This window comes from Haemaphysalis longicornis, unplaced genomic scaffold (assembly GCF_048455015.1).
Source record: "Haemaphysalis longicornis isolate Haplotype H1 unplaced genomic scaffold, Haemaphysalis longicornis Haplotype H1 scaffold_5, whole genome shotgun sequence".
Classification (NCBI taxonomy): Eukaryota; Metazoa; Arthropoda; class Arachnida; order Ixodida; family Ixodidae; genus Haemaphysalis; species Haemaphysalis longicornis.
The window spans coordinates 14,630,308-14,702,396 of NW_027526385.1; positions in this window are offsets into that span (position 1 = coordinate 14,630,308).

Sequence of the window (72,089 nt, forward strand, 5' to 3'; positions counted from 1 at the left end):
AAACATGGCTTCATCTGCCACTACAGGGCTCCCCCCCTAGCGCAGGGCGCGTTAAGACAGAAAGAGAAGAACAAGCTATGTACAGATAATTAACTAAGCATGTCCATGGTAGGTCCTTAGACAGTCCTGGTCAAATCGTGCGTAACTTATTAAAGCAGTCCTGGTCAGTCCGTTGTGGGCCTCCTGAGCGTTGATTGGCCTCAGGTGGCCTTGGCTGGGAGTGCAAAGTGGGACGAACTGGTGTACGGTGTAGTAGCCCCGAAGTGAAAGAGGCACGAACCGCGGCCACAGTGCAAACTTGGCGGGGCCGGTAGAACGGGCGTTCCACGAACAGCCTCTTGCGACGCGTGTACACTGGCGTTCGTGTGCCGGTACGAGGCGGCTTGTACTCTCGGAGGTGACGGTTTGAGCACGGTGTCTGGTGCGACATCGTTGTGCATGCTCTAAGTGCAACCGCAGTACGACGCCTAGGGTGACAGCGGCTACAGCGAGTCACCCACTTCCCGGAACGCCGACGAATATGAGCCCGCAACGCTGGTCGTAGCCGGCATGCAAGACGTTGTTTGGCAAAACGGCACTGACGCCTCGTCGATGTGCGCCGAAGAAGTGCCAGTGGTGAAACTCGCTTTCTTGACTGGTACTCACGGCGTCGATGGTGACGTCGGCGTCGAGTTTCGGGAACGCGCTCCTCTGGTGGCGACATCAGCGGTTTATGAGGTTGGACGTCGGTCGTCACTGGGTCGGGCTTCTCCTGGTAATCGTGCACGTCGCGGTTGACGGGATGCTGGCGGTGCGTTTCATGTAGAGCAAGGGTCGCTGCGGAGGGTGCCGTGGCTGTCGCTTCACCCGAGTCATGTTGCGGTAGGAGTGGAGCGGGGCTCTGTGTTACTGTCGTGGTGGACTTGACGTGCAACGGTTGTGTAGCGGGCGACCAGGTTGGGAAGGATGGAACGCTTAGGAAGCACTCACCGGAGCCCTTGCATGGGGTGATAACACCGGAAAATAGCTCACCAGAGCCCTCGCATGAGGCGGTAGAAGGGGCCGTGGCAGGCTGTTACTGGTGGGTTTCCGTGACGTCGTCTGCTACAAGTGTCGTCGGTGGCGTCGGTGTAGGGGCGGCTGCCGCGCTGGAGGTGGCGTCTAGGTGGCCGATACTAGTGGCCGTGGACGAAGGCGATGGCCCAGAGGGTACAATGGGCGGCGGCGGTGCGTGCGGAGAGCGTGCGTGTATCTCCTCTGGTGCGGGCCGAAACAGGTCGTCCGTGAGGCCGTATTGCGCGAGCACGGCAGCGCGAAGGTCATCGTACGGGGTGGCGCTGGGCGGTGGGAGGGCGAGGACGCAGCGGAGCTCGAGGGGTAGCGTCTCCCAGGTGATGGAGTTCTTCAGAGGCTGTACAGTGACGTGGTTCAGCAAGAGGGTAGTCTCGAACTTGAAGAACCATCCTCTGAGGTGCCGTGGCTCGAACGCTGGTATCGGCGGGTCCCCCCACGTCACCATGTCGGTGTGCCGCTGGCCAGGTATCAGGCGCGGAACCTCCGGGTTACCACTTGTAGGAAGCGGAGCCGTGGATTCGGTGAGGCGATGTGGCTCGCCTACATTTATTGGGGTGCGCAAGGCCCGGCCGGAACTGGAGTGGGAGCGGCGATGGCAAGCGACCGCCCAGGCGCTCGGTCGAATTCGATCTCCTCACGTGGCGCGTCGCACTGCTGACGCAGCCCGGCAAGCACCGCCGCTGATGATGATTGTGGGATGCAGGGGTGAGGATGATAGTGGCGCTGTTAGCGGGTGAAGGTGCCGCCACTACAAGCCATAAAGTGACCAAAGCTTCAGTTCAGTGGTTTTCTCAGTCCACCGCGCATGTTCCAACACTGTTGACAGCCTTTGAACATTTCCCAGAGGTGATAGATCTCCCTGAAGTGATGTGTTTGTAAACGGCCGTGATGCAACTTTGAGAAGTAACAAGAACTCGTTGGTCAGTCGCTGTTCCTTTCACGCTCGGGATAACTGATGATTAGATTGGGCGAACCGTCCTCAGTAAAGATTCTGCTAAGTATCGCGGTTAGTTTTGATGAAAAAACAGCACGGTTTGAGGAAGACGCATTTAAAAAAACCAGACAGGATGAGCGGAGCGATCGCGTTTTTGTTTGCGTTCTCGTCACACAGCGCTGTTTCTTCGTAATGCCGCCATATTAACTCGCGCAACTTTCATTCCATATTCGATCAGAGACTTGAAATGATACAACTTTTTCGCCCCCTGTAGCATCAGGACAGAGGACACCCAGGAAAAGCATCCTGCAGCTTGACTCTTTACAAACCTCGCGCTCCGTCAAAATGTGCCTTAAGCCTTCTACGTGGTCCTAGTTTAAGCCCTCGTATTTATAACTTATGGCGATCCGCACCACGGAAGTGGGCACTGGCCACAGGAGCGACCAATGTAGCCTCTGTTCCGTCTTTAGCGGGTCGTGTAAGCGGTGTAATTTCTGCGGTCGCAGCTGCGGCAGGGTTGAGGATATGTTCCACCGCTCTGTTTCCAGGTCATTTTAATGCAAAGCGTTTCTTTGGAGACATTTTGGTGCACAAACATTTAGGTGCAATGTCATTTGGGTTCACGGACATTAGGATGCCTGGAAATTTATATTACACAAAAATTTAGGTAAACCCAATTGAGGTGCACGTTCAGTTAGGTGCACGGATATTTCGCGCACGGTCGTTTCTGGGAATGATCAACTGGCGATGAGATGTTTGGGTGGCGCACCCGGACTCTGACGTCAGCTTAGGGACTCGCGGCGCTGTCGTCTGCGACACTCCGCTTGTGAGGGGCTGCAGTGCCTGTGCTAGAAATCACCCGCTTTGATGCTTTGGTGCATTAAAGAGCGTATTTCCTGTAATTCACTTATTTTTGCAAGCTTCTGACAGATCCGAATAATTTCAAGCTGTATCCCCTACAAGTTTTCAACACACGGGGAGAGAGACAACAGCTTTCTTCAGAGCATCGGTCAGAAGATCGTGTGTAACTCGTCCTTTCTAGATTATTCACGAGGTTCAGCGGTCAGAGCTCCTCGATGGGTGTTTAAAATGCCTAGGCTCCCTCCATTATTTTTGAGGTACTCTTATGAAGACTCAACAGTCTTATGCTACGTACCAAGCAGTGGGCCTTGTATCAGAATAATGTCTTTTTTTCTGTGCCCAACGCATTAATTTTTCTGCGCCGTCATAAACGTGGTATTAGTACGTTTGGGGATGTATGGGAGGCTCACAATGATCGTGCAGATATTTTCTTCAGGCTGTATGGCATGCATTCCCTTCTTCACAAATTGGCTTTCGTTATGGCGGCGTGCCAGCAGGTGCATATCCGCAGCGTGCGTTGCTTATTCACATGTAAATACAATGAGAAGGTTTTTAGTATACGACACCGAGATCGCACCCCAGGCAATTAATGTTGTCCCGAGTACTCGAAGGCGGCTTTTATGCTCCGAATTTTCATCTTAATCAACGTTGTCATAACGAACTGGCTCTCAACCCGAACAATTTTGACAAGATTACGGTGTTGAAGCCTTGATATTCTCGCCAACGAACACAATAAATAGCTGTACGTGCATATATTACAGGAATCAAAACCGGTGAATATTTCCAAGCAGTTCTTTATTATTTTCCAACCCCTTCAGGCTTAAAGAAGAAATCCTAGCCTACTAGGGAGGGAGTTGTATAAATTGAAGAAAATTACTTTTACTCTCTTGTCTCGGACTAAGGACCCCACCAAATAATCAGCTCTCTTTTACTATTAACGTTTCTCCTCCTCATTCGCCTCCTCCACCTCTTGAGTGCAGTTTGCCTATAACGCATATCTGAATATTGGGAGGATATGGCCGTGGGAAATGTACCGAAATATCCCTCCAGGTTTGAACAAACATAGTGTCACTGTATCTCTACGGTAGATGTGACTCGTTTTGCTCAATAAACCTCTGTACTGGTTAGAAGCCTGGTGCAAAACCAGCATACAGTGGGTTAGTTGGAATTCAACCTGCAGTTTTCGAAGCCCATAGCGCATGTCGGCATACTTTCATGCCATGACAACATAAAGTGGTGATACAATACTTTCGAGCGCTCGGCAAGGCTGCAAAAACTGTTTTACCTCACATATAATTACCGTGAACCTTAATGCCTTTTGCCGAAGCCGAGAGCCCCGATGGTCTGAAATTTGTTTTGGCATTGTATTTCGGCTGTTTTCAATGACTAGCAGCTGGTTGTTTCCTTTGTTCGAAAAATGGCTTAATACAGAAGCTGACGCATAGCTCCGACTCTTCGCGCTCCGCACAGGACCGGCTTCGCAAGGAATGGGGCAATGCCGGCAATGTTTCTTCCGTAGCGGTATCGAAAACTATACTTTAACTCACCCCTTTAGCTAGTGCATTATATTTTAGGTCAATCGTTTTTATAAAAAGTACGCACATGCAAAATCTGGTGCGGTCAAGCATCAGAAGACAACCGAGCGCAAAGAAACAGCATGGAGGGGGAGCCCGAGTGAAGCAGACGACAAATGCGAAATCCCTAAGCCGACGTCACGAAGGCCGCGCTCCGCAGCGCCACCCGTGGTCGTAATCACCGCCAATAGTGTGCACAAACATTAGTGTGCCCGAAAATTCAAATACACAAAAGTTCGGGTTGACTGTCATAAAGTGCACTGAAATTTTGACGCACGTTATGTCGGTTGAGCAGAAATTTTTATGCACAGCTATTTATGTGAAAGGTCAATCGGGTGCGCGGAAGGTCCCGGGCGCGGACATGTGGGTGCCTGGCCATTTGGTCTCGCGAATATTTTAGATGCGACCGCATCTCATGCACCCGCCTTGTCCCTGCATCCGGCGTCGTCGGCGTCCTCCCCTCCCCCATTATCCTCGCCGCACCAGCTGCACTCTCCGCCGCTCACCCCCTCTCCTCTCCGATAGCGAATACTCTCTCGCGGGGGGCATTGGTTTGGATTCGATTGGATTGGCTTAGCGTGGCTTGGCTTGGATTGGATTTGGATTGGATTAAAGTGGATTATGTTGGATTGTGTTCCGTCGTAGCCGCGGCAGACGCACTGGCGCCGGCGCGTCCCCTCACCGTTATGCGCGCTATAAAACGCGGTGCCTGCGCCGCTCCGCTCCATCGTTCCAGCGCCGTTCCTCCGCTGCCCAACACTGCAACGTGAACCCCCTATGCGTCGCATCTATACAGGGGTTCCCGCGAGGGGAGGTGGTAGTTTTCTTTTTTAGCGCGCACACTTCATCGAACTAATCTAAGCGTGGTGTTGGTCTGAACTATTACTTTAACGTGTTTTATTTTCCCAGATCAGAAGGAGCAGCTAAAAGTACGCAGGACCGATTAGCTCTCGCCCTAAGGCCAATTTTCAAAACATTTAGTGTGCAATGTTTTATGGCTTTCCTGGATACCTCTTGTGGGCAATCACTATTATCGTTTAAAAAGGCATGGGAATCTCCCCTTGTTCGTGTTTTTATTAACCACTCTAAATATTTTACACGTCGTTGAATCTGTACTTCTTTTCAGTAGACTAGAGGCAAATTCAGAAAACACTAAGTAGACAAGCATCGTTTGAGGCATGTGTCCAGACTCGCCATTGCTAGAGAAACGTTGTGTGAGGACCAGAGGAGTGTACGTCCCTAAGTGGTGCTGTGCTACAAAGGCGGGCTTTTTTAGCATTCAGCAGAGGCCGAACTACGGAGCACAGACCATGCTAAGGACTGTAACGATTACCAAAGATTTTATAAACAAAAAAGTGACGCCGCATCTGCCTCTTTAACTGCAAATGTATAAAAACACAATCGTCTGCTACGCGTTCCATTTAACTGGTTAAACCTCGTAAAGCCCACTAGAAGCAATTCTCGTCATGCCTATTTGCTGAAGGCATTTTTTTCCCAGGTATCTTCAGGGACTGCGCAACCTATGAAAAGCTTCAGCGGCTGATGAAGGGTAGGAAAAAGGTGTGCCATTTATGGCGATCCAGCATAGCCTTAGCTGCCCCTGCTCATGAAGCCGTGCGGTGGGGTCACATTACTGCTCTGCAGCAAAGCGTCGACTTGAAGATGAGCCACGAGCGCCAAGCCGTTGAATGCGGCTTTTGAAAGCTCTCAGCAAACTCACGAAAACTCAGCAACTGCTTCAGCAGCAGGTGTCAAAGATGTACAGAGTGAGCACCTTGCTCAGGAACTGTTATACGTGCCTGTATGAAAGCCAGGTTTCCCAATACTTTGACCTGGAGCCACCATGCCGAAGACCTTATCTTCTAGTCAATGAGCTATAAAATGCGACAGATTTGAAGATTGCTGCTTCAATTTTCAAATACTTTTATTTCTTTAGATGAAAGATTACACCTACAATCTTCAGTAAATTCTCGTGATGATTCTCGAGCAACTGTTAATGTCGGTCCCTCTCTTCGGCATTAAGGTGCTAACGCTCAAGTGCTTGGCGGTCCTCTTTTAGTGTCAGACGCCTTTCCTCGAGGTTCGGTTCTCGTTCGGTTAACTCTTTTTCAATTCTACATCGGCTTCTTTAGGTAGTCAACATCTGCGTCTTTTTTACGTTTTCCTGCAATTGAAGGTAACACTGAAAGAAAATTATGCAGAACCACCTTTTTAATAAAATAAGGAGAACATTAAGCCTGCACTCCTTCTCTCATCCTCCCGCCCAAAAAAATGCACGAACAGGAACAACCCTCAGCCATGTTCGTACTTGTGTTTGCTTTTCTAGCGCCAAAATAAACGTCATTGTGCTGCACGAGCAGTGCGTGGGTGGCACCAGGATGTAATGCTGTGAGACCACTTTGCTTTTCCCGCTTGATGCCTAACCCACTGCTTCCAAGCACATATTTGGCCCACACTAATGATGTATCAGTACGTTATGTCTTTCTGATCATTTCTGGTGTTTTTTGTTGTTTGTGCACTTGGTGTGTAGTTGGTTCCATTTTAAGAGTGTACATTACGTGTAAATAAATCATATTGAACTGCCACCAAGGCCTTTTATTTTGTTTGACAAAAATTATATACTATTTTTACTGTGTGCATAACTTTACAATGAGTTATTTGAGTGTAGTACCCGCTCAAGATTCTCTTTAGTGCTTTCCGTCTGCCACCATTTTTTTGTAGCATGCACATTAAAACTTGGAGGTATATTGCTAGACAGCCTACTGGTAAACGTTTCTTGGAGACGGAATATTTCTTTAGAAACGGAAAGCATAACAGTCTCCGCCCGAACTGACAGCGCTATCGGAGCTTTCGAAGTTAATAAGCGTAAGGCAGCAGACAGGGAAGTGTAATATGGAGAGTATTGGGCTGCCAAACGTGAACCCAACCAATTCCTTTACTCCGGAACCAGGGAGGGCCAGCTGACGGCGCAGCTCACTGCTCCAGAAGGTTCATTGGCACCCTGTATCGAGGAGTAGCCGGACCAACAGCGGCCGACAACAGTCTAGGTATGCCCACACTGTGGCAGTTTGGAGAAGCACTGTCGAGGAGCAAGGGCTGCTGGCTTTGAGCTGTCGTCACTTTACGATCTCTTTCTGTAAGGTGCTTGCAATCGGAGTCTTGATCACGGCGGAAAGCAGTAGGGAACGTGGCCCGAGTCGCTCCCAAATCTCGCCACGTATGTGTAATGGACGTTTGGAGCAAGTCTCATCGTTGATTTTTATTTATGTCTTTATTTAGTACATACTGCAGGCCCAGTTTCAGCCCAAACACGAGGGGCGACACAGCACATACAACACACGCAAATAAACAGCACAAAAATGTAGCCGCACATTATGGCAAACAAAATATCAAACGTGGAAAGAACAATACATAAAAAAACAATTTACTACACAAATCAAGCAATCGCTAGGCAAAGAAAAACAACTATACATGAAAACAAGAATACGTAAAAACAGCTCACTACACAAATAAAGTAACCGCTAGTATAAAACAAAATCTTTAAATTAGATATATGCTACTAGTAAACTGTAGTGATGACAAAGGCAAGCTGTTCCAATCCGTTATCGTACGAGGAAAGGGGGAGTTTTTGAAGATTAGTTCTGGCATTATAAGGTGTTAACGGTTTTTCATGCCGATGTCTTGTTAGTCGTGTCACCAGACGTTGTAGGAATGGCTCAGGATCCAATGAAAGCTGCCTGTTATACAGCTTAAAAAGAAACTTAAGTCCGAGAATTTTTCTCCACTTTTCACGGGATTGAATGCCAAGTTCCGTGATTAAATTTGTGCGCGAGTGGCACTAGTGCGCCAGATGTCTACCATGTGCCTCCACCTCACGCATCTAAAAGAGCACGCTCAGTACGTTGAAAGGCGCCGTCTCTTTCCGTTCACTGAGACAGAGAGACAGAGGCGCTAAGACAGATAGCCCGTCCCTTGCTTTGTGGCTCTCACTATCACAGAGGTAACACATCAGTTTTCCTCACGACAGCGGATCCGTCGAACGGAATGCTATGCCGGCTGCTAAGGGCAAGGCAAACTCGGCTGCCAAGGCCAAGGCTGACAGCCATGAGAAGAGGAAGTTCCCGGTGAACTGGTGAGCTGTTCGACTCAGAATTTATTCGCAATGCACGACTATCCTCCGTTCTCTCTACCTGTACCTTTTAAAGCGCCACGGAAGCCTTGAACTGCTCCCCTCGGGGCGTTGATTCGTTGGTGGCGTCGCTGGCAGTCTACTTGATGCACTGACGGTATTGAACTACCAGGTCTTCTGGAGCTACCGCATGGGAACTTAATTCAGAATCCCTGCGTACTCGTAAGCTGGAACGCCTAGGCTTTCGCGACAAACATTGCTGAATTGAACCTGCTCGTACAGATATCAGAAACGTGCTACTTGCGTCGACGATTGAATGGGAACGCTGGCGAGTAGACTATCGACATGGTCGTTCACGAGAAGCTCAGCGCGGCGAAACCGATCGGTGGGGATCTTCACAGACTGATGGCAATTGACTTTGTTCAGGCGGATAATTCAACTGTGCGTTTTACGTTTCTCAGTAGGTAAGGCTTGGAATACTTAGATTTCTCTAGCTCGGATGGTCCGGGTGGTTATGAATTGTGGCCTCAAAATCGTACCAAAAGCACTGCCATTGACGTGGCTCACCAGAAAAGTGGCAGACTTGCAGTGTTCGCAGGGCTGCCCGCTACGTCAGGGGGCGAGAGCGGACGTGCGAGGTGGGCTCCGATAAAGTGCAGGGCGAATGCCTTCAAGCGCCAAGCTGTGTGCTTCAACGGGTTTAAAGTTCCCCGGGAGTGTCACCATCAGCAGGTTTCATGGCGGGTGTGTGCAGATCCTTCAAGGTAGAGCGCAGTTGACTGATTGGGCGGCTTGTTTTCCTGTTATTCTAGTGCGTCATCAAAATCGTGGTTGGACTCATCGCCATCTAGTGCTTCCCCGATCGTGTCATTAAATTTTTAAAAGTGCGCTTTTGTGCTTGCCAGCGGGTCCATGTGCTCTTGCCAGTAATGCGGAGACGGTGAGGGCCCTTCATAGAGCTCGGTGGCTGCATTGACCAGCCTCATGACGGCTACACGAACAGCCTCGCTGACTATGAAGCTTGTCCATCGGTCAGAACACGATGTCGGTCTTGTTCCGGGTTTCGCCAGCAAAAATAACTCGACAAGACCCGACGCCGCGCAACCGTTCGGAACATCTTTGACCTTTATTTGTTCTTACGATCCATCACAAACGTGAAACAAACACCGCGAACTTCTGTCTCGTTTTATTCCGTGTAACCACGCGCGTGCCATTCCCAGGGATCAAGAATCCACCCGTGTGAAGAATGGAAGGCGTTGGTATGCCAATTGTTTGGTGTAACACTGAGAACAGTAAGTACAGCGAGAAGCGTGTGGGGTGGGCAAGACTGTGCTAAGAGTTATTGGGGTGACGAGGTGGGGATAGGGATTCGCCTGGTGTCGCCTCCAATTTGTGGGATTTCTGTCGGGAGAGGCACCAGAAAGTCGGTTCGAGCCTGCAGCGAGTTTGGCGGAAGTAAGTCAGAGTCTCTGTGTATTCGCTTACCCGATTGGTTTGGTCGAGTTGGGGTGGAGATTGTTCACCCTAGACAATGACTCAGTGTGCAAAAATCCTAAACCTTCCCGTCTAGCGACGACAGTGTTTGGGCGTTGATTTCTTAATTCGCCAATCACCCACTGCGAGTAGGCGCTACTCTGGAGATATTCTCCACTTTTCATGAGTAACCGCAGAAACCTTAGGTATGCACCCCGAAGGCCTAGCTTTCGTACCGTGAGCTATAATGGCCGATGTTGAGCTGTTTAGTGTGGCTCCTGGAGAGCTGCGCCGCGCATGCGCGAGGAGTGGTGACGTCGGAATGCGCGCAGAACATTGCTCGCTGGCCGGCGTCTCTTACACACATCACGCGCCCAGCATCGTCGCCGACATCCGCTCTATGCGTGGCGGCCCGGGCCAATTGATGATCATGCGAGGGGTGGCTTGGTTTTGAACCGATGGCTTGTGCATCGCAGCAACACCACCGTGCGCCTGTGGAACCAGGTTAGCTCTGTGGCGATCGATGACGCTGCGTCGTAACCGCTTGATAAATATACATGTGTCACATAATTCGCATACCGTGTGTGTGTCATTGAAGCCGCAGTAGGCATGAAAATAAAACCTAATTTTACACACCCAGGAAAGCTAAGAATAACCAGCTGAGCCTTAGCTCACGCTACATATATCCTGGCATAGCCGAGCTATGCCACTGCTACTGGTGATACAAGGTATATGATATGATATACGATAGCGATAGTGATAGTGAATAGTGATACAAGGTATATCATATACGATATACAAGGTATATGATATACCAGGAATATGATATACGAGTGAAATACAGGTCTGGTCGGAAGCATTCGGACGCCGACGCTCTCTCCCGTTCACCTGTACCTGCTGATCTATCGGACTCTCCAAGTGATCTGTCTTCCCTTGCTGTGACTGATATGGCAGCTGAGCACCGGAAGGACCCATGGATTGTTGGGCTCCTCACCTCGCTCACCAATCCTTCCCAAGCCGTAACGCCACGTGCTCTCCGTAGGCAAGCATCTCACTTTGCAGTACGCGATCAGCTGCTTTATCGACGCAACTACTAACTTGGATGGCCGCAAAGGGTTGCTCGTGGTTCCTTGACATTTGCGGACCGAAGTTTGTGCCTTGTTCCACTCTGACCCCACGTGTGGTCATGTCGGCCTACTCAAAACCTATGAACGTTTGCGTCTTCGTTACTTCTGGCGCGGTATGTACAACTTCGTGCGAAAATACGTTCGGTCCTGCCAAGATTGCCAACGCCGAAACCCGGCGGTACCTCATCTGTGTGGTCCGTTACAGCCGCTGCCTTGCCCAGTGAAACCATTTGATCGTGTGGGCATTGATTTGTACGGACCGTTACCCTGCACAGCCGCCGGAAACCGCTGGGCTATTTCGACCACTTGACGCGCTATGCAGAGACCGCCGCTCTACCAGCTGCTACCGCACGGGACGTCGCCTCGTTTCTCCTGCGGCGTTTTATACTTCGTCACGGTGCGCCTATGGAGCTACTCAGCGACAGGGGACGCGTATTTCTGTTTGACGTCGTCGCGGAGCTTCTTAAGGAATGCAGCGTCATCCATCGAACGAGCACTGCCTACCATCCACAAACGAATGGCCTCACAGAGCGCTTCAACCGTACCCTCGGGGACATATTGTCCAAGTACGTTGCGTCTGACCATGGAAACTGGGACCTTCTACTCCCTTACGTGACGTACGCCTACAACACCGCCCCAAGCGACGACGGGTTTTTCTCCGTTTTTCCTTCTATATGGGCGTGAGCCATCGTGCATGCTGGACACCATCCTGATGTATCTGAGTGCACGCCGATTTCTGAGGCTGCCAAACACGCCGAAGAATGTCGCCAGCTTGCCCGTTCTTTCACCACTGAAGAGCAGGAGCGACAAAAGTCCATCACGGCTGGAGAGCCCGCACCCGACTTCGTTCCCGGTTCTCTCGTGTCGCTCTGGGTACCCACCAGGACGCCTGGCCTGTGCTCGAAATTCCTTTCGAACTACCCGGGACCGTACGGTGTTATCGAGCGCACTTCCCCGGTGAACTACGTCGTCGAGCCGCTACCGCCTTCCCAGGATCTCCGACGCCGTGGACGTGACACAGTGAATGCTGCTCGTCTGAATGACCCGCTCGTCTCCCCATCACCTTTAGTTGCCAGTATGGCTACCCTCTTTCCTGGGGGGGGGGGGGGTGATTGTAGTGAAGAATATTAGCTATGCTCCCCAAAAGCATCACAGTCGTCATTACCCAGAATTGGTCATGTTGACCAATGCGAGCAGCGTGATCATCAGCAAAAAGACTGTCGGTAATCTTCATCGCCATCGCCTAGAGCGACGGGGTTCACTCGGACTGCTTCGATCGGCCCGTGTCTGCTTCCCTGATCCGCGATTCCTAACCTCTCGCCTTCAGAAAGATCTTCGTCAATAAATCACCTTTCAATATATATATATATATATATATATATATATATATATATATATATATATATTTCTTTAAATATATATTTATAGATATATATATATGTATATATATATATATACAATTGCACTCAACCTTTTCTTTCTTCTTCACGCCGTTTAAATAGCTGGAGGGTTCTAATTATTGGGCAATTGGGGTTTTAATTATAAAGAACTTCCTTGTTACGGCCTTTGCCTTTCCAGAGATAAAGTAGTATATTGAGGGCCTCATGGATTACAGTAAGGTATTTGGCCCTGGCCGATCCACCCTTCCGGGTACGTACCCAAAACTTTTGAGGGCATCTTCATCCTCAACTCCTTTGCACGAAGGAGTGGTACGAAGCCAACAGGCCCCTGGATATTCAATTTTACGTAGTGTTCATGAATTCGGTTGAAAAACGACAACTTCATGACAAAAATGTTCAACAGGTCCACTTAAAGTCCATAAGAGGCGATTCTGGATTCGCACGCACAGGTTAGTTATAAAAGCTTACAAAAACTCTTGGTGAACATTTTCAAGCGATACCTGTCAAGTGAAGAATGCAGTTCAAGCACGGACAAATTTTATTTCCCGCAAATTCCCGTATTATCGGCAACATGGTTCGTTGGTATTGTGTACCTTTAACCCCAAGCAGCTGTCATCATCTCCATCTGGACTTCTGACAGAGGCTGTTCCCCATATAAGAATGTCGTATCCGCCGTAACTACGGCCATTGTGCAGAGCAGTGGGTCATATATTGGGCCACTCAATTATAGGCCACGTGTGCTTTTGCATTTTTTCTTCTTTAGTGCGTATAAATTATCTCCTCGATTCTTCTCGGTGATCGCTTGCAGAAAATAGATCAAAGTTATTTTCTAGCGGACGACTCCTTGGCCAATCGCTGGCGCGGGTATGTGACGTTTTTCGTAACAACCACACAGCCAATAGCAAAGAGTGGAACAAGCACCATCGTGACCACGAGCCAGGAGCTTCCAGTCTCCATTTTTCAAAGCCCACCCTGCCCTATTGACAGCCTTCAAACCTTTCGCCGAGATGACCACTACTACCCCTTCAGTTGTGGGTACGTAGATCGGCGTGTTCTTGATTTTTGAAGCAGCAATACTTCGCTGGTCACTCACTTTCCCTTCCGCCCGCGGGATTACTGCTGCTTAGATGTGGCGAACCGTCATCGTCATGAAATAAGCTAACGATTGGGGTTTCAAAGTTCCCAGTGAAGAAATAACGTCCCCTGCGATATCAGGCTAGGCGAGACTCGGAAAACGTCGCTGAAGGTTGCCCCTTTATAAATCTCCCATTCTGCCGAAGCGCGATTTAGGCCTCCTCCGTGCTCCTCATCAGGCCCTGCTGTTTATAACTTACCGCGAACCGCCCATAGCAGTGCGCACCGTCCACAGCACGGACAATTCACGCTCTGTAATGTCGATACCGTGTTGCGTAAGTATCGTAAATGTTGCGGTTGTGCCGGCGGTTAAAAGCTTTTCGGCAGCTCGGGGTATCGCTCATTTCGGTGCAGGATATTTTTTTCTGAACATTTCCGTGCATAATTTTATGTTCCCTGTCATTCGGATGTATAAGCGTTAGGGTGCACGGCCATTTGCGTTCAAGGTTAATTTTGAGCACTCACGTTTTCATGCGCGGACATTAGGTAGCGTCTTCTTTGGGGTTTGCAAATTATCTTGTGCGCACATTTTTCGTCTAACCGATTTGACCCCCTGCTGGTACTATTTACTATCAATTTCGGAGCATTTTATATTTGCGGATCGCACGCTACTCGTAAATGCTTCAAGCACTAATTTACGTTTCGGGAAAATACCATGTTTCGAAAGTTGGAATTGAAACTTGTTCTATGATGTTATCTTTCGTAGGCAATACGTGTTATTTTATATGAAGGCATGTAATTCTAATCTTTGGTGCTTGTTTATTTAGTACTTTCAACATTGTAACCATGATCCACGGTTTACATTTGCTTTGCGGGATGGCGGTGGGGCGAATATGCAGGGAAGACTAAAAGAGCAATTATTTTCTGCGTTGGGTTTATTTCCATGATTAACTGGCAAAGAAGCCGTTGTTTCCAGTCACGTGATAATGGTTTCATCGGCGCCATTTTTGCCGATGTGCGAAGGAGAGGGAGATCATGTGCCCTGGCATTGCTTGTGCGACAAAGCGCGCCTTTCTCGGCATTCAGCCGAGACCGCGCATGAACGGGACCACTAAATGTAGTGGCAAGACAGCAGTAAAGGCCGCGAGACTTACTTATAATTTTGTAAACAAAGTAAGGAAAAATGGCCCCGAATTTACTTGCTTCCGTGGAAATACCACAGAAAGCGAGTAGTCGTGTACTGCCTCTTCCACGCAATCCGTTCTCCGCTCTCCGCTGCCACTCCTCACGCTCCCCCTTATTTCGCTTTGTGCATCTCGTGAAGAATTGAACGGAGGTTCAATTTTTCTGCCCCCGCGACGCTCACGTGCCTTATCCTCCAGCAGCATGCATCTTTCTTTGTGTCTTTTGTTTCTTCTCTTGGCCGAAACTGTACGAGAGGAAGCTCTTTTCTTTGTCCGGGATTATTCTCGGACGTGCTGGAGCCTCACGGGTCCGTTTTTAGCGTTAACTATTTTAACCACTCTAACCCCTTTGACTTTCACTTTATAAATTTATGGCATTTTTGTATTCACTTGTCATCAACCTAACCCATCTACCTAACTAAACGAATGAGGGTCTACAGTTTAAGCAGTAATATCAATGCAGAGCATTTCAGTAACTCACGATGTCACCCACGTTGACGTCCGTAGTCCGCACCGCACTACTCCCTACTATATAAAAAAATACTATCCGGCGCCTGGTTTTGATCCCTCGACCCTGCGGGCGGAACGCAATGTACATGGTGCTCTACCCACTGCGCCACAAAGCCGACACAGAATGGGACGCTACGTACGCGCCTTATATCGTTGACTCATTCAAATTACTGCTGACGAGCGCTCTCTCGTCAGCAGTTGCCACAAGTGCAACAACATTAACGTAACGCAAACTACTTAACGTCGTGCGCCCCCGGAAATGCTCTGCATTTGATCGTGCCCCTCGCGAGGGGGATGTTTCACTAGCGTCTTCTCTCGGTCGTGGGACCCGTGGCGCCATCTGGCGGAGGCGCGGCACAACTCGTAGCCCTTTCTTTGAAAAATCTCGGCGGGACCGCTTCGCAACTGCTTGACCACTCGATCTTGCGTACGAGGAAAAATAAAATACCACAACTGCAGCCAAGCGCGTTTTTCTTTCTGAAACGGATTCACCTCGTAGTGTTCCTGCCGGTCTTGCTGGGCGTAGCGTGACGTCACTACAGGTGTGCGTGCAGTCCGCGCAACCAACGCCACCAGTCCGCCCCAAAAATAGCCGGCCGCACCCATCCGTGCCGAGATTGCGCGTCGTCTGCTACGGGTGTCGCCTGCTACGTACCCGTTTTTTTGGACTCGACGCACTCAGGTATAAGCGGACGCGGTGTGTCGAAAAGCCGTCGGGGCAAGTCCGTTCGACTCGCAGGCAGGGGGTGGGTTGACGCGCTCGTCGGGCTGAGTCGGCGGGCCGTGGGGAGCTGAATACCATTTTTTGTTTTGCCTGAAATGCTCCTGAGGATTTTTTTTGCTCCAAAGGCTGGAAATATGCATGACTTTGCAAGTGGTTTTCTATTTCCGAAGGGCTCTGCCTATATAAAGTTGTTTTTGGCTTATTGTTTGAACTTTTCACCGAAAGACTTATTCGAGGGACACAGATAAATAAGGCGACTTACCTGGAGTTGTGTTGAACTTGTAGAAATGGGAGTACCTGTACATCGGTTGATTCATACATTTGTATTTGTTTCTTTCCCCATACAAGCTACAGTCTGATATAACTATTCTTTGAATAGATTTCAATAGCAGTGTGGTTCAAAATGGCTTGTGGCAAGTGATTTGCTCAGAAAGCCGTGTTTGTTCATGATGCGCACAGTTTTGATTTGCCATTAGTGAAAATACGTTTTGTACTGGAGTCGGTATTTTTTGGGAAGCTATGGCATTCATGCCTGGTTGCTAACCACAGGTAAATCGTGCATAAACAGTAATTTTTTTGCAGTATTTTTTTTTATTAGGAAGTAAAACAGTCGTGGTCTTGCTCTCAGTCCTTGGGCAAACGCGAAATCGCGGGGGCCTCGCACCAGCACAGTATGGGTCCTCTGTTACGTTGTTTTGGTGCATGGTTTTCTGAACATTGTTGAAGGATTGGCTCGCCCCATACGTGTTTTTTTTTTCAAGGTACTTCCTTGGTACAAACCTCGCTACATACATACACAGCTGCCTGTGTGTATGCCCAGTTTCGCTCTAAACCGCATGTAATATTATAACTGCGTGCGGGCGTTCAATATCATATCCCCATAGCTTTTTATAGGCACTTGTATTGCTGTTCCCTAAAGGAAATATTTTGGAAGACCTCGTGGTTGAAATTATGGCCGCTCTTTTACTACCGCTGGTGCCCCCTTCTTTTAACAACAGAGAGAGTACTGCAATTTGGAGCACATTCAGCCTTCCCTTCTTACCCGATCCCTTGCGAGGTTGCACACGTCGCGTGGAGTGGGGTGTTTGCCCACGACGTGCCAGATACGAGAGCTATGGTGCAACGCGCCGCTCAATGTGCTTCAATTGCTACTTGCAAAAAACTACAGACATGAGGTCAAAAAATGCCTCGCGCTACGTATATGCTGGCGTGTTGTGCACAGCGAGGTTCGAGGCCTAGGAATTGTGCTTTTTATAAACGGAAGGGGCTGCCCAGAGTCCTTTTTGCATGCCTTGTCAGTGGGGTGGGTGCTTTTGCATTGTGCCAAAATTTCTGCAAAGCGGTCGCCAGTGGCCACCGTAGTCGGGGTCTGTGGCCTATTTTTATAAAGGCTCATTGGACAGGAAGTTTTCTTCCTATCGCAGTGGGTTTTCTTCCTTGGAGAGAGGAGCTCCTCTTTCACTGGTGATGTGTTTTTGTTTTTGCCAAGGAAAGGCGCGTAGCCTTAACTTTCAAACCAGTGTCGCATAGATGAGTCTTATTTGTATCTTGTTTGCCAGGTTTTTTGTATATAGCTATATATGAGGTTGCATGGTTATACACCAGCACTCCTCCTGCGGGACCTGTTTCCCCTGATCGTGCCGACAATTTTCAGTGTGTGTATATATCTATAGGCATTGTACATGAATGTTTAGTGTCCTGCGTTTAGAGGGTATGTTTTTGTGCGTAAAGTTAAGCATTTTTCAAAGGACACACAGAGAGACAGCAAACTTTTGACGTTAGGTAGCCCAAGAAAGAGGAACGTCTTAAAGTATACAAAGAGTGATGGCATCTAGCTAACTCGTTTGTCCTCGCTTCTTTGTGTATACGTAGGGAGAACTGAGCTATATTCAGAAGCAGACGCTTTTGGTGCTATTGAGTAAAGCCTAGTTATTTGCTGGGAAGGCAACCACGTGCTTTTCTGTTTCTTCATTTATTTTTTGGCGCCATCTGTCTCGCATGTTGCCGAAATATAAAGGGTTTACTCCCGCAAGAGAATATGCAATGCAAATGATTGGTTCTTTGGCGTCCAGCCTGGCCTGTGGGTAAATGGCGCCGCGAGTTCTCTATAGCCCCGTTTACATTGACCCGACGAGGGCGCGTTGAGTTGAAATAAATAGGTTTTTTGGACTCGACGCACTCATGTATAAGCGGACGCGCTGAGTCTAAAAGCCGTAGGGGCTAGTCCGCTCGACTCTCAGGCAGGGGGTGGGTTGATGCGCTCGTCTGGCTGAGTCGGTGAGCCATGGGGAGCTGAATACAGTATTTGCACGATTATAACGCGCCACTGATTGTACCGCGCGGGTAGGTTCGCGCAGGAAAATCCGAAAAAATATTTGGACGTCGGCTTTACCGCGCAGGTGTAAAATACATTACACTACTTATCTAGAAGAAGGAGATTTTTTTTTGCGCGTGCAACTTTGGCAGCCAAAAATAAATTGAGCTTCGTAAATTTCCTATCCAGCTCCTGCAGGGAATAACACTATAGTGGGAAACATTGAAGCAGTTTGCGATTTCAAGTGTATTGACCTTCATAATTCTACGTGTGACGGGGTAATTGCAATAGTAGAAAAATGTAACCGCTGACCAAGGTATGTCATTCAGGAATGAGTGCACCGAAATTATCTCACGTGATATTGACGGATTTTTTAATTGAATTGAGTTAGAGCTCGGGAGGGCCCCGTGGCCTTGGCAATGTTGCTCGCCGATTTAAAACCTGTTTCGGTTTTGAGCATGATTGTAACGCGCACACAGATTTTAAGGCTAGCTTTTAGCAAAAGAAGGTGCGCGCTAGAATCGTAAAAATACGGTAGCTCCTTCTCCGCCAATCCCCCGGCCCCCTCGCCTCGACTCTTTGAATGAAGCTCACATATATGCGTAAGAGTCGAGGTATCTGAATCCGCCAGTCGACTCGACCCTTCCTCGTCGGGTGCATGTATCCGGGGCTTATGATCACAACAAATACAAACTTTGCTAATAAAACTTGGCGATATTGAGTCTTCGCTACGGAGAAGTATCCATCCGTTTTCTTTATTAGGGGAGGAGGCCGGAATGAACTTGCAATCTTCGATGCTGTGTGCGAAGTCTTTTACGCCGAATAACTTTTCTAAAGCTTTTGCATAAGCCTTTTACCCGAGCTTTTTTGTTTTCTTGGCGTGGAGAATCGAGCCTGCGTAGAGGTCTAAATTTTAATCACCTAAACGAGAGCGCACCAGTCACCTTTAAGATGTGTTAAAATTTCAAGCACACTAAACCTTTTTAAGACATATACGTTGTACTGGGAGAATGTGCTACCAAAATTTCACGTCTCCCTCTGTAGAAGTGTCGGCTGGGCGTTGATAAGTGACAACCTCAGCCAATCAGGCGCGGCCGAATTCTATGTTGAACGCTCAAAACTTACTTGAGAAAAATAAGGTAATTTAGGCTCTTTAAAATTAGGCTCTTTATTGACAAACCACTCAGCCACTGCGTTGAGGTGGCAGCGTTGTGTTGTCTCAAAAGCGCCAATCATTTAAAAGTGAGTTCATCGTATTTCGCGTTCGTTCATCATTTGTCCTTATATTCAATTCGTATTCTATTTTTGCTTAGTGAAGATGGCCCAGGTGGCAGCTGAGGATGAGGAGGAACGAGTTAGAGACACTTCTGTGGTTTATAGAAAAGAGTGCTGCATGCGGGTATACTCCTGACTCGTTGGGCAATTCACCTCGTGGGGACCTGTCAATTCATTACATCTTTTCGCTTATTGATCGTTTGTCCCATATTTGAATATTTGCCATTTTGACACGGGTGGGTTGAGGCAAAAGGTTTTAGTCGAGAAATCCGATATAGTAGTTCCTGTCTTTGTAGTTGTTCGGACGCGGTTAAGGGAAGTTAGAAAATCCAACGACACTTTGTTGAGCCTCACATCTGCGCACTATTATTTGTAAGTTGCATGACCATTTAAGCTATGTCTTAATTTTCTATTTAAGGCGTGCTTTCCAACCAGAGTAATTTTCAAGACATATACCAGAGTTATTTTCAAGACACATGTTAGTATTGTTTTTATGCTTGGGTCACTCCGGGGAAAATGCCTTAGAATGTGCACCTAAAATGATTTTATGACTAAAGCGCACATATCAATGCCATTTACGTGAAGTAAAACGAGACATAATCGAAAAACGAAACCACGTGGGACTCTGTAGTGTTTCTGACGTATTCTTGGATTTCTCCTGATCAATAACCGTGTTGTGAGAGCAGTCCGATAAATGTACGCAGTTTTACCGTATAGTCGCAAACAGAATACCTGCAACTTCTTCACAGCGTAAACAGCATACTTGTATCTTCACAGCATATACAAATGACGCCAGTTGCTTGGATATAGCGTTCTTTGTATATGGTGTGATGTCTTTTTGTAGCACCAACTCTTTCATTGAAATGTAGTTCATTTATTCTTCCCAGAACGGTCCGAATCCAGTATTGTCGATCCTGGAGGTAAGTATGTCCATGTCTGGTGGACACTTAAGCACTTGAATGAACTAAAGAAGCGCCGTCGATACCTCATATTTCTCTGGCTAACCTATTACATCCCACCAAAAATAATTCTTCCAGAAAGAGGGAGACGGTGAAAGAGGGAATATAGCAAATGTGTTGATGCAATGGGCCTCGTCCCATTGCAGGGAAGCATAGTCCGGGATGCCTTGGCATCGGCCAGCTGGCATTCCTGGCGTCACCTGTTTGAGCTAAGATCCTTTGTGCGAGCTAACCACTGAAGCCCCCCGCCCCTAAAAGTAGGCATCGGAGAGCGGGGTGAAATGTGGAGTTCATTGAATAAGAATACTTTTGTTATAACGGTCGGGACAGTGAGGGAACCGCGTAAAGTGGGAAATATTAGACTAAGATTGATTTGAGGTCTGTATAGCCTCGATCCGACGCCAATTAGTAGCTTCCTTTTGGGAGATTCGCCAGAAATTTGGTTCGTAAGGATCTTTGTGTACCCGCTTAGCGGAAGAGTTTGTTCCAGTTGGGGTAGAGATTGCCCATCGTCGGCAAGGACTCAGTATTCAAAACTCATACACCACTGCGCCTAACAACGAGGCAAGTTGAACGCGAAGCTTTCTCGTGGTGAATTCCTTGGTTAGTCAATCCCACACGGCGAGTATTTGCTGCTGTGGAGGTACCAGCCCCCTTTGTGCAGTAACCCCAAAAATTCTCGTGTATGCACGCGGTAGGCCTAACGTGTGGGTTCGGGGTATACAGAGTTAGTCAGTACATGGTACAGTGTGCACAGTACAGTGAGTATTTTTGAAGTGGGTGCCTTTTGAAGGTATTTTGCCTCAAAAACGAGATATTAGGCCTAACGTCCTAAATCTCACTATGCAACGTTGAGCTTAACGCCTTGTGTGTTGAAATGCTATGGACAGTTGTAGTGATTTTCACCAGCTTTACTGAAAATTTTCTTTGTCGGGATAGTGCCTCATTTTTGTCATGTCATTGTTTGTCTAAACTGTCACAAAAATATTGCAGCCAGCATGACGAGGCACTAAGCTCCGCTATTTTAGAGTTGTGCATCGTCGAACCACGATCGCGAACATGTCAATGCGCCTTAATCCTTATTTGAAGGTTCGAATTGAGCTGGTTTAATTCTCTGATTGTTACAGCTGTATAGTGTTCTATTCATGCTACTTGTAATAAAGGTGAACATAGCTAATGTAAGCTGTCGTTTGTCCCTGTTTTCCCCGAGAGAGCGGACGAAAAGAAAGATGGCTACTTCACCATTGGTGGAGGCCCTGCGATGTCTTCTTGTAAAAGCTGTTGATCCTTGCTCGCCTAACTTGCTGTAGAAGAAGTGTGGCTTGCTGGGCCAGTTGGAGAATTTTGACGTTTTTTACCAAGTACCGAAAATACAACCAAAGCAATCGACAAATAAAGGGGAACACGCCCGCTGGCAAGTCCAGTGAGTGTGTTGACTTTTATTTGTCGGTTGTCTTCGTTTTATTTGAGCTGGTATTTTTTTTTTTTCAAAATGCCCCATCACAGCTCAGCCCTCACGCACTTCGATCCGTTTTTTTCCCAGACGACGCACAGGGTTACGTTCCCGTATTAAAATCACACGGCACCGCATCCGAGACGCGGCTACTTTTGCAGAAGAACGTCGTAGCGCCTTCCACCCATTAAAAAGTATATCAGAATCTTGCGGTTCCTGTGTTCGTTTTAAAAATGGAAATCTTAGCAATTTCACGGTTGCCGAAAATCGTAAAAATGGTGTCGGGTTTATTTGTAGGTAGCACTGATATCAAAAAAGAGGTTTTTATTTACTGATTAGCACGGATGAACCAGAGCGGCTTGTTAGTTCTACCGCAGACCAGACAAAATAGTTTCTGATCAAGAAAGCCCATGTCTGCAGAAGTTGGCCTTCGGCACTGTATGCAATAGTCAATATAACCTGTAGGTCATATGGGGTTTCGGGTAATACGTTTCACTTTTATTAGCGTACCCTAACCACGCTTTCTCCGCGTCTTTTCAGATCCTCCGAGTGGCGAGTAAGCATTGCCTGTTGCTAAGCACTGCGGGTGTTTCCATGGGGCCCTTCGTTCATTAGACTACAATTTCAAATGTGCTGCTATTTTGAGGGTGATCGTTAAGGGCAACGGTGGCCCCGTGACGTTGTCTTACCACTATATTCGTGTAAAAAGACCGAAAAGAAAAACGTACGCCATGTTTGCACCAGGAGCAAGACACGCTGAGCAGGAGAGTGGACTCGCTGTGCCGAGACTTCGAGGCACAACCTGCCCATTCGCACCGGTCGCTAACGCCATTGCCCACTAAACGTCTGCACAGCAATCCCACGGTTGTTCTTGGGAAGCGAAGTTGGTTACTAATGAATGGCGTGAAGATATTTGTCGTTAGTGATCGTTAGCCTTTTTACCGAGCTGTATGGTATTGTTTAAAGGAGGTCATGCAACGATTATTTTTAATGTCTTGTATAATCGTTTAGACTGTTTAAAGAAAAGGCTGAGGAACAGCCCTATTTGACCGCACGCCAAATTTTTGTATTGCATTGACGTCTTCAATAACACCAGGCGCTGACCATTTCTCTGGCCTTCGAAAGTTCCCTCAGCATGTTGTCGTGGCTTCAGTGCAGCATCATACTTTCATCAAATTTCGGGGTTAGTGGGCCTGTACGGGCAGGTGCCTAAATAAGAGATCCAATTAGCACCACTATAATACATAAAAACTTATTTTCAGCCACTAGGGTGTTCATTTTCGGGATCTTTGGTTGCACACAGAAATTTGACAAAACAACAACATTGCACAGAAACCACCACAAGATGACGAGAGAAATTTTGGAAATACAAGAAATTTAAAGGAAGGACTAAATAAGATTTGCCGTTTACCCAAAGAAGCTGCAACGTGTGGCGGGTGTTTCTTCGCTCCCTCCGATGCGCCGTTGCCATTTATCAATGAAGGTAGATGGAAGAGTGTTGATACGTCATGTACAAACTCAGCCAATAATTCTCCCATATTTCCAACTCCTCTCCAGCTTGACTGTTTTGCGCATGAGCTGCGGGCCTCGCAGGAGGAGCATTCCGCGCAAACAAGAGTTTCAGAGTTTCTTTGAACCCCATAAAGCCTCGATTAAGAAGCATATAATATTACACGTAAATGAAGAGCCATAATTTCACGCACGATCGCTTGATTAGAACGGAAAAGTGAATTTCACAATATAAACAATATTACGTCCCACTTCTCGTGTCACTTTTTCTTTTTTGTTTCGTTCATTAGCCTGAAAGGCACATAAACATCGAGGCGTGAACAATAAGCACTGCTCCATACTCTTTGTTGTGGTACTGCTAAAGTGTCGCTTTCTTACAGCCTGTTTTCTGGCGTGTTAAAACCAGGACGTTTCAGCACCGATATGCCCGAAAATGCACTCTATGCTAAACAAACGAGGGAAGTCGCAAAGGTTCATCTTATTTTAGCTGCAAGCTTCAAAAAATAACGACATCAAACACGAAACATAAACTCACAAAATCGAAGGTAGGTTTTATTATCCACTTCCATACAATATAAAAGCAAAACTAGAAACTTGAAAAAAAGGAGAAGCCAGAAGACGAGGTTAAAGAGCACCAAACATGAAACGCCTGTCATCTGTACTGAAATGCATAATGTGCGATGTTGGTGCAATCATTCGTAATATTAGCGTAATTGAAGATTATTTTCTTCGACAATAAATCCTCAAGAACGAGAAAAAAATTACACCATCTTCCCGTAGGGGTACCCTGAGTATTTTGCGAAGCAGCCATGAGGTCGACCCGTCGCGGTGGCTCAGTGGCTAAGGCGTTGCGCTGCTGAGCACAAGGTCGCGGGTTCGATTCCCGGCCGCGGCGGCCGCTTTTCTGATGGAGGCGAAAAGCAAAAACGCCCGTGTGTACGAGATTTCGGCGCACGATAAAGATCTCCAGGTGGTCAAAATTAATCCGGAGCCCTCCACTACGGCGCGCATCATCGCCTGCGTTGCGTCGGCGCGTTAAACCCAACAATCAATCAATCAGCCATGAGGTCGACTGATGTTCCAATTATTTTTCAGTTCGTCGTTTCCGTTGACGTTCAGCTTCACGTACCTTCATTGTATCAGTAGCTTATTGACGTAGTTTGAATGAGTGAAGGACATAAGGCGCGTTCGTAGCCCATGCTCCCGTGTAGGTTTGTAGCGCAGTGGGAAGAGCGCCACGTACCTTCCGTTGCGGCCAGAGAGTGGTGGGATCGAAACCGGGTGCCGCCTAACTATTTCTTTTTATAATGGACTGCGCTGACGTCAGGCCAAACGCTGACGGGGATGAAGAGACGCGCATGCACAGTAGAGTGCGGACGGCGGACAACGACAACGAGAAAGGGAGGGACACAGCCCCGAGCTTGAGATGCTTCGCATCTAATAAGAACATTTGCCTCCATTACTTGCTTTGAAGGCGGTTGGACTGCGAAGCTGTAAACGACAGGCGCAACGATTAGCCATGCGGCACCACTTGAATTCACACACCTGGCCCTACATACGCTGAAACCTGGGATTCTCGCAGCGGTTGCGTGGCTGTCGCAGCGGGCGCACAACGGAATGCAGGAACGACGGCAGAAGAAAAAAACAGACGAGAATCTTGCGAAGGATGAGGAAGAGACAGCGCGCCCATCTATGGCATCATCTCTCACTGTCTCCCCTCACTTTTTTTATATGCGTCGTTGCCATTAAGTGCCCTCTCCTTGTTTAAAAGCGGTTTAGCTCACTGCTCATACAAGCCAAGTGAATGCAGTTAATAAATATTGTGCGTTTTGCACATCCCACGAGGGCTTTGAATGAGCGAAGGTGATAGAGCCACTGGGTATAGCGCTGAGTCAACGAGTGTTGTCCCCGTTGAGTACACCGTCTGTCTCCCCATTTCCTCGCGTTGGCGTAGCTAAGTCGGTAAGAAAACGTGCCCGCGCTCTGTTTCTCTCTTCGGGGTGGGTTCTATTCCTGGCGGGGCCAATAGTAGCCTTGGAGTTTTCCGCTCACGCGCACACAAACAATTCATTGGGTGGTAGAGGTATACTCCTTCGTAGTAAAAACTGCATGAAATTCTAAAGGTTTCTGTTGAGTTGCGTCTCCACTCTCAGATTGTATTCAGTGGCTTTGATAGCGTCTGAATAGCAGTGCACCACAGCCCTTATATCAATGACACAATGTACACACGATGAGTAAGGCAGGGGCGTATCTCTGAGGTCCGTTAGTCTATAAAGACTAAACGAAGGGCACGCTGCGCTGCGTCGCTTACATAGGCCCTCCCGGTTAATTTTGGTAAATGACGGAGCAATCACGGTAACGTTTTGTCTCGTGGAACTGCAGGCCTCCCAGGTGGAAATTGGAGATACGGGTCCTTATTCTCGGCACGGCCATGGTCATTGGCAGCTTGATCACCATTGGCGGATTTCTAATCTTCGTTGGAACAGGTGAGGAGGCGACGTATGTCGCGGTTTTCCAATTTACCGTCAATATGAACAGTCATGATGATGAGAGAGACGCCGACGACGAAGTGGCACGTTTAGGCGCCTGGCGAGGCTGCCGGGCACGTTCGCTCGTGATTGAGAAGAGAACGCTGTGGCTTAACTGTCCAGCGCTTAGCGTCACTCCCGAGGGGCACAGACAAACGCTGAAGATCGGCTTTCTCGACTCGTACCAACGTATACGTCTTGTCCAGCTTGCCATGTCATCGTTGCACAGGCCTGAAACTAGGTAAACAGACCATAAGCCATTCTCCTGTATGAAGGTGGATCACCAGCGTTTGTGTTCAGCAGACAACATAAAGGTGACACAAAACTTAGGTTGAAGGAATAGAAAGTCTTATTTTTCTTCAGCGCAGACGGCGGTCGCTTTTAAGAAGTACACGTAGAGGTACTACAGTCGTCTGCTAAACAAACGCGGGTAAATTAGGGGTTCCGTAAACTGGGGCCATCAGGAGACCATTTACGGGGCAGAGACGGAGCAAAGGATCATGGAAAGATGCGCAAGCTGCACCGTGACAGGTTAGGCGTTTCGGCACTGAGGAACATTATGGTGACAATGAGGCGGTACGGTAGAGCTGGAGAGTCCGAACGGCTTCATTTCTGCAGTTTGGCGGGTGCGGCAATGACGATAGTCTTCTTAACGAAGACTTCTGAGAGGAGTGTTAGCAGGGGGATTAAACAGGTAACCCGGCGGAGCCTTTTCGACGAGCCGTTTCAGACAACAAGGAGACAGTCCGGGAAGGTGTTGTTTCAACGCATGCAGGATATATGATAACACGCGCTTCAGAAAGATTTCATTTCATGTGGGTGGAGTGTCGCTAACGCGGTATTGTTGCCGGCATTGATGGGAAAGCAGGTGTAGGGGCTATTAGGCGTTCGGAATGATGCCGCGCGTTCGAGGCTCTGCTGTGATCTCAGTAGGAAGAAAGGCGGAGAAAAAATCTAGATTGGGGGAGAACACAAACCTGGGAGAAACGTTTCTAAAAAGGAGGGACCTGGAACCAGGAAAATGGAAATTGGGAGAGAAAAGGACGAGCGACGCGAGAGAGAATTATTTTCGGGCAACATCTGTAAACTGGACACATTTAGTCACAGCGGTGCTTTTGGCATTTTTGGTATATTCTGTCTCGGCGCTATCGGGTTCAGTCATCTTGTGTGTGTGTTCGTGTGTGTGTGTGTGTGTGTGTGTGTGTGTGTGTGTGTGTGTGTGTGTGTGTGTGTGTGTGCGTGCGTGCGTGCGTGCGTGCATGCGTGTGTATGTGTGTGGGTGTATGTGTGTGTGTGTGTGTGTGCGTGTGCGCGTGTGTGTGTGTGTGTGTGTTATATTTGCACGCTTTAGTCTCTAATTAGGGCAAAATTTTTCGTGGTCGAATTTTTTTCTTGCTACTCTTAAAATGACGCTTGTCTGGTCGTATAGCTTCTAACAGGCAAACATTTGTCGTGCTTCAATTTCCTTCAGGCTCGGATGATCTACCTACGCTGAGCCCACCCGCACGGCCGACGCCACGTGAGTTCTCGTGCAACACGTTCGGTTTCAAAAAGAAAAGAAGAAAGCCCAGGTTAACGAAAACAAAATAAAGGTAAAAGCAAGATAACGGGAAGGTAACGGTAACGGGAAGTGAACGGCAACGAAAAGGAGGCTTCAATGCCCAAAGTATAAGAGCCAGGGTAGCGTTACTGTACGCATGGGGGCGTTGCGTGGCAGCCGCGGCGTAGGTCAGCGTATTGGGAATAGAGGGGTTAAAAGGGGCAGTTTTTTGGGATTTTCAGAGAGTGTTCCGACTAACGGGCTCTTACAGCAGTGGCAGGTAGATTATAAACTACGGTCATCATGACCACAAGGTAAATAATGAAACCAAGAAAAAGTACTGCAGTCAAACTTCGTTAAAACGAAGCATATCAGGACAGTGATTTAGTTCGTTATATCCAATATTCGTTGTAACAGTACAGCTAAAATCAGTTCAACTAATCCGTAATCTGGCTCTTGCAGACATTCTTGATACAAAAACGAATTATTTTAATCTTCGAACCTACTATCAACAAGATAAACCGTACATTATTCCTTGTGCATTTAAAGCTCAATGAACCAGACCATGAAACGAAAAATTCCAACAGAACAAAGTTTAATTGACGATACTGGCCTGTGCTCCTATTTTTTATCAGAAGGATGTGATCTGTCTGGTGGCTATTCACAGCACTGACAAGGATGGAGCTTTGCAGTGTCCCTGAAGAAGGGGGCCTTTTGTACTTCTGCAATTTCAGACGCTGGAAGTTTTGCCAAGCAGATTCTCAGCCTACTGGTCACATATTGCTTCGGTATACCGGATAGGGCGCGCGGTTCTCATTGTTTCCCTTTCGTTATAAAAGAATAAGTGCCATTGAAGGGTGACCCACCAAAGTTTGTATTTATTTCGCTATAGCCGATGCTATTGGGTAGATAAGAATTTGTTATTACGAGGTTTAGCTGTAACATAAGAATAACTCGGACTAGTTTTGAAATCTCTGAAATTTTTTTTTTTACAAATCATCATTGGTATTAGGATCCGCAGGACCTCGCGGGTGAATGTTCTGCCAGTCCACATTAGTTTTGATATGAATGGAATAATAACCCCTTAAGGCCCTAGCATTGTCATTTGATGGCACCACCGAAAATATCCTCCAGCACCTTGAGAACAAAACTAAAAGTGATAGATTTCTGGGAAAAAGTTCTTCAAGGATGCCTCTTGTGTTAGACATCGTCAGTGATGATTTTTATGGAGTCAGGGGATAGGAAAGGAAGAATCTCTAGTAGCAAGACTAGCATTCCGTATAGTCATGCTTTTTGATTCAAAATAATGTTCCAAGCAACCTCATTTTAATACCAATTGTGCTCAGCTTCGAAGTACTTGAGTTAAACAGAAGCATGCACCCCAGATAATTGACGACGCCATTAAACGTGCTGACAGTCATGACCACCAAACACTTTTACGCAACAAAACAAAACAGCTGGGGCACTCCCATACGAACCTTATTCTTACCTTCTCCGCACCTGCGCAAAATGTAAATGCCACATTAAAAAAGCATTGCAACATACTCCTACAGAGCGAACGATTCAAATCAATTTTTCAGGAACCCCGGCGTGTAACCTAATGAAGATCCCGAAATTTAAGTGACCTGCTCGCACCGTCCAAAAACAAAAACCTAAAATGACAACTGGCGGCCGCCCTTCCAACAAACCGCGTTGAAAACTGTCCAATGACATAACCGCTTCACTAAACGCAAGCAGCACTGCATCTAATTTCAGCTTAAACATAAATGGAAACTACACCTGCGACACGCGCAACGTGGTTTATCTCCTTGAGTGTGACATTTGTAAATTGCAGTCCATTGGCGAGACAAAAACAGCCTTCGGGCAACGGTTCAACAATCACAGAGCTCATATCTCCGTACTTCCTGACGTTCCAATATCATAACATGCCAACGTGACGGGCCACTTATTCGACCATATCAATGCCATGATTCTTGAACCCGGTTTCTGAAGGCATCATGGCAGGGAAGTCCAAGAAGCTTTTCTTATATTTAAATTCAATACAGTGGCACATGGTTTGAATGAAAGCGCTGGAAAACTGAGTTGCTTGTATCAGTGAGCGTATTCAATATTACTGCCGTTTACCCTCTCCCTTTCTCTTGCACGCCCGCACGCATGCTATAGACGACTTCCAATACGGCACGCGTCGCACTTATAATGATGTTGTTCTTAAGCCAGCAGATTGTCGCACAGTGCCCTGGTATATTGTATTTGCATTGTGTTAATTGTATGTTACCATTTCCGCCCTCACGTGGTCCTTCTACAACAGTCACCGCTGTTATTCTGACGAAGGCCGGTCCCCCGGCCGAAATGTTAAAAACCATTCCTTTTTCGGCGTGTGTCCCCTTTTTTTCATAAATTTGACCGGTGTCCAAGAAACTGTTTCTTGCAACTATATATATTGAAGCGTGGTTTATTGGACCACTATCGAGCAGTTAGACCTGCGGAGAAGCCGAGGTTCTTCGTGCCAAGCAAGCTGTGTCCGACGCGATACTCGATCGGCCAGTGCGCCAAGCGATACTTCTGCCTTCTCGTCGTCGGGCGTGCACCAAGCCGAATTTCCCCAACGGGGAATTGTCCTTGCACGAGCGCCTATGATGATTACATCAATCGCGTCCACAATCAACGCTACAATATTCGCCCCCGGTGGAAAAGGAGCCATCCTGGCGACTCAAGGAGACGAGGAGACCACAGGATCGTAATACTCTTTCAGCCGGTTGGCGTGAACTATCTCGCGTCCACGGTGTCGACGGTCGGGTGCTGGAGCAACCGGTTCGACGAGGTAGTTGACTGGTGAAGTTTGCTTGACGACTCTGTAGGGTCCATGATATTTTGCAACAAGCTTCAGTGAAAGACCAGGTGTAGGGCATGGGACCCCAAGCCAGACAAGTGAATCAGGACTATAGGTTGGGACCGCGGTGGAAGCGTCGAGATTATGCTTCTGGTGTTGCTGGTGTTCAGATGTGAGAGAGCGGGCGAGCTGACGGCACTCTTCGGCATGCTTGACTATTTCCGAAATGGGTGCGAACTCGGTCTGATCTGGGCGATAGTGCAAAATTGTGACAGGAGTGCATGCCGGCTCCCGTCCGTAGAGCAGGAAAAAAGGTGAGAATCCCGTCGTCGTCTGCGTGGACGTGTTGTAGGCGTACGTGACAAAAGGAAGTATCACGTCCCAGTCAGAATGGTCCGACGCCACGTACATTGAAAGCATATCACTCAAAGTGCGGTTAAATCGTTCTGTGAGTCCATTGGTTTGCGGGTGGTAAGACGACGTAGTTCGGTGAATAATTCGACATTCCCGCAGGAGGGCTTCGATGACTTCCGAGAGGAAGACGCGACCTCGGTCACCGAGAAGCTCTCGAGGGGCACCATGGCGAAGTATGAAGCGGCGTAACAGGAAGGACGCGACGTCAGGTGCCGTGGCAGTTGCTAGAGCAGCGGTTTCTGCATAGCGCGTTAGGTGATCCACCGCCACAATGACCCAACGGTTGCCAGCGGCTGTGCAGGGTAGGGGACCGTAAAGGTCTATCCCAATGCGGTCGAACGGTCTTTCGGGACACGGCAATGGCTGCAGCGGGCCCGCCGCAGGAGTACGGGGGATTTGCGTCGCTGACAGTTGATGCATGACCGGATGTACTTGCGGACGAACGTGTACATTCCCCGCCAGTAATACCGTAGGCGAAGCCGCTCATACGTTTTTAACACACCAGCGTGCGCGCAGCTGGGGTCAGCGTGGAACGATGCGCATATGCCCATGCGCAAATGGCGAGGTATCTCCAGTAACCATTTGCGACCTCCCGATTGGTAGTTGCGCCTGAAGAGCATATCGTCGCGGAGTGCAAAGTGGGCAGCTTGTCGGCGCAGCGCACGCGACTATTGAGCAGAGGGCACGCCTGAGAGGAAGGCAATAAGCGAGGCAATCCAGGGGTCCTTGCGCTGCTCGGCTGTCATGTCCGTGATGTCGAGGGACGACAGGTCGGCATCAACAGAAACGGAACACGATTCTTCCGCCGGTAGGGGGGAGCGGGACAGAGCGTCAGCGTCTGAATGCTTCCGGCCGGAGCGGTACAGCACACGGATGTCATGCTCTTGAAGGCGCAGAGCCCAGCGACCAAGGCGGCCAGACGGGTCCTTGAGCGACGACAACCAACACAATGCGTGGTGGTCCGTCACAACGTCAAAAGGACGACCGTACAAATATGGCCGAAATTTTGTAAGCACCCATACGATGGCCAAGCACTCCTTTTCCATGACCGAATAATTTAACTCAGCTTTGGCGAGCGCACGACTGGCATAAGCGACGACATAATCGTCAAAACCAGCTTTGCGTTGGGCAAGCACTGCACCGATTCCGGCGCCGCTGGCATCCGTGTGGATTTCTGTTGGCGCGGTCGGGTCAAAGTGTCGCCGAATAGGCGGGGAAGTAAGGAGTCGCCGTAACTTCGCGAAGGCTTCATCGCAATCCCTCGTCCAAGCGCCAATACCGCTTTCCTTGCCGAGAAGCGCCGTCAAGGGCACAATTATGGCGGCAAAATTGCGAATGAAGCGGCGGAAATAAGAACATAGACCAATAAAGCTCCGTAGAGCCTTCATGGTGGTCGGTTTAGGGAACTCGGCGACCGCACGAAGTTTGGTGGCGTCGGGAAGAATTCCCTCCTTCGACACAACGTGGCCCAGTATGGTCAACTTTCGCGCCGCAAAGTGGCATTTCTTCATGTTGAGTTGCAATTTGGCATTGGCAAGGCAAGTCAAAACCTGCTCCAGGCGCCTCAAATGAGTGTCGAAGTCGGGAGAAAAAACGACTATGTCATCGAGATAACAAAGACACGTTTTCCACTTCAGGCCGCGCAAAATAGTGTCCATCATCCTCTCGAACGTGGCAGGAGCGTTGCACAGGCCAAACGGCATGACGTTAAATTCACACAGGCCGTCAGGAGTGATGAACGCCGTTTTCGCGCGATCGGCCTCCGCCATGGGTACCTACCAATATCCAGACCGCAGATCAAGGGAAGAAAAAAACTCGGCGCCTTGTAAACTGTCAAGGGCATCGTCGATCCGTGGTAAAGGATAGACATCCTTCCGCGTTATGCTGTTCAGACGGCGATAATCTACGCAAAAGCGGATGGAGCCGTCCTTTTTTGTGACAAGCACCACGGGAGACGCCCAGGGACTGTTGGAGGGCCGAATTACTCCCCGCTTGAGCATATCGTTCACCTGTTCGTCAATAGTGCTGCACTCCTTCGGCGACACACGGTACGGTCGTTGGCGCAGGGGTGCATGCGAGCCGGTGTCGATGGAGTGGGCAACTGCAGATGTTCGGCCCAGCGGTGCCTTTGCGCCGTCAAAGGAAGAGCGGAACCGATATAGCAGAGCGAGAAGCCTCACTCGTTGGTCTGATCTGAGTGTAGGATCGATCGAAGCGCCAATGTCCGGAGGCGACAGGTCCGGTGTTGACGGGGCAGGACTCAGTCCAGCCACTGGAACCCATGACGAAAAGTCGTCTGGTACGGCGGTGACAAGCTGTGGCCGAACAACTTCGACGCAGCCAAGGACCTCACCGTGCAGGAGACGAAGGGGCTCCAAGGACACGTTTGTGACTACTATGGCGCTCGTGCCAGCATGAACTGTCAGTAGGGCGAATGGCAGGGACAGCGATTTTCGATGGAGAATTAAGGGCGACGGCGTAAAAAGAACAGGAGCGTCGGGAATTGAACAGCAACAGAGCGGTACGAGAGCAGCCGAGCGGGGAGGGATGTCCGTGTCGTGAGCCACGGTGAGCTTGGCTGGGGCAGCGGACTGAAGGTCGTCGTAAGGCGCGTCGAAGGGAGAATCAAATTCTACTTGCGCACGCGCACAGTCGATTATTGCGCGATGGCGAGATAAAAAGTCCCAGCCTAAAATGACGTCATGGGAGCAGGATGGCAGCACGAGGAACTCAACGGGGTACACGACGTCCTGGATCGTGACACGCGCCGTGCAGGCTGCCAAAGGTTTTACAGGTTGCGCAGTTGCGGTACATAACGAAAATTGCGGCAGCGGCGTCGTAACTTTTCTAAGCGAGCGGCAAATATCGGCGGCAATGACAGAGACGGCTGTGCCTGTACCGACTAGTGCGACTGTACATACACCCTCAACAGATACGTCGATTACATTTGTAGGCCTTTTGCAGTTCGAAAGTCGCGCAGCTCTTGCCTCCGGAACTGCGGCGGGTAGTTTTCCTGTTCAGTTGGGCTTGAACGACGTCGCATCGGCGATAGTGAGCGGTGACGTGGGGAGCTTGAACGGCGGCTATCGGCGTCACGACGGCTAAAATCGTTGTAACCGGAGGCAGGTAACGGCGACCTGGGTGACACGTCTGTCATTAGCTGCGGAGACCCGTGTGGGAAGCAAAAGCCAAAAGTGTGGTTTCCAACGTCATCATTCATTGCGGGCACACGGTGGCGGCAGTAACGGGCCACATGGCCTGGAAGTCGGCAGGCGAAACAGATGGGGCGATTATCAGCCGTACGCCACGGATTCACCGGTGGCGGATTCCTGTGTACCGCAGAGCGTGGCGGGGTTGGTGGCATGGCCCGAAAAGACGTCCCAGCCGGCTGTACCGGTCTCCCCATAGCTTCGGCATCCGTGAGGGGTGCATAATATAGAGTGGGTGGCAGTGCCTCAGCCACCTGTTCCTTTTTCATGTGGCGAAGCGCTGGAAGCGTCGGCGAGACAACAGAAGGAGTCACTTCGGTAGGCTGCGGAGGCACTCCGTATCATGGAGATGGGCCAGGCACAGACGGTGGCATCGTTGATCCAGGCTCCAGGGTAAGAAGGGACACTTGCCGAGCGACTTCTTCGCGAACAAACTGTTGAAGCTGCCGCATCAAGGATGCATCGGCCCCCGGCTCTGTCAAGCTCGAAAGCGGCTCTCCCTGGGCAGAAGAGTTCCGGGTAAGCGCCCTCTGTCTGCGGAGTTCTTCGTAGCTTCGGCAGTGGGTGATGATGTCAGCAACGGTTCGCAGATCTTTCGCTAACAGCATCTGGAAAGCATCATCATCGATTCCGTTCATCAGGTGCTTAATTTTCTCTGCTTCCGCCATAGCTGAATCAACACGGTTGCAGAGGTCCACAACATCCTCGATATAACTTGTGAAGGTCTCTCCAGAACGCTGTGCTCGTGTGCGGAGACGCTGCTCAGCAAGAAGCTTCCGCACGGCGGGACGGCCGAAGACCTCGACAATACGATTTTCGAACTCAGCCCAGGTAGCCATGGTGGCGGTGTTGTTGTGGAACCACTTCTTGGCTAGGTGGTCCAAATGAAACACAACGTCATTAAGCTTCATGCGATCGTCCCATCTGTTGTGCGCGCTTACTCGTTCGTACTGCGACAGCCACTCCTCCACGTCGTTGTCATCCGTTCCATCGAAGTTAGGGGGGTCGCGCTGGCGAAGCACACCCGAACACATGATGGGCTGCGGTGCCATGTCCCGGTCGGTGTTCAGCTGCATCACGGGCTGTAGCCGCCTGCTTCGTAACTCCAGGATGTGGTATCGGAGTCTTGCGATTCGAAGGTAGAGTCACACTGGGAACGAACCCGCACACTCCACCAAACTGAAGCGTGGTTTATTGGACCACTATCGAGCAGTTAGACCTGCAGAGAAGCCGAGGTTCTTCGTGCCAAGCAAGCTGTGTCCGACGCGATACTCGATCGGCCCGTGCGCCAAGCGATACTTCTGCCTTCTCGTCGTCGGGCGTGCACCAAGCCGAATATCCCCAACGGGGAATTGTCCTTGCACGAGCGCCTTTGATGATTACATGAATCGCGTCCACAATCAGCGCTACAATATGTATATAGTTGCAAGAAACAGTTTCTTGGACACCGGTCAAATTTATAAAAAAAGGGGACAATAGATTTGGCCATGCGTCGCTTGGCTGTGCTGACAAGGAAACGCCTATACGGGTCCGGTGGCAGGATTTATGGTTCTACATTGAGTGAAAAATGAAAAAAAGTTACGTAAGACGGAAAGGGTCGTTATGTTCTGTTATTTACGAGTAAGTCCAGAGTCGCCAAGGTAGCGCCGCGCTTGCCAGATAAAGGAGTACTGAAGCAAAATTTCAAAGCTTCTTTTGTATATGGAGATATCTTCCGGCAAGTGCCACCAGTAACCGTCCAGTATAACATATTCACTTTAGTATTTGCCCGCACGAGAAAGCTTAGAATGGATACCCTTTCGCAATCGGCATGAGTATGACGCCCTCTACTCCTCCTGGCCCCGAACTGACGACGTGCGGCCCCCCGTTACTTGGCCAACGCACTGGCTACGGTTGGCGTGTGGTGCTCTGGCGTGTGTATTATGCCACGGGTTTGGGGCCGACGTCATGCTGCCCAGGGGCGTGCAGATGGCGGAGACCACGGCCAGTACGTCCGCACGCGCGTTCACACCGGGAGTGGTGCGACCAGGACGTTAAAGTTACTAGCGCCCTGGTGGAACACCTGGCAGCAGCATGGTTACAGTTAAAGTTACTAGCGCCCAAGGAACACCTGGCAGCAGCATGGTGTTCCTTTTTTCGAAACCAATACTCACACGAATAAACAAGGTTATAAATAATTATACATGCTGAGACGGACCGTGTAATCTGCCATTCTATGAAAAACGAAAAGAATTGGCCGCGTATCTACTCCTTTCATTGAAAATGTCGACAAAAGACGGTTGTCTTTGTCGATATTTGCCAAGAAAATGCCTCCCCTTGCTTTCCCGCTCACCTCTCATGCTGGTCGTCAATTTATATTTTCCACGTACTACTGCTGCACGCGGGGTTCCTCGATGCCAGCGCTGCACTACCGCGGAGACGCGCGTATATCGGGGCGTCCTACTTGAACGTTTGTAGAACCACGTTGCCCTACTCCACGTGCGTTTGAAGCAGAACGTGGAACGTATCTTGTAAAACCTTTCGTTGCTTTTGCCGTGTGATTTGTCATATGCCGCAAGGAACGCGGGCAACAGCAGGCGATGGTTTTCTGAAGTAGTTGTAGAATATCATTTTCTATCGCAAAAACCGACCATTCATGAATTCTTTAATCAAGGAACACTGCAAATATCACTGATGTATTGATGTTTTCCCTTAGTTTGCGCAATGTCCTGTTCTTGTTCAACAATGTTTACAACTTTGAACATTATCACCGGAATTAGATGTTTAGATTTGGCTATGAGCATACAAGACTATTGTGCAGATGCTGTTATACTTTTGCCGGGTGGCTCAATCAAGTCACAGACAGACAGACAGACAGACAGACAGACAGACAGACAGACAGACAGACAGACAGACAGACAGACAGACCAAAATTTCTGGGTTTATATAGCCGAAGAAAAAACAGCGTTTTAAAAATGTAACACAAAAATTTACTTTGAGGCGTGCTTTTCCTCCGTTCCGCTGCTACACGACCTCTTGGCAAACGCCCGTACATACACTGGTGCGACGACGATGTCTTCTGTTGGATTGGAGGCCTCTGTGGAAAGGGCAGCAGGTTATCTACCTCGCCGCGGGAGTCGTTACGATTGTCTTCGTGCTCGCCATTGTTGGCTTGCAAATGCCAAATCTTGCAAATCTTGCAAATCTTGCAAATGCCAGTTTTGCATCACCCCGAGGGATATGTATCGAAGAAAACTGAGATAATTCATTTACATTATTCATATGTTGTAACCATCTTAAGCTGCATTTGTGTGACGTGGCTTACTTCTTGAAACGACTCTATTCTTCCGCATCTGGCAGCCGAGGATGCGCCATCCTACGTAGTCTTTTGGTTGATTGTGGGGTTTAACGTGTCGAAGCTACACCCGGGATATGAGGCACGCTGTACTGGAAGTCTCCAGATTCATTTTGACCACATGGGTACGGTTAACCTGCGCCGAAATTTTGACACGCGGGCGTTTTCGCTTTTCACCTCCATCTGAAAAGGGGCCACTGCGGCTGGGATCGAACTCGCGCATAGGGCTCAGCAGCAGAACGCCTTAAGTGGGGGACACACAAACTTCCCAGAAATCCGGTTTCCGACCCCGTTTTCAAGGCCCCGTTTTCAGTTCGAGCTGCAGCCGTCGCCGCCGCTGCGGCCAATTAGCAGATCGGCAGCCGACCACCCCCGCCGCCGCCCACGCATGCGCCGCTGAGTCATCTCGGGCTACGTGTCTCGTCTCGCGCATGACAAACAGGAACGGCGCGTACGTGGGGAAGAACGCGGCATTCGCTAGGCCTGCTTTTTTTAGCGTTGCATGGGACAGAACGGCTCTGAGACGTGGTCGGCAATGTAGCTACATCAAAGGTTAATCACTCGAAACCAAGACTCAACCCGACTAAGCCAAGCTTTTGTTTTGCATATCCGAGGTTAGCTGAACTAAGCCACAGTCATTTTTGTGGGTGGCGGGAATCCATTGCTGCTGAAATCCGCTTTGACGTTAAGCACACGGTCTCACTATAACGTTTGCCAATATCAAGTTCGTCAACTTAAAAAACAGGTCCATTTCTACCATCGCCATGTGGAATGAGGTGCTCTCAAATGATTCTTTCAATCTAGTCGTTCGTCATTACGAACCATTGCTCACATCTATTTGTGACCAGCAAAGCCAACTAATTTCCCCGTCGTAAAATCTCTGTTCATAAATCTGTACATTTGGTCGACAACGAGCGAAGAAGAATCGGCACAATTACATGAGATAAAACACAAGAAATCCTTGAGAGATAAGGCAGTGTAGGTGTTGTTTTTATGGCATTGTAGCTTCTAAAATACGCATTCTTATCATGATTTCTTTTTATTCTAGAGGACGAGATAACTCTCCCGCCACTTCCCAGCCTCGGCCCAAAGCCCAAGAGAGGTGAGCCGTCGTTGTGCCTCGTTTCAGCACAAAAAATATCAGCTGATCGCGCTAGAACAAAAATAGGAATCGGTACAACACGAAAGTGAAATGTGCCTGAAAAGAAAGGCAGTAGTAATGTTTATTGTGCACCGATTGAACTTGCACATTGCTATATATCTATATTGACACGTAACAAGAATAATGACGAAATAGTCCGGGTGAGTGATGGTAATTTAATAAGGCGAACTTGTGCCTCCTAGTCACTCAGCGAAGAAGTTGCTTCCTCCGGCCCACCACGCGCTAGACTGCCGTTCTCGATCGTCCAGCTCGGTCCACGTGCTCTCGCGCGCCACTGCCCGAGACACTCTGCTCCTCCTCGTCGTCGTCGACAGTTCGTCGGCACGCGCTGAAGACAGGTGGCTGGAGGCGTTCCCTTCGTCGTCGTCCTCTTTAAACTTCTTGTACACGTGACATTTGCCCCCCTCCCAAGAGAGCATCGTCCCGATGCGTAGAGTCACCGTATGGTATGCTGCGTAAATGGCGGGGTCACGTAGCGCTGAGGTCAGAAAAGTCGTAATCGGGAGAAATAAGGCTTCATGCGTACCACGTGGACTACTTCAGGTTGTGGCCGGCGGCGTGCTCGAGGAGAAGGGCAGGACGGAACAACTTCATAAGTCACGTCGCTTAACTTCCTTTGCACTGTACAGGGCCCGAAAAATCGCCGGAGCAGCTTTTCCGATAAGCCCCATCGACGAACCGGCGTCCATATCCAGACTTGGTCGCCTTCTACAAACTGCACGTGTCTATGCCTGAGATTGTAACGCGCAGCGTCAAAGTGCTGTTGTTGCCGTATCCTCTGACGCGCAATCTGCCGTGCGTCTTCGGCGCGCTGGGTGAAGTCGAAGGAAGGTGCAGCGTCGTCCCTTGAATCGTGAGGGAGCATGGCGTCCAGCATGGTAGAAACCTCTCGACCGTAAAGAATCTGGAAAGGTGTCATCCACGTCGTTTCCTGTTGTGCCGTATTATAGACGAACGTGATGTAAGGTAGAACGACGTCCCACGTCTTGTGCTCTTCATCCACGTACATGCTTAACATGTCGGCAATTGTTTTATTCATGCGCTCCGTAAGCCCGTTGGTTTGAGGATGGTAGGCGGTCGTTCGTCGGTGGGATGTGCCACTGAGCGTCATGATGGCGCTCACCAGCTTGGCTGTAAAGGCTGTGCCTCTGTCCGTGATAACGCAAGCAGGAGCACCGTGTCGAAGCACGATGTTTTCAACGAAAAATTGGGCTACTTCTTCTGCAGTGCCCCGCGAGACAGCCTTTGTTTCCGCATACCGGGTCAGGTAATCTGTAGCCACGATAATCCATTTGTTACCTTGCGAAGATGTTGGGAAGGGGCCAAGCAGATCCATTCCAACTTGTTCGAATGGCCTCGCAGGTATTTGAATTGGCTGGAACATGCCGGCAGGTCGGTTCGGGGGCATTTTGCGTCGCTGGCAATCCCTGCAGGTACGGACGTACTCCCTGACAACGCTGGACAGCCTAGGCCAATAATAGCTTTGTTGGATCCTTGCTAATGTTCGAGTGTAGCCCAAGTGACCGGCCGAGGGTTCGTCGTGGCAGGCTCGCAAAACGTCTTCTCGCAGGGGAGTTGGAACTACAAGCAAGATGCTTCGGCCGTTGGGGGTAAAGTTTTTCTTGTACAGTACGTTATTAATCAAGCAAAAGGAGGAAAGCCCTCTGGAGAATAGAATAGGTGCAGTCGAAGTGTGTACCTCCAAGAAATCAATTAGCGGCCGCAGTTCCTGGTCATTCCGCTGTTGCTTTGCAATGGTTGTCGCCTGCACCGCACACACAAATGAAACGTCGTCTTCTCCACCTGCAGGCTCAACGGGGGCTCGTGAGAGACAGTCAGCATCGCTATGCTGCTTTCCAGATTTGTATTGGATAACCATGTCAAATTCCTGCAGCCTCAGACTCCAGCGTGCGAGACGTCCACAAGGGTTTTTCAAATTTGCTAGCCAGCAGAGCGAGTGGTGATCGCTCACAACACTGAATGGCCGGCCGTATATGTATGGACGGAATTTGCTTGTGGCCCAAACAACCACTAGACATTCTTTCTCGGTTGTTGAATAGTTCATCTCCGCACGGGACAGAGACCTACTTGCGTAAGCAACCACTCTTTCGACTCCATCCTGTAGCTGTATAAGAACGGCTCCAAGTCCGACGTTGCTTGCATCGGTGTGGATGATCGTAGGAACCTCTTCGTCAAAGTGGGCTAGGACGGGTGGTGTCTGTAGGCGATGTCTAAGTTCGTCGAAAGCGACTTGCTCCTTGTCGGTCCACTGGAACACAACGTCATCCCGGGTAAGGTGAGTAAGTGGGGCCGCTATTCGGGAAAAGTTTGCGATAAAGCGCCTGTAGTAGGAGCAGAGTCCTAAAAACCGTCGAACAGCCCTTTTATCAACCGGCGTAGGAAACGTGGAAACAGCTGCAATTTTATCAGGACCTGGACGAACTCCATCACGGCTGACGACGTGACCTAGAAAGCGTAGTTCCTTGAATCCAAAGTGGCATTTTTCTCGCTTCAGTGTGAGTCCGGCGGACCGTATAGCCTGTAGCACTGCGGACAACCGCTTGACATGCTCGTCAAACATCGGCGAGAATACAATCACATCATCCAGATACACCAGACATGTTTGCCATTTTAGCCCGGACAAAACGGTATCCATCATCCTTTGGAATGTTGCTGGTGCAGAGCATAGTCCGAAAGGAAGAACCTTAAATTCGTACAAACCGTCTGGCGTGATAAAGGCTGTTTTTTCGCGATCACGCTCATCCACTTCTATTTGCCAATATCCACTTTTTAGTTCCATGGATGAGAAATAGTGCGCATGGCGCAACCTGTCGAGGGAGTCATCGATCCTTGGCAAAGGGTATACGTCCTTTTTCGTTAGGTGGTTCAGCTTGCGATAGTCCACGCAAAAACGGAGGCTGCCATCTTTCTTCCTGACTAACACGACCGGTGACGCCCATGGGCTCCTTGACGGTTGGATGACGTCGTCCTTAAGCATTTGTTCGATTTGGTCCCGTATCGCCTCGCGTTCTCTTGGGGATACACGGTATGGATTCTGGTGAATAGGTCTCTCAGTTTCGTCTGTTATGATGCGGTGTTTCACTAGTGCAGTTTGACGGACGCCTGATGTCGTGGAGAAGCAGTCGGCAAACTGGAGCAGCTCGTAGAGAACTTGTTGCTTATCAGGTGGCAAGTCAGGATTCACGTCAACAGCGGCAGGAGATGTACAATCGCTAGACGTATCGCTCTGTAGTGCAAAGCAGGCTTGCCCGTCGTCGATTTCTTCAAAGCAGGCCAGTGCAGTTCCCTTCGCGATGCGCTGACGTTCGTTAGTGAAATTCGTGAGCAACACCTGCGCGCAGCCTTCGGTAAGGTGCACCAGACCCCGGGCAATGGCAATTCCTTGGTTGAGCAAAAGGCCGCTTATCTGCTCGGCTATGCCATCACCACTGTGCGGATTGTCACAGACGACTGAAACAAGCGCGCATGACCTAGGAGGCATTAGTACGTCGCTGCCACCTATGCGCAGGGGTACGTGAATTCGCTCTCTTTCACTTTCTGTGGACGTACCGTTTGGCGAAAAAATGACTGAACGCTCACGAATGCTTATGACGGCGCCGTGCTCCCGCAGGAAGTCCATTCCCAAGATCATGTCTCTGCAGCACTGTGGGAGCACGAGGAAGGTGGCAACGAAATCACAGTTACCGATGGCAATCCTCGCGGTGCACTTTCCAATGGGCGTCATTAGATGACCTCCTGCGGAACAGATCTGGGGTCCACTCCATGGGGTCTTTACTTTCCGCAGGCGATCTGCCAGTTTTATGCTTAGAATTGAGTAATCTGCACCGGTATCCACTAAAGCAACTATGGGGTGCCCGTCGACACATACGGAGAGGTCCGCGCTCACCTCTTCGTGGGAATTCGTCTGTGGATCGCATCGCGGCGCTGATGGAGGGACATTAGTAATTCGGCCGTCGGCAACCTTCCCTCCTGAGGTTGCTGCTTCTAGTTTCCCCGAAGGGGGCTTGCCGACCTCGGTCCTCGTGTCTCGCTGCTGCGATAGGGGGAACTGGGACGAGCCGGCGACGGAGAGCGGGACCGATAATAGTTCGGGCGTTGGCGGGCCTATTAGCCAGGTAATCTTCGATTGCTGCTGGTCGTTCCCCGATGCGTGGACGGCGAGCGGTAGGTGAGAATCCCGGCAGCCCTATCTCGCGGTACGGGCATCGACGGATGACATGAGCTGGTTCTCCACAATGGTAACACAGGGGGCGGTTGTCCACGGTGCGCCACACGTCGGTCTTGCGGACCTGAGGACGATAGGTAGGCCGTGGGGGAGGCATGAAGTCAGCTAGCGGCTCCTGACGTGGCACCGCAGGGACGAATTGGCGGCGACGGAGGGCCCCTGCGTAGGTTACTTGGGGCGCTTCTACACTATGTTCCCGAGTAACAAGTGTTTGTCGGAGTTTCTCGCGTACGATTTCGGCGAACGAAGAGGCAGAAGCGATTACCGGCTCTGGGGAACTCACTTTCAATTTCCGCAGTTCTTCCTGGACGATGGTCCGAACGAGGTCACGCAGGTCCCTCTCGTTGACAGTGGACAGCATGGCAACGTTGCTCGATGCATGGTTCGTATGCCTGTTGTATTGGCGAGACCGTCTTGAAGGGCGCGTTCAATTGCAGTGGCTTCCTTAATGAACGCCTGCATCGTCTGAGGAGGATTTCGCACCAGTCCGGCGAAAAGTTGTTCTTTCACCCCATGCATCAGGTAGCGCAACTTTTTAGCTTCGGCCATCGCAGGATCAGCCCGCTTGAACAGGCGTGCCATATCTTCGGCGAACATGGCAACACTTTCATTCGGTTTTTGGATGCGGGAGTCGAGCAAACGCATCGCGTGGTCACACCGGTCTGTACTCGAAAACTTCTCGAGAAGCTTTTCACGGAATTCTTCCCACGTCCGCATACTCGCCTCGTTATTTAGAAACCAGGTCTCCGCGCCGTCTTTAAGAGAGAAATAGACGTTATGCAGCTTGTTGTTGTTGTTCCACTGGTTGAATCTGGCGACACGTTCGAAGTGGTCCAACCAGTCGTCTACATCCTCGAAGGCCTCCCCGTGAAAGCAGTTGGGTTCACGAGGCTGCTGGAACGTCACCTGCGCTGCATTCGCTGACGCCATCGCTTGGGGGCCACGAGCAGAGCGTGTTCCAGACAGGGCGCTGAACTCAGGAGATAAGCCTAACAGGCGCCGGCTGGAGCGATGAACTGGTCTGTCCACGAAGGTAGGCCGCTCGGGGCTGGACAGACGAGAAGCAGGAGGGGTCTTGAACATTAGGGGCTTACCCCGCACCTTTACCAGTGACACGTAACAAGAATAATGACGAAATAGTCCGGGTGAGTGATGGTAATTTAATAAGGCGAACTTGTGCCTCCTAGTCACTCAGCGAAGAAGTTGCTTCCTCCGGCCCACCACGCGCTAGACTGCCGTTCTCGATCGTCCAGCTCGGTCCACGTGCTCTCGCGCGCCACTGCCCGAGACACTATGCTCCTCCTCGTCGTCGTCGACAGTTCGTCGGCACGAGCTGAAGACAGGTGGCTGGAGGCGTTCCCTTCGTCGTCGTCCTCTTTAAACCTCTTGCACACGTGACAATATATATATATATATATATATATATATATATTTATATATATATATATATATATATATATATATATATATATATATATATATATATATATATATATATATATATATATATATATATATATATATATATATATATATATATATATATATATATAAATGCGAAAATGAGGGGCTCCATGAAATAAGACAGCAAATAAGGGTTGGCAGTCAAGAAAACCTCGGAAAGCAAAGGGGAGGTTGTGGTGGGTCATAGAAAGAGATGAAGAATTTTTTGAGTCGAAAAGAAAGTGGTTAAACAATGCCCGCCGGGTGGGATCCGAACCCGCGAACTCCAGAATACCGGTCTGGTGTGATCGCACCAGACCGGTATTCTGGAGTTCGCGGGTCCCCGAGCATGCGCAACACATTGTTCACGGACGCCAAGGGACAAGCTCCGGGCAAAGTGAGGTCCTAAGGTGCTTCGCCCCTAAAATTCCCGCGCGATCTCTACTAACGTGAAACCAGGGGTGAGGCGAAGCATGCAGTATGCACCGGCGTTTCCACTGCAAAATCTCTGCTAATGCGCAATGAGAGACGGAAGACACTTGTTTGAGCAATATACTTGTGTATACAGTTATTCTAAGCAATGAGGAATCGCTTTGCCAATCCCAGTCAATATGCGTGATGTTTTTCTCAGGTTCTTCTCCCTCGTCCTAATGCTCCTGCTGTTGATGAGGCTCCTGTGTTTCCTAGTCGTCAATCGTGCCGGGTTCTCGTAGAGGCATACTGCTTTGCTGTAAAAGTGTCGTGTCGTTGCAGCTCCGAGCGTTCTAGCACGAGGCGTTGGGAAACGAGTGTCGCGGTGTGCTCGTTCAGTCCGCATATCTGCCTACGAAAATGAAACATTTAGGCTGAGGCCTTGGAAACCCGGGGTCCCAATGTTTTAGTACAGTGATGACACGAGACGCCAACAGGCCGAGGTCCTAACGTGTTTCGCCCCTCACAAAACCTTAACCTTGTGCATCGGGGAGCAATTAAACATACAGCAGCGACGCCACCTTTTACCATGGCTGGCAATGTTTGGCAAAATGACGAAAGGATGGAGGGAAGATTATTGGGGAAGCTGTCGCGTACCTCTGAAACTCCCTTGCAGACCCACTTGAGTATGCGGACCCCGTTTGAGAACCATTGCTTCAATGGAACGGATTTTTAGTGGTGATTCAAGGTCAAGCATGGGAGGGTAAAGCATAAAAAAGTGTCTTAGTCATCCACTGTCAGGAGTAGAAGGGTGCATACTTTTTTCTGTACTCCCATGGGAGCATCTTAAGAGCATTTGACGGGCTGATCCACACGCATTCTCGCAGTGCTTGTTGCCCGAACTTCCTTCGTATCTGAATGCACAGACTTCGCTGTTTGGCAATTCCAAAGCTGAAGTCTCACATTCTCTAAAATTTGTGGATATTGGAGTTCAGGAATACTTCGGTATCCACGAACTATAAAAGGAGTAGACAGGAGAGAAATTTTCGTAAGCGGTGGCATTGTAGAGATCATTATCCTATGTCATTCGCTTATTCTTTCTTTTTTACACACTTTTAATTGGATCAAAAACAAAAACACTATCATAAAAATAAAATGGCGCGAAGCCCCAAAAGTGAAGTTGGTACAGAAATGCTTAATATGCTTTGTTTTATAACAAATTTCAGTTGTGACTGCAGCGCTTTGTTTGTAGCCTTCCTCTTCCTCGTCTTTCTTGCGCTGGTTGTTTTTTCATTATGAATCCGTACCAACTGGCTAAACTTGCCGTCTTGGTGAAAATTGTCACTGATACATCACGGCTTCCAGTGGCTGAGGTATACAGTGAGCCACTTCAGTGCCCTCTTGACTATTGTGCATTCCTGGAAGGACGCTTAGCCTCTATTAAAACCCATGTCTAATGTCTATGAAGTTATATACACCGTTGTTTATGCACCATGTACATAAATCATCTAGGTGACTATCATTGTCGATCAATTGCTGTACACTGAGACCTCCTGAAGTAACGTGTCGTGCTATAAACAAATGTACTGAGGGAAGGCTGTACAGGGGGAAATCTAAGTATTTTTCTGTCGAAATACGGAGGCCGCAGGAATTTGTTAGAAATACCTCCGAAGTATTCTACGTGTTCCTAAAAAATGGAATACCGCTAGATTCTTTAAACTGTGTTCTGTGCCAGGCAGTTTCGCAATGATGAAAAGACAGTGTTATAGAGACAATAAGACCCCTTTGTTTGGGAATATGAAGGACCAAACCATATTATAAACATTTTGAAGCGAGTCGTGTGTTGTGTTATACGTGTTTGTGTTTTCAGTTCTTCATTATCAATTCCGAAGCCACTGAATACAAATATCTACGTCAGTAGAAAAAAAATTAGCAGTGGCTTAGCTCGGCTGTGCCAGGATATACGTAGCATGAGCTAAGGTTAAGCTGGTTATTCTTAGCTTTCCTGCTTGTCTAGAATTAGCTTGGATATCATGCTTACTGCTGCTTCAATGACACACACATGGTATACGCATTATGTGACACGTATATTTATCAAGCGCCTCCGGCTCACGTCACCAATCACCCCACAGCTAAGCTGGTTCCACAGGCGCATGCCGGTGCTGCTGCGACACACAAGCCATCGGTTTCACTCCCAGCCACCCCTCGCATGATCATAAAATGGACCGGGCGGGTATCTGTGCGGAATGGCGGTCGGCGAAGACGGGATTGCGCGTGGGGTGTATGAGAGGCGCGGGGCAGCGAGCAATGTTCTGTGAGCCGTGTGACGTCACTGCTGCTCACGCATGCGTAGAACGGCATTCCCGGAACCACGCGAAACTGTTCAACCTCGGCCGGTGTAGCTCACGCTACATAATTATGCATTAATTTTAGTGGTTGGATGCATCACAGCCTGATTTTGTGGAGACACTCGCCACAGAGTGCTTTGTAAATGCAGTAGGCTCAAGCAACGCTGAGGTGGCAGTTGCTTGCATGCACAGGGATAAAGCCGCTTAGATAAATTAAGTGTGTCACGTTTGACTACTTAGATTGCATCATGTCACCGAGGCACTCGCCCCTCTGAATGTTTCAGCAGGGACCAGTATTCATTGAACGTGTTCCTTCATGCACGACATCTACTCAAAAACATCTGCTGAGTCATAACAGCTATAATGGAAACAACGAGCCATCACTCATGGAAAGTCGAGGCGTTTGACTCTGGATCAGGGATACACGACAGTCCGCGGGGGAAATGTACTCAAGAACAGCAACACACATCCGCAAAACACATCAGCGAGTACAGCGATCCCCTCCAGCGGAACCCGTCGGTCTTCAAGGGACCTTCAGAGCATCCGGGATTGATCATGTGCCTACGAGCTGCTGCTCGACGGCCTACACTTGGGAGACGGTTCGACGCATGACGCGGCCCTCATTATGATTGACTCACCCCTAACACCCCACAATATCGCGGGCTCAGCCAGGAGTGCAATTCCACTGGTATCCTCAAAGAGGACAAATTTACGTGTGTACGTTGGAATAGAACTACGCTTTAGACAAGAACACGTACCGATGGTGGGCTGTGAGCCGACCCTCATTCAAATGCTGAACCGGTCGTATGCTACAGCTGTATTGAAAAGAGGCAACGCAGAACGATTGACACCCTTAGGGGTGTAACTTGGTGTACATAAATAACAGCTTTTCACGCTATCAAAACACAAAAGCAAAGGAAACCGCCTTAAGGGTGTTTCGTAGTTTGTAACACCATTACGAACTCCTAGAAGCAGGGGAAAGCCCGTGTTAACAGCGTTTTATCGGTAATGTCTTCCTCTGAAAGGTTTTTTTTCTGTTTTTCAATATAACATCAGGATTTTAGTTGAAAAAGAGTATAAATCATTTTACATTGCATGCTGACAAGGGAGATTGACCATACTTTCTTGATCGCAGCGCCATCTACTATACCGAAGGGCTTCATGGTTTGTACAGTTAACGGCGAAGGACCGTCGCTTAAGAAGCTGGTTGCCCCCAGGAGCCTGTGCGACATCATTTTCTTCGACTCTGTTCACAAAGAGGTTCGCAAGGAGATGAATGCAACCTTCAATAACAGCATAATGCGCTTCTTAAATTGGCCACAATTATACCCCGACGGCGAGTTTGGTTTCTCCTACTCTGTGGAGTGAGTATCTTGCTATTGAACGACATTGCCGTGTTTTGTTAGTGTCTTTAAGGGGGTTCTGTGGCAGAATGTGCAGCTTTAAACGCAAAAAAAATGACATTGGAGATGTGTGGCGCGTATTCAAGGTACATTGCAGGTAGAAAATCAAGGTGGCTTCGTTTTAAGCAGGGCGTATTGCAGTGTTGTACAGTTGTTTGTGTCCTCGTTCACTCACGATGTTGAGAAAGTTTCACGACAGATTGAGCGGCGGCCTGAGGTGTAAATTAAAAAGTAGTAATGAAACACTAGACGGCTTTGTTGCGTGACCGACGCAAGGGCCGTAGCGGCAAAATATTTCGCTGGCGATTCGTCAGAAGAGTTTGAGAAGAAGACAGCATGTGAGAATGCGGGGCTTAGGTGGTGCTGCCTTCGTACCGTTTATGACGTTGCTGGGGAAACGTCAAGTAGAAGCGCAGCTCGCCAATCACCTCTGCCGACGCGCCCGTGGCACGCTGTCTCGACGAGTAGCGTAACCCCCGCCACCGCTTGTAGGGGTTATAAAAGGGAGCCTACACTGTAAGATGAGTTACACTTTTAAATGTCTAAATCACCTTCTATAACTAACACCCGGACACCCGATCCAAAAAAACTGAACGAAACAACCGAAAGGTGTTTTGTCGTGTACAATACCCTTAGATCCCCATAAAAACGCAAGAATACAAACCTTTAAATGGCGTATGGTCGTCGATTACCCCTTTCAAAAGACGTTTTTTATGTCTTTTATAGGGTTTAGGGGTGCCAGTTATATCAAAAATGGTATAAATCATTTTACAGTGCAGCGCCTTTGCGGATAGAGGGAAAGGAATTGGAATAACAGTGATGAGAGGCCAATACTCGTGCGCAACAAAAGACGCGACGGGCAGCAAATGGGGCGGCTGAAACAGCAAACGTGACCTCGGAGATGGCTACAGCGCGTTAAACGGCTAGCCTCCGGTACGAGGGTTGTGAGAGTAACGCCGTGTTTCGGGCCTGTAAAGCCAGACGAAGGCGTGCGCAAAGGGCCGACCATTGTTCATCATACATATGACCTTACGGTACTTTTTAGATGCGACGCATCTCTTGCTCTGGGGTATGTCCTTCCTGCGTCATTGTCGGCGTCGGCGTTGTCCGCACGCTCACTGCGCACGTGCAACTCCCCCCGTTCTTCTCTCCGAAAGCTGTGCGCAACACTCACTCCGTCGCATTATCATAACAACAGCTGCGGGCGCGCTCGCTCCGCTCGCGTCTGCTCCGGTGCGCAAGTGCGCGACTCTCCTCCGCTGTCTCCTCTCCTTCAGGCGCATTGAGTATAAAGCGGGTATCGCGCTGCAGCGGTTCAGTCAGCGCTCGCTCTCGTTCGACTCCGCGTGACTTGGGTGTACAGTCTTACCGACCCAATGGAAACGCCAATTGAAGCCCCCGATGCGTCGCATCACATCAGGGTTCCCTCGCGGGAAGATGGGCGTAATTTTTCATTGATCCATCACATTGTCAGGGGCTGTTTTCTGTTTTTCAGTTGGTACGCTCATTACCCTGGCCACGTTCTCAGGGCCTCTCAGTTTTAAATTACTCGTGGAAAGTCCTTCGCAAACGCCATTGACATCACCTTCGTTATTGATCCTGGAGCCATATTATCAACAAGGCACCTAACAATTGGGTTGCGTAAGAGAGAAATTCGGGGACAGCCTTTGTATTGCGTTTTGAGGAACTTCGCAAAACTCACGCCCCTCTCCTGCACTATCCAGGGAAAAGCGATGCCAGCGTAAGCAGTTTCGTGCGTAATGTCCACGATAAGACGCTGCTTGTGGTTTAACTAGTCGATTCGGTGTAGGAAAACTGTTCGAAGACCTACTATACAACGATTTTGTGGTGCCGCAGCTCTCCCTCCGGCTGGGGTGATATTTCGCCTGCACAGCTCTCGAAGAGTCTGTAACGACCCGGCAATCACAAAAGTTGCATGCGTACCCGTTTGTGACAAGAATATTTTTGGTGGGATGAAATTCGGGAAAACTATAAGGACGCCCTAAAAGAATGCACCATCCATGAGACATGCAGGTGCTGTGTGTCTTTCTTCTCGCATTTCTTTCTCGACGTGAATTCAAGAACATGAAAATCACCTTCCTCACGCAGTATCAATTTTGACGAGTCAATTTACCCGTTGAAGATAATATATGTATAGTCAAGCTTAACCCGCAAGCAAGGAAACCCTGAAAAAAGATAGCAGAGAATTCCGAGCCTTTTCCGGCGTAACAGCTATTGGCCGCACAACGAGGTAACAATAAATTTCATACTTAATTCGGGTGATGAAACCGGCTAGAACTTACATACAGCACTCGGAGAATAATCAAATTATGCACGAGGTCGCGGGTTCGATTCCCGGCCGCGGCGGCCGCTTCTCTGATGGAGGCGAAAAGCAAAAACGCCTCTGTGTACGAGATTTCGGCGCACGATAAAGATCCCCAGGTGGTCAAAATTAATCCGGAGCCCTCCACTACGGCGCGCCTCATCGCCTGCGTAGCGTCGGCGCGTTAAACGCCTCAATCAATCAATAATCTAATTATATTTGCAGCCGCGGTTGCGAAAGGTTTCGGCAGTCTGGAAAGCTATTTTGAGCAGGAAGCACGGAGGCCTGGTTTTTCAAATACATAAATGTGGGTGAGTTTGTTGCTTGAGCAGTGAAACAGGCTAAAACTGCGCGGTACTCTTCAGCCCTCTTTGTCTCGTCTGTAGATGTAGAACGTGGCTTTAATATATTTCACTGCTCATGTTTAGTACACGATATTGCGTTCAGTATGTGGTACTTCGTCGTTAGAAAGGTGTTGTAACAGCCAACCACCTCTCTCTCTCTCTCTCTCTCTCTCTCTCTATATATATATATATATATATATATATATATATATATATATATATATATATATATATATATATATATATATATATATATATATATATATATATATATATATATATATATATATATATATATATATATACATATATATATATATATACACAAAAATGGTTTCGACCACGGTAAAAAAAGAGAACAGGTTTAATAACGTTTCGGCCAAGGGACCGGCCTTCGTCAGATACAGTGATGGCATTGTCGTACAGCTTATATATGTTTCAAAACTACAAATCAGCTTCAGCAGTCGAATGAGGAAAGGGAAGAAAAGGAAAGAGGCAAACACGAGATACAGGCGCTTGTCTAAAGCATTACATAGACGCTATGGTGCCCAGAATTATCAATAAAGGTTTTCTGCACGATGTGTGTGCTTATACAAAAGCAAGGCTATCTTTACAGGGTTGTCTCTATAAACACCAAGAACAGAGCAACGACCCTTAACAGCGATAACATGAACAATTGCCTATGAATATTCAGTTCAACAGCAGAACTCAGTGTTATAACATTACTGCGTGTTCAGGCAGCTTAATTTCCCCGGACTTTCGTTTAAACCAGATACTAAGGTGTTAAATTTGTAAATTAGGAATGACTCGCGAACTTCTCTATCATGGTGGGTACGAAAACCAGACTGAAGGATGGTGGCTTTGATATGATCAAAGGAATGGCCTGTAACGTTCACGTGTTTGGATAGCGGAAGATGCGGAAGGGAGGTTACATGTGCCCTGTGGTTATTGAAACGCAGTCTAAACGATAGCGCCGTTTGACCAATGTATTGCAGGTTGCAAAGAGAACATTCTAACATATAGATTACGTTTTCACTGTCACAGGAAAGATCGCTATTTATTTTAGGCAGTACTTCGAGGCTGAACTGGTAACCGATCGGGTAGTAGTCATGTGTGCGCAAACCTTGCAACGGGGCTTGTTGCAAGGATGGCACCCAGATGGAGCCACACGTGCGGTTTTTGATGAAGTTAGAATATCACGAAGGTTTCTAGCTCTGCGGTATACTACTCGTGGCGGTTCCTTCGTGCAGTTCCTTCGTGTAAGCGCTGGACGCCTCCCACCCAACGTGACAAATGTCTAGATTTGTACATTAACGCAGTACAGCGAGACGTCCTAGAAGCATCCCGCAATCAAGCCTGTTTTAAACGTAACCTCAACACAAAGGAAACCTTAGCAATCAAGAAACTTGAGTCCCGTGACAGCATAGTCATTAAGCCTGCAGATAAGGGAGGCGCAGTCGTAGTGCTTAATAAAACAGACTATCTTAAAGAAGCGATGAGGCAACTTAACGATCAGTCATTTTATAAACGTTTGGATGAAGACCCAACTGAGCATTTTAAGTCTGTCATAACAAGTGCGCTAACCGCGCTCGCATCCGAAAAAAAGTTGGATAGCTCATTAATTAGGTCGCTTATTCCTCTAAGCCCCGTCGCAGGCCGTTTTTACCTCCTACCGAAGATACTTAAACATGGTAATCCTGGCCGTCCAATCGTCTCGGGAATAGGAACTGTAACTGAATATATCTCCCGTTTTGTCGATACGGAAATCAACCACATTCCGGCAACGTTTGCTTCATACGTTAAAGACACCAATCATTTCTTAACTGATATCACTTCTGTTGAGGTCCCCGAAGGCGCCCTCTTGGTTACCTTAGACGTGGCGTCTCTGTATACTAACATACCGCATACCGACGGCATCCGATCTGTACTACTAGCATACGAGATATCAGATATCAATAAGACCTTGGACAGCCAAACTTTAGCTACTCTTTTGCGCCTGATATTAGAGCTAAACAATTTTGAATTCAATGGAATCCATTACGTTCAGGTTAGTGGTACATCAATGGGCACCGCCATTGGTCCTAACTACGCTAATATCTTCATGGGCTTGCTTGAGAACGAATTTCTAGCCGGTTGTGCTCTTAAACCTCTGTACTATAAACGCTTCATTGACGACATCTTCTTAATTTGGACACACGGCGAGGCCGCTCTTTTGTCTTTCATTAATGATTTTAATCAGGCTCACCCTTCTATTTCATTTTCCCATTCTTTTTCCCAGTCAACCATCAATTTTCTTGACGTTACTTTGACTGTAGATAACGGTGAAATCGGGACTAAAATTTACCGCAAGACAACCGACAGGCAACAGTACCTCCATTTTGACAGTAGCCACCCTAAGCATTGCAAAACTAGTATCCCGTATATTGAAGCCATCCGCTTCAAGAGTTTGTTCTAAGCAATCTGACTTCGAGTCCAACTGCCTACAACTTCACGACGCCCTCACTAAACAAAAGTACCCTGCTGAAATTCTTGACGATGCATTTAGGCGCGCCGATGCTCTTGACCGCAATGACCTCCTCGATATTCAAGCCCGGCCTTCACCCCCCGAAAAAACTAACCTCGTGGTTACGTACAACGCGTCAATGCCTAACATTAGGAACATTTTAAGTAAACACTACAATATTCTCAAGCAGAGTGATCGGCTGCAAGAAATTTTTCCCGAACCGCCACGAGTAGTATACCGCAGAGCTAGAAACCTTCGTGATATTCTAACTTCATCAAAAACCACACGTGTGGCTCCATCTGGGTGCCATCCTTGCAACAAGCCCCGTTGCAAGGTTTGCGCACACATGACTACTACCCGATCGGTTACCAGTTCAGCCTCGAAGTACTGCCTAAAAATAAATAGCGATCTTTGCTGTGACAGTGAAAACGTAATCTATATGTTAGAATGTTCTCTTTGCAACCTGCAATACATTGGTCAAACGGCGCTATCGTTTAGACTGCGTTTCAATAACCACAGGGCACATGTAACCTCCCTTCCGCATCTTCCGCTATCCAAACACGTGAACGTTACAGGCCATTCCTTTGATCATATCAAAGCCACCATCCTTCAGTCTGGTTTTCGTACCCACCATGATAGAGAAGTGCGCGAGTCATTCCTAATTTACAAATTTAACACCTTAGTATCTGGTTTAAACGAAAGTCCGGGGAAATTAAGCTGCCTGAACACGCAGTAATGTTATAACACTGAGTTCTGCTGTTGAACTGAATATTCATAGGCAATTGTTCATGTTATCGCTGTTAAGGGTCGTTGCTCTGTTCTTGGTGTTTATAGAGACAACCCTGTAAAGATAGCCTTGCTTTTGTATAAGCACACACATCGTGCAGAAAACCTTTATTGATAATTCTGGGCACCATAGAGTCTATGTAATGCTTTAGACAAGCGCCTGTATCTCGTGTTTGCCTCTTTCCTTTTCTTCCCTTTCCTCATTCGACTGCTGTAGCTGATTTGTAGTTTTGAAACATATATAAGCTGTACGACAATGCCATCACTGTATCTGACGAAGGCCGGTCCCTCGGCCGAAACGTTATTAAATCTGTTCTCTTTTTTTACCGTGGTCCGAACCATTTTTGTGTAAGACGGTGGTCCCGGGGCGGTGCTAGTTGACCGGCCTCAGAGCAGTTCTAAATATATACGCCCGCGGCAAAGTCGAGAGGGGAGGCGTCGTGGAATAGCACAATGGTTAGTGCACCACACGCGTTATGCGGAGATGTGGGTTCGACTCCCACTTCTGGATAAAATCGGCGGATTTTTTGTCGACTTCTATTTTGGCTTATTTATCACTGTATCAAAGAAACTTTTCAAATACACGTCATTCGGCACTATTAGATATGTCGAAAAAAGCCTAATAGCACTGGCAATAATGACTGCAACCTTGATATGTATACTTACCGAGTCCCTCGTCCCGTATGTTTGCGTTCTGCTACACGCATTACGGGGGCTCTGGCTCCAGCAGTCTGGAAATTCTACTTGCTAACCCCAACCTCCGAACACGTCTTACATGGCGACCGCTGGGAAAAAAATGACACCACCTTCCCGCGAGGGAACCCTGAGTTGATGCGAAGCATCTCGGAGTTTCCGAAACGTTCACGAGATTGGGTATCCGAATAACGGAAAATGACGGAACCCTGGATGGCACAGCGTGACTCAACCAAAGCAGCAACTGAGGAAGGGGCGCGCGGACCGTGTTTATTATAAATAGCAGATGGAGTGGAGAGGAGTAGATGAGAAAGGAGATCCGCATGCGCGCTTACCGCGCAGCTGAGGTGATGAGTAGCGCGCGCGCTATCGCACAGCTGGCGTAAAGAGGGGGAGAGAAGGAGCAGCGCGCCCGCTATCGCACAGCTGACATGGAGAGAGGGAGCGGAGAAGAAACATGTGCGCTATCGAACAGCTGGTGGGGTGAGGAGGAGAGGTGCGGACGGCAGTGATGCCAGGTTGCGCTATAGATAGCCAAATTGGGCTACTTGATTTTGTAGTTGGCGGGAAAAATTGGTCATTGGCTATTCGGCTATCTTTGGGCTATTCTGTATTACATCCTAAAGTCTTACAAATGCTTTGTTTTAGACTTGTCGTCCCGCCACTTTTGGGCTGGATCGCAAGCAAAAGTAAACGGATCAGTCACAGCAGAAATGTGGTGCGAGCTCGTTAATTTGGCTCGTGGTCTTGAAACAATTGCCAACATCGCGGAAAAACGGCACGAGAAACTAGACACACAGGGACGCAGACAGGCGCTGACTTTCGACTGATTTATTTTTGGAGCGTTCACGCGATTTTGTACTCCGAACGTGACAGACAAAAATCCGAAGATATGAAATTTCAATAGGTGGGTAGTGGCAACTGGGCATAGTTACAAGCTTCCGCCGTCAAGTATTTATTATGCCGTCAAGTATTTCTGCAATGGATTTCTGATATTCCTTCTGCAATGTAGGCTTGATGAACTCGTGCCGACAATGTTACAGTGTTTTGGAAAAATGTCCTGCATGCCAAAAACAGCGCTGGTGCCCGAATGGTTCCGTTGCTGTTGCAACTAGCCATTTCAGTGCTCACGCTGCCAGTGTTCAATGCTTCAGTAGAACGACTGTTCAGTCAAGTCACTCTAACAAAAACCGACTTGCGGAACCGAATGTCCATAGAAACTTTGGAGAACCTTCTACATGTAAAATGTGGGCAAACGAGAGGTGGAAAGTGTTGTAAGGACTCTACAACATCCGACATCTTTTTGGATCGTTTCAATACCACCGTGATGTACACTGGTGGACCTGTTTGGACTTCAAACTGATGTTTGGTTATATAACTTGCACTCATTCTGTAAATATGTCAAACTTTTAGCAGTAGTAATCTGAATAAACGTTTCAAATGAATTGTGTGTGACGTGTTCTCCTATGGCTATTTGGGCTATTTCATTATGTCAACGTTTGGCTACTTTTGGGCTATGCGACGCAAAACATTTGGCGGGTTACTTTCCGAGAACCTGGCATCCCTGGCGGACGGACGACGGACGGACGACAGATGACAGTGCCGAGAGCAAGAGATGCTTTGCATCTAAAACACGTTCTACGTCTCCCGCGGTGGTCGAGGGGTGGCGCTAGCTGACCGGCCTCAGAGCAGTTCTAAATATAAACCCCCGCCGTAAGGTCTAGAGGTCACCTAACAGCACTATGTTTATGTGGAGATGTGGGTTCAACTCGCGCTTCCGGATAAAAACGGCGGATTTTTTCTCGACTTCTATTTTCGCCTATTGATCACTGTATCAAAGAAATATGGCAAACACACGTCATTCGTCACTATTAAATATTTCGAAAAATCCCAAATAGCACTGGCAATAACGACTGAATCCTTGTATGTATATATATAGCGAATTAGAATATGAAATGAGGGGCTCGTTTAAAATAAGACAGAAATAAGGATTGGCAGTCAAGAAAACCTCCGAAGGCAAATGGGAGAATGTGGTAGATCATAGAAACAGATAAAGAATTTAGAAAGTGGAGAAAAAATGCCCACCAGGTGGCATCCGAAACCACGACCTCCAGAATACCGGTCTGGTGCGATAACCACTACGCTACTATAGGGGCTATTTTTCCCAACCAGTTTCTGGGGTATTTATGCCAATGTAATTTTTTCCTGTGCTTGGGGGTGGTAGCCAGCGCCACTCCGACTTCTCGGAGTGAAGGGGACGTTCTTTTTTTATTCCACGGGCCGTGACTCGAGTGTCTACGACATGTCGAGAGTGGTCGACCAGTGTTTAACCCTCTTAAGCTCCCTATGGCACCAAGACTGCCAGAACAGAGGCCCTCGCTATGCATGTAGCGAATCAGAATGGGAAATGAGGGGCTCGTTGAAAATAAGACAGAAATAAGGGTTGGCAGTCAATAAAACCTCGGAAAGCAAAGGGGAGGATATGGTAGGTCACAGAAACAGATAAAGAATTTAGAAAGAAAGAAAGTGGAGTAAAAATGCCCGCCAGACGGGTTCCGGACCCACAACATCCAGAATATCAGTCTGGTGCGATAACCACTACGCTACCGGCGGGGCTGTTTTTCCCCTCCACTTTCTGGGGTATTTATGTCAATGTAATTTTGTTCTGTGCGTGGGGGTGCTCGGATCCTACTGTGCTCGGATCCCACCTGGCGGGCATTTTTTCTCCACTTTGTTTTTTTTCAAAATTCTTTGTCTGTTTCTATGACCTACCATGTCCTCCGCTTTGCTTTCCGAGGTTTTCTTGACTGCCAACCCTTATGTCTGTCTCACACACATATATATATATATATATATATATATATATATATATATATATATAGAAATATATATATCAGGGTTGCAGTCGTCATTGCCAGTGCTATTCGGCTGTTTCCGAAATATTTAATAGTGCCGAATAACGTGTGTTCGTCATGTTTCTTTGATACAGTAATAAATAGGCGAAAATATAAGTCGAGAAAAAATCCGCCGTTTTTCCGAGAGCGGGAGTCGAACCCACATCTCCGCATAACGCGTGCGGTGCGTTAACCAATTACGCTACCCCGCAGCGGCTCCTCTCTCGACTTTACAGGGGGGGGGTTTATATTTACAAGTGCTCTGAGGCCGGCCAACTAGCGCCGCCCCTCGACCACCGCGGGAGACGTAGAACGTCTTTTTTCCAGCGGCCGCCACGTAAGACGTGGTCGGAGGTCGGGGTTAGGAATTGGCATATCCGAACTGCTGGAGCCAGAGCCCTCGTAATGCATGTAGCAGAACAGAAAGATACGGGACGAGGGACTCTGTAAGGACATATATCAGGGTTGCAGTCGTCATTGCCAGTGCTATTCGGCTGTTTCCGAAATATTTAATAGTGCCGAATAACGTGTGTTCGTCATGTTTCTTTGATACAGTAATAAATAGGCGAAAATATAAGTCGAGAAAAAATCCGCCGTTTTTCCGGGAGCGGGAGTCAAACCCACATCTCCGCATAACGCGTGCGGTGCGTTAACCAATTACGCTACCCCGCAGCGGCTCCTCTCTCGACTTTACAGGGGGGGGGGGGGTTATATTTACAAGTGCTCTGAGGCCGGCCAACTAGCGCCGCCCCTCGACCACCGCGGGAGACGTAGAACGTCTTTTTTCCAGCGGCCGCCACGTAAGACGTGGTCGGAGGTCGGGGTTAGGAATTGGCATATCCGAACTGCTGGAGCCAGAGCCCTCGTAATGCATGTAGCAGAACAGAAAGATACGGTTCGAGGGACTCTGTAAGGACATATATCAGGGTTGCAGTCGTCATTGCCAGTGCTATTCGGTTGTTTCCGAAATATTTAATAGTGCCGAATAACGTGTGTTCGTCATGTTTCTTTGATACAGTAATAAATAGGCGAAAATATAAGTCGAGAAAAAATCCGCCGTTTTTCCGGGAGCGGGAGTCAAACCCACATCTCCGCATAACGCGTGCGGTGCGTTAACCAATTACGCTACCCCGCAGCGGCTCCTCTCTCGACTTTACAGGGGGGGGGGTTTATATTTAAAACTGCTCTGGGGCGGGTTAACTATCGCCGCCCCTCGACCACCGCGGGAGACGTAGAACGTCTTTTTTCCAGCGGCCGCCACGGAAGACGTGGTCGGAGGTCGGGGTTAGCAATTGGCATATCCGAACTGCTGGAGCCAGAGCCCTCGTAATGCATGTAGCAGAACAGAAAGATACGGGACGAGGGACTCTGTAAGGACATATATCAGGGTTGCAGTCGTCATTGCCAGTGCTATTCGGCTGTTTCCCAAATATTTAATAGTGCCGAATAACGTGTGTTCGTCATGTTTCTTTGATACAGTAATAAATAGGTAATAAATAGGCTCCCGGAAAAACGGCGGATTTTTTCTCGACTTATATTTTCGCCTATTTATTACTGTATCAAAGAAACATGACGAACACACGTTATTCGGCACTATTAAATATTTCGGAAACAGCCGAATAGCACTGGCAATGACGACTGCAACCCTGATATATGTCCTTACAGAGTCCCTCGTCCAGTATCTTTCTGTTCTGCTATATCTATATATATATATATATATATATATATATATATATATATATATATATATATATATATATATATATATATATATATATATATATATATATATATATATATATATATATATGTATCGAAAGGCGTGGGTTCGGTCCCCACTCTGGGCGCGTGTTTTTCTTTCTTTCTCACGTAATTATTAATACTGAAAAATAATATTGTAACGTCACTAACGGTAAAAAAATAGACTAACCATTCCCCTATGCCTTCTTTGGTGTTGTAGACTGCCAGCATTTCTTTCTGTATTTCCTAACGAGACCCTCATTTCCAAACCCTATATATATATATATATATATATATATATATATATATATATATATATATATATATATATATAGATATATATATATAGCGAATTAGAAAATGGTAAATGAGGGGCTCCGTGAAATAAGACAGAAAATAAGGGCTGGCAGCTAAGAAAACCTCAGAAAGCATAGGGGAGGTTGTGGTGGGTCATAGAAAGAGATGAATAATTTTTTGAGTCGAAAAGAAAGTGGTGAAAAAATGCCCGCCGGGTGGTTATCGCACCAGACCGGTATTCTGGAGGTCGTGGGTTCGGATCCCACCCGGCGGGCATTTTTTCACCACTTTATTTTCGACTCAAAAATTTTCATCTCTTTCTATGACCCACCACAACCTCCCCTTTGCTTTCTGAGGTTTTCTTGACTGCCAGCGGTTATTTTCTGTCCTATATATATATATATATATATATATATATAAGAAGATGATGCAATGGGCCCGGTAAAAATACAGTAGAGCGAACAGACGAACGGGTAACAAACAAATTTATTGACATTTCGGCCTGGGACAGGCCTTCGTCAGAATAAAACCCAAGCGAACGAGCATAATCTTGTAAGGCTTCAAGGGCCAATCACAGCAAAGAGGGTTACACATGCTGCGTGGTACGTCAGAACAACTTATAAATCTTTAAAAATGATGTGCCATGCAATAGCAAAACATAACTGGTTTTCGCAGTGGTATATCGATCATGGCTGTAGCGAACAAAACACAAACAGAAAAATCGAAGAGAGGGTGCAGTACAACAAAACCGACATTCAATTACAGTGCAAAGCGGAAAGAGAGCAACCGCAACATTCGACCAACGCGTCACTGTTAAGCAATATAAGATGGGGCCCAAGAAACTGATATTAGAGTAAAAACATTAAAACTATAGGAGTGAAACTGCGAGCACGCCCGCATTATCAAACACGAATGCCCATACACAAAGATGTGTAATCAAGATGGGAAAGTTCACACAGACGACTATGAGTGCGCTAAAATGGTCAGCGCGCCGATTGTATCGTTTACGCCTGATGTCATGGATTTGAATTTGTGAATGAGATAGGATTCTCGGACTTCTTTATTATTGTGTGAACGGAAACTGGATTCAAGAATTGTCACTTAAATTTTATCAAATGAATGGCCAGCTGCGTTTATATGTTTGAATAACGGCAGATTGGGAAGGGTCCTAATGTGTGACTTAAGATTGTTGAAACGTAGTCTCAAAGAGTTGGCGGTCTGGTCAATGTACTAAAGTCGGAATTGCGCGCATTCTAGCAGATAAACAGCATTTTCAGTGTCACAAGTGAAATTTCTTTTGATATTAAGCTTAAAATTTGAAGCTGTACTAGTGGCTGTGGTGGTGGTCGCCTAAGTGGGGCAAGTTTGGCATCGCGGTCTTTGGCATGGCCGACAACCGATGTAAGATGGGCGAGTGGATTTAAATGAAGTGAGTGAATCTCGTAGGTTCGTGGAACGCCGATAGACTACGCGGCGCGGATGGATAAAAACGCGTTGAAGTTTCTGGCTTTGCATGAGAATATTATGGTGTTTTTTTAAGAATCTAAGTAACTTTTGGGGCTGACGCTGAATAAATTATAATCAGATTAGTAGTTTGTTGGGCGAGGGGAGGCCTGGTTGGGAGTAATAGTTCGTTTCGATCAAGTTTCCTAGCGCGTTTTACTGCGCCATCCATAATTTCTGCCGGGTATTTCTGCTTTGTAAGGGATTCACGGCGTACTGCGCTTTACTGAGTACTGAGTACTTTAACCAAAACTGCGCAGTACTCCATGAATGACATGTCACTGTGAAAACCAGTTATGTTTTGCTTTGCATCACACATCATTTTGAAAGATTTATCATTTGTTCTGACGTACCAGGCAGCACCTGTAACCCTCTTTGTTGTGATTGGCCCTTGAAGACTTATAAGCTTATGCTCGTGCGCTTGGGTTTTATTCTGACGAAGGCCTGTCCCAGGCCGAGACGTCAATAAAGTTTGTTTGCTGCCCGTTCGTCTGTTCGCTCTACGGTGTAAATATATATATATATATATATATATAAATATATATATATATATATATATATATATATAAATATATATATATATATATATATATATATATATATATAAATATATATCAAGGTTGCAGTCGTCATTGCCAGTGCTATACGGCTTTTTTTTTTTTTTTTTTTTTTTTCGAAATATATAATAGGGCCGAATGACGTGTGCTTGTCACGTTTCTTTGATTCATTGATAAATAAGCGAATATATATATATATATATATATATATTTATATATATATATATATATATATATATATATAAATATATATATATATATATATATATATATATATATATTTATATATATATATATATATATATATATATATATATATATATATATATATATATATATATATATATATATATATATATATATATATATATATATATGTATATATATATATATATATATATATATATATATATATATATATATATACACCCCCAACAATAGGAAAAAAAATTACCTTCAGATATATACTCAAGAAAGTGGGGGGGAAAAGCCCCGCCTGTATACATGTATATATATATATATATATATATATATATACATGTTACAGGCGGGGCTTTTCCCCCCACTTTCTTGAGTATATATCTCAAGGTAATTTTTTTTCCTATTGTTGGGGGTGGTAGCAGCGCCACTCGCCAGTTGGACTGTTGGACTGCTCGGGATGAAGGACCTTTTTTACGCTCGGGCTGTGACTCGAGCGTATACGACATGTCGGGAGTTGTCGACCCTCTTAAGCTACCTATTGCAGAAAGACTGCAAGAACGAGGCCCTCGCTCTGCATATAGCGAATTAGTATGCGAAATTTGGGGCTGGTTGAGATGAAGACAGAAAATAAGGGGAGGCATTCTAGAAAGCAAAGGAAACTAAAGGAGAATTTTTGGTAGGGCAGACATAGTTTTGAAAGAAAGTGGAGAAAAATGACCGCCGGGTGGCATGCGCAATCACTACCTCCAAAATACGTGTGTGGTGTGAAACCACTACGCTACTGGCGGGGCTTTTCCCCCCCATGCTTGGTTATTCATCACAAGGTTATTTTTTTCTGTATTTGGGGGTAGTAGCAGTGCCGCTCTGACTGCTGAGATTGAAAGGGACCTTCGGGGTGAAGGGGCCTATATCAAGATATATAAATTATCAGCCACAAATTAGTAGCATAAAAAATTCTTGCAAAATCTTCTGCGGTTTAAATCGCGCTAGCGGTGACTTATCGGTTTTATGCAAGCTACAATGTCAAAATTGGCACTGTAGTAATTATTTATTCCACGTTTACCTGCACGCCGAGTTTCGTCAAGAAAATGGGGCGGCGGGATGTGTTTGTATCTCAGGGGATTTCAAAACAAGTCTCAGGAATGCAAGAGCGAGCATTCAGGTGGCAAGCTTCCTAGGAGATTATAGTGTTCACCTAGCCATCAGGTTTTCATTCTAGCGCGCTTTGGCGCTGTTGCTTATACATGACCACAAAATTGCAAAAGAGAAAAGTACGTATTTTATTTTCAACAGCGATGAGATTGAACTGCAATCTTCCCGTACCCTTTTAGATTGTGCTGCATGTCTCGGCATCAGCCCAGACAGAAAATTGTTTTTCCAACGTTATAAGTCAAGGAAAGGAGGAGGCGGGTAGGGCAGGAAACAGGCATAAAAAAGAAAACTGTGGTGCTATAAGAGGACGCGTATTAAGAAACCACGTGTATGGTGTTTTTGCAGGAACCTTAAAAGTAGCTTGCAGATCCTATTTTCTACCTCCTTACCTGTCTATGTCCGTCTCCATTCATGTGGCGCATGGCAAAATCAAGACGCGGCGAACCAAACACACGTTAGCTGCAGCTGCAGAAAGTTCCTGCAAATTTCTCACCTTTTTTGCGTTATTCATTTACTCTAAATAAGGCTAAATACAGCAGTTATTGTTAAAAGTTACATGTGTGATAACAAGCACTCGGTCTTTTGGATGGAAGGATGTTGCATGTTGCCTACCTGTGCCCTTCAGATACTGTCAGCACACTTCTCATGCTGCGAAAATACTTCTGTAGAAAACAAACGAGCCGTGTGCATATTTTTCTCCCCCAGGACGCATGCGCTGAGAGCCAAAATCGTGAACCGCACTCTGGAGTCCGAGATAAAGACTCTGTACGCCCATGGCTTCAGGCATACGGCGGTGATCAACGTCCACAGCGAAAGTGCGACGAAGCAAGGCTTGGAGGTGGCTTTCTATGCTCTCAGGGTAAGGCCTGCATTGCTTGAAATGAAATATTTCAGTGACAGCGCTGTTCAGGTGGCGCAATCTTTCCTGTGAGGATGAGTCTGGGGAATGGGGAATCCGAGGCTGACGGGGCCAGTGAAGCATATTGGTATGCTTTTTTGTAATCTGGAATGCGTGGAGTGACTAGTGGTGGACTTGCGTAATGGATTGTGACCGTCGACATACGAGCGCGTGTTAGGGAAACGCGCGGGTGTCTACATGAGTGATTTGGCCACACTTAAACGGGAGCGGCCCTTAGGTGATTTGCTAAGCACCTTCACGCGTAATGCCTGATTTGGTATGCGAACGCGGGTGTTTACTGAGCCACAGTAAAAAAAAAACAGAAAAATAAAGCAGTTTCATTCAACACAAAATCTGGCAAGGGCCGAGAAGTGAATCGCCAGTAGGGCTGTGGGGCTCTCTCCTGACTAGTTGGAGTATCAGGCTGGAGTTGATACCGCAAGTAATCAGGAGACGGTGGCGCAGCCCTGGAGAATGCCTATAAGGTGGTACTGGATTGAGTTTTTACATTTTTGGGGTAGACAAGCGTTATTTTGTAATTTTTATTTTAGAATATTGCGTACTTATTTGTGGTCTAGCAACGGTAGCATCTGTTACGACGCAGCGCAAAGGTCATCCCAACATATTGCATACGAGTAATGCGTATTTCTTAGGCGTAATGGGATGGGATAGACATCGGCTTCGACATGCGAAAGTCCCAGGTTCGATTCCAATCAGCGGAGTCGGGTGCCTGTTCGAAACCTCTGTTAGGGTGCGTGATGCCGCCTGACTATGGTGGCTAGATTCAGTAGCCGCCGACGAGCTACGAGGAGAAGCCGAGCCCCTAAAGTTTTCCATACTTAATATGGGAACTGGAAATGGTGGCGATGGTATTAACAGGACCCGTTCGGCAACAGGAGACAACGCATTACAATGAGAGGACACGTTTTGCAATGAGACAAAAATTCCTTTTATTGCGCAACTACCCCTGACTGAAACTGACTGCGCCTGTTTCTGAAGTGAAGTTCAGGGGGCGCCGGTATTGGGACCATGTGTGCAGCAGTGTAGGCCAGACGATTGCGAACAAAAACTCCTGAGGCTCCGCGTGCCTTTACAACGCGAGTCGTTGTAAAACGAACGTGACGGTGTGTGCCCTTGCCAACCAGTCAATCAATCAATCAATCAATCAATCAATCAATCAATCAATCAATCAATCAATCAATCAATCAATCAATCAATCAATCAATCAATCAATCAATCAATAAAAAATAAATAAATAAATAAATAAATAAATAAATAAATCATTCAATCAATCAATCAATGAATCAATGAATCAATCAATGACTTGCAGCTTGACAGTGCTCTAGCCACCCGTACGCAGCAGAGGTACCGTGGGGGATACAAAAACAAAAAAAAGGGGAGAAAGAGAAAAAGGGAGTGTGGAAAACCTCCAGCGTGGTCAGGCAGGAGGCGGTTTTCGGAGAAAAGCACATATATTTACACTATTTACACAGAACCATTCAATGCGCAACCGTCTTGTCGCCTCGCCGATTTGTCTTCGTCTTCTCCATCCATGTGCCTGCTGAGCTAGGTGCCAGCTTCATCTTTGTCTTCCATAAGGGTTTCAACATGTCGCCCCACAAGAGTTCGTATGAGCGGTGATGGTGTCTGGTCAGTTGGCCATTCGTGTCCAGCTGGTATCCGCATTGATCCTTTTTTTCTCATTTTCTGCCTTCTCATTCTTCGAGACTTCGCCTTTCTTCTGACTTTCGGTCAGCGTTTCTCAATGATGACCACGCCAACTGATGAATCACGTCCAGAGTTCGCGGTGACTTCAACTGTAGTTGTTTCACTGGCGTATTGCCTTTGTACCTGATGGCCCCGTTGAAACCGTGAACATTAATGCCTTTTTCAGTGTGCACCTTCCAAGTACCACATTCCCGCGGTTTCTCCGATTGGCGAACACATCTATTAGCCTTCGTATTCATAGTTGTCCCCATGCCGGCGGCAGTCTTTTTATCTAGCCTCTTTCCTGAAGGAGGTGGTGAGCGGTCTTTCGCGTCGTCCCTCAAGCCGACGGGAAGGTGAACGGTCATCGAGGGGTCCGTGGTTTTACAAAAGCTGCGTTCTAGCAGTTTGCTTTTTGTGGCCGTGCCATCGTGTGTATGTAGCTGGTGCACTTTTCTTGTCATGGCCGTAGGTCTGGCACTGTACGGGCTCCAGTCGCAGCCATACAAGTACGAAGCGTCGGCGCGTTTGTCTCTTAGCAACGACTGTGTTTTGACTTCTGTAGATGTTTCTACCTCTGTCGGTAGTCCCCCTACGTCTAGGTTGGCAAGTTCTCTCTTGTGATTGTTATTCTTGATACTGCCTACAATGTACCTTGCGACCCCAGGGGAGCTCTGAAGCACTCCTGGTGCGTACGCTTTCGCGGTAACGTCTCGGGAGGCCGGACCGTCGTCCACAATATTCTGTTCCAGTGCGGATGCTGTCGACGCGAATTGAGGTGATTCTTGCTGTATTACATTCCGCCGCTGGGGCGGTGTCCCAGTATCATGGCGTGTTCCGTTGCGATCGAGGGAGGCATATTCGTCTGGCGTATTCCGAGTGCCATCTCAGACGAGTGGTCATTCATAGAGGCGTATGGTGTCTTTCGGGCTGGTAAATCAAACATGCTTGAACTTTCTAAAGGTCGATAACCTATGACTGGAATACACATCGATGTCTTTGCAGTAGTCTGTTCGCGAAGTCTTATTTCCAGTAAGGTGATAATCCTGTGCGCTTCTTCCACCGACTCCAGAGTGTCGTCTTGTTGGCCGTCAAGTTTGTCTCCACCAGCCAGAGCTTCTGCCATCTCATTAATTCTATGCAGTCAGTCAGCGCTGTGCTGGAGACTGCGCATGGCTAATGAAACAGCCACCTCGACGTCTTTGGTTTCGTTTAGACTGAGCGTTATTTCAGAGACAAGCCTTTCGTTGAATTCAAGAAGGATTTTCTGGAAAAGTAGAAGCCGGTTCACCTGCTTCGACGCCTCCTCCTGGTTTTGGGGTGGGCAATACGGTCGAAGAATTTAATCCCGCCCCATGGCTCACCTCGTCGTGTCGCTTGACGTGCAGGGTCTCGGCAACATGTGGAAACGTCCAGGGAGGCCGCGGAGGAGGCCGTCTTCGGAGAAAAGCACATATATTTACACTATTTTGCAGAGAACCGTTCAATGCGCTGCTATCTTGCCTCCTCGCCTAATCGTCTTCGTCTTCTTCGTCTATGTGCCTGATGAGCTAGGTGTCAGCTTCATCTTTATCTTCCATAAGAGTTTCAACAGGGAGAAAAAGAAGGTAAACAAAGTGCAGTCTGAAACCTCCATGAAAGAACAAATTAAAAAGTTTACCAAAGATAGAGCAGATAAAAGCGAAATAATGCATTAAAACAAAATTAAAACATGCTTTATGTGGCCAATAATGTTGATGGTGACTACAGAGTTATTCAACGAACCGAAATGTTCATTCTTCTTACGTAAGCATCTGGAGGCTTCGGCCCAAGAGCGGCACACGCCCTATACGGGTCGAGTAAGCATTTCTTTTATTAATGCTACTTATGCTCCAGGATTAAATGGTCCCAGTTCGAGATAGGGTTCCGTGCATTTTTGTTCTACGTGTGAAAAAACGCCGCACGGGAAGCCATCTCGATCGGGGTGGATACTCTGCTGAATGGGGTTGCAACTCTAGGCATCCTTGATTTACCAGTGCTGAACGGTCCGCGGGCAATCTGAGGACTGCGTTCCGACCGGAAGTCCCTTAGGAATACATGGGAAAATCGAGCACCGGATCGCGAATCGAGCAGTCCGCAGGTGAGGCAGGACTGATAGTCGAGCAGGACCTGTTTGTGTCTTTCTTAGGGATAACTGCAATCTACGCTCAAGAGAAATAAAATCTGATCATTCCTTTCACTTAAAGTCTGCGTAATCTTTGCCATGCGGTGACAAGCTTTGGTGGTTATCCCCTTATGCAAAATAAGATGACTCACGAATCTTTTCTTTCAGACTGCCTTCAAGGCAGTATCGGAGTTGGAATCCAAACGGGCTATCTACACAGTTCTTGGTGTGGCCATCAACGACGCGTCCACGCTCCAAGTACTGCTGGAACAAATCAAGTAAACATCCAAGCTGGAGATTTTAGTCCTTCAGCAATTCCCCAATTGATCGATCCGCATGCCCATGAAATTTTGTCGCAAGGCAGCATTTCAGGTGACGAGTAAATCCTGTCTCCTTCAGCCGCAATAATATCGCTGTTCAGACGAGCATCAGTGCAGCGCCATATATACAGCTAAACTCAAATACACTGTTGGCCACAGCCAATATACGTGGTGACCACGCGGCCGCAGCGTAGAATTTACTAGAACAAGGTCGAAACACTCTTTTTTAAATCATTCTCACCGGTTCTGTGTACATTCCACGAATGTGTGTAGAAGTTAGTTCGCTGCTGCGTGTACACCTGTGACAGCACGGAGTTCCTGCCTTCACGCCTCAAGGTTACTTCACTCTCCCAGTGCAGCGACAGTTGGGGTGAACACACTTTGTCACCTTTGCGGTGAGCACCTGGTGCCCCGGCTTGGCCATCTTGTCCCCCCAGTCGGACTCCTTGGGCTTTTTTCTCATCATTTGACACTAGGAAGAACCTGCCGGCATGAGAAATAGAAATGTATTATGCTGTACAGAGTATTTTCTGGTATTTGCAGAGGTTTTTACGCTAGCTTCATTCCCGTCAATACTTTGGAAAATAGGCATGGTTTTGCCCATGTTATGCGAGCTTCGACTATCAGATTGTTAAGTAGGTTAGTTGTTCTCGCATATGCCAGTTTCGACGAATATTTTTGACTTGTGGATTTGGCCTCTGCTACTTTGATTTCGGATCATAGTACGAAAACATTAGGCGCGCCAGTATGAAGAATATAGGCGTTGTCCTTGCCCGGTGGAGTTGGCACAGCTGTGAACAGATGCTTTGAAGTAAGCCCATTTGGTTGGAACTTTGTTACAGTGGAGTCCGTATTGGACTCGCATTTAGCCCTCCAGAAATGAAGCCGAGTGCGTTACCACGGTGCCCGAATTATTACGTTGCCTGCACCGGAGAAATGGAGCCTTGTGAGTGCGGCGCTAAACTCCAATCACGTGAGAGGTGCACGTGACGGCACGGGCGGAGAACAGGTGGACCTCAGACTCTGTTTATCATGGATCAAAGGCACCCCCGGAAGGGGATGCATCAAAGCCACCGAAGAAAAAAAGGAACAAAGAAACTGAAATTTGAAGTGCGTGCCAGGAACTCGCCAATGCGTGAAGCTGCGCCGAAACACCAACGCATCATGGTCAACATGATGTAAAAACAGCGCGGTAGGACAAAATACACGGGGAAAGAGACCAGACAAGACGAGCGCTCGTCCTGCATGGTTTCTTTCCTCGTGTATTTCGTCCTACCGCGCTGTTTTTACATCATGTCGACGTACCAACCCACCCAACTTTCCATCATGGTGAAATATGGCAGCGCACTGATCAGCCAATCAGAGAACGCCCCGCAGGAGGCAAATGGCATGATGACCAAATCTGGGCACCAAAAGGCGACAAGACAACCAGAGTGTGCCGCGATCAAGCCCAGAGGCGCTAAAAGCAGGGCGCACAAAGAGAATTAAAGAAGCAAGAAACCAGGAGGCGGCATTAGCCGGCGATCTCTAAGGAACGAGCCAGGGGGACGCGGCCAGGCCATCGACCATGCAATTCCGAGCCTTGGGCGGGAGCGGGCCGACTTCGCATCGGCTGCGGCAGCGTAGGCGCACCACGAACCTGTGTCTGCGTGGCCCCAGCGGCGCCGGTCTAGCATCTGCTGGCAACATCCACGCAGTGGCTTCCAGGAAGTAGCCACCGAGGAAACAAGTTGGGACGCGGGGAGCGCACGCCGTCCAACGAACAATCACGCGCATCAAATGCCGGCACGGAAGTGAGACGAGGACGGCTACCACCGAGCCGCGGCCACGCAATGGGCGCGAAAAGTCAGCTCTGACGACTGGGGTAGGCCAGTGCATTAGGGACGCAGTCGTAGGAGCCAACTGGAGGGTTGTTATGCGAATGAAATTAACTGTGACTTGATGTAACGAGTACATTTGAAATAATTGCGTACAACGTTGTGGTAAAGCCTTGTGGGTTTGAATTTGAATTGTATTTTGAGCTTTTAGTTAGGGGTTTCAGTGTTGATCGGTTGTATGCAATTTCTACAGTGGTTTGCTTTTGGGATTTTTCTAGTGTGCATTAAATTGGTGTTGTGATTAACATGTCAACGGCTTTCCTCCGTCCATCCGTTTGAGCTGGTCGAGACAAGGTCCCCATCCGTTCACGTGACATTGAGAATGCTAATTTTGAGAAAAAAGGCCTGGCATTCAGAGAGGGCTAACTGTATCCCGCCTTCTAATGGTTGAAGCACAAGTGCAAGTGCGTGTTTCGGATCCTGCAGTGCCTACTTTAGCCATATCACGAAATGCCAGGGCATCCCTACACATAGCAGCGTTAGGTGGGTCAAGAATTTGGGAGTACGTATTCTGAGCTGATGACTATTCTAAGAAAAGGCTAAACAAATATTAGTCGGAAAAACGCAAAAGCTGGATAATAATTCTAATTACATACCCTACCAGGATGCATACTTAAGCTTTTTGTGGAGATTAAAATGTTTACTGGCTAGTATAAGCAACGTGTGTGGAATTGTAATTTTTTCTCTGCTTCTCGTCTGTATGAAAAGCGAATAATACCAGTAATTGGCGACATCTTACTCCCTGCTTATCGTATGAATTGTGGTCTGTCCCAGCTATCAATTCTCACTCTGTCCTCCCCCGCGCAGGAAGGTGTTCGAGCCTTCCCTGTTCATCTCCATCTCCCACGTCTCGCACGACGACAGGGCACGTAAGGACTGCCGCATCGTTCCGCCGACGTGGCTCTCGCTCCCGAATGATGAAGTCAGTTATGGACTTAGTCTGGTGAGAAATGAATGGCCGAACTTGGCGCTGCTGATTGGAAACGGGTCTTGTTCTTATGTTTAATTCGTACTAGACGAATTGAAGAGAACGGATATTTCAGGTGGAAATGACTGCATCATTAAAGGTTAAAAAGGAATAAAGCATGCGAGTGTTGGAGTTTTATTTCTCCCGGAGTGCTGCGCTCTTCGATAAAGCGGCTCAACTTTCATGTAATCTGTTGACAACAGGATGCCTAAACACCACTAACACATCACTCGCTACTATATAGAATGATTAAATAATATTGATTGGTTGTGAGCGTAACCTGGCGACGTTTCACAGGTGATGGGGCACGGCGTACTGGAGGGCCCCGTATTAATGTTTACCTCCGGGGGGTCTTCACCGTGCGCAGAAATTTCGAATACACGGGCGTTTCCGCTTTTCGCCTCCATCAGAACAGCGGCAACCGTGGCCGGGAATCAAACACGCGCCCTCGGGCTCAGCAGCACAGCGTCTTAACCACTGCGCCACCGCGGCGGCTTAATATTTTTAAATATTAGTGCTATACTGAGAATGACAAAAATGCTTTTGTAAAATATTGCTCTATAAATTAAAACTACTACATTAATTTTCTTATATTTAATAACCAATACAAAGCATGTTTGCCTGGAAAAAGTAAAGAGCTCTTTGGCAGAATGCTTTTTATTATTATGCTGACGTTATCAATACCTTTCTCTGAGTGGTAGAATTTGTACAAACAGGTTGTTTTGCAGCGTTCAGGGTCAAGTTGAAGTCTTTTATTTGTACT